The sequence below is a fragment of the Gymnoscopelus braueri genome (assembly GCF_963280865.1).
Source record: "Gymnoscopelus braueri genome assembly, chromosome: 11".
Taxonomy (NCBI): Eukaryota; Metazoa; Chordata; class Actinopteri; order Myctophiformes; family Myctophidae; genus Gymnoscopelus; species Gymnoscopelus braueri.
In genome coordinates this window covers 29588258-29654005 of record NC_137613.1, presented here as the reverse complement: position 1 = coordinate 29654005, position 65748 = coordinate 29588258, and the positions used below count along the sequence as shown (strand labels likewise).

General features: G+C 40.9%; 4 protein-coding genes across 7 annotated transcripts; 1 reads left to right on the top strand and 3 right to left on the bottom strand.

Annotated features, from left to right (window-relative positions):
* Positions 1–3363: 3363 nt before the first annotated feature.
* Positions 3364–32184, bottom strand: rprd2a (regulation of nuclear pre-mRNA domain containing 2a). 4 transcript variants are annotated; one of them, XR_013934079.1, is made up of 12 exons: positions 32022–32184; positions 23859–23988; positions 22973–23130; positions 21546–21598; positions 19152–19278; positions 17206–17381; positions 14420–14780; positions 12630–12854; positions 11738–11932; positions 7185–10013; positions 3709–3833; positions 3364–3547 (listed from the first exon to the last, which is right to left on the bottom strand). XR_013934079.1 is itself a non-coding variant. In XM_080442934.1 (10 exons), the coding sequence occupies exons 1-10, from the start codon at positions 32113–32115 to the stop codon at positions 7570–7572; spliced, it is 3963 nt and encodes a 1320-aa protein (XP_080299060.1). In that variant the 5' UTR covers positions 32116–32184; the 3' UTR covers positions 6465–7569. The 4 variants fall into 4 exon arrangements, 2 of the variants coding, with proteins under 2 accessions (XP_080299060.1, XP_080299061.1); XR_013934080.1 differs by having other exon boundaries at positions 3709–3825; XM_080442934.1 differs by lacking the exons at positions 3364–3547; positions 3709–3833 and having other exon boundaries at positions 6465–10013.
* A 2660-nt stretch (positions 32185–34844) lies between these two features.
* Positions 34845–40223, bottom strand: ciarta (circadian associated repressor of transcription a). The gene is made up of 6 exons (XM_080442086.1): positions 40029–40223; positions 38285–38607; positions 38016–38091; positions 37820–37898; positions 37468–37618; positions 34845–37288 (listed from the first exon to the last, which is right to left on the bottom strand). Exons 2-6 carry the CDS (start codon positions 38591–38593, stop codon positions 36956–36958), a joined length of 948 nt encoding a protein of 315 aa, XP_080298212.1. The 5' UTR covers positions 38594–38607; positions 40029–40223; the 3' UTR covers positions 34845–36955.
* An 8753-nt stretch (positions 40224–48976) lies between these two features.
* Positions 48977–51823, bottom strand: LOC308095265 (small ribosomal subunit protein bS21m-like). Its single transcript, XM_080442249.1, has 2 exons — positions 51729–51823; positions 48977–49548 (listed from the first exon to the last, which is right to left on the bottom strand). Exons 1-2 carry the CDS (start codon positions 51809–51811, stop codon positions 49368–49370), a joined length of 264 nt encoding a protein of 87 aa, XP_080298375.1. The 5' UTR covers positions 51812–51823; the 3' UTR covers positions 48977–49367.
* Positions 51824–54669: 2846 nt separating this feature from the next.
* crabp2b (cellular retinoic acid binding protein 2, b) lies at positions 54670–58412 on the top strand. Its single transcript, XM_080442246.1, has 4 exons — positions 54670–54882; positions 56323–56501; positions 57749–57865; positions 58050–58412. The coding sequence occupies exons 1-4, from the start codon at positions 54801–54803 to the stop codon at positions 58098–58100; spliced, it is 429 nt and encodes a 142-aa protein (XP_080298372.1). The 5' UTR covers positions 54670–54800; the 3' UTR covers positions 58101–58412.
* The last annotated feature ends 7336 nt before the right edge of the window (positions 58413–65748 follow it).

The window sequence follows — 65748 nt, the reverse complement described above, 5'->3', positions numbered from 1 at the left end:
ATTAAATGAAAATGAAAACCAGATTGAAATAATTAATTTATCAGCTTCTAAACATTTAAACAGATTGTTTATAGGCCAGACTCCCGTAATAAATCTGAAAACATATTAAAAATATATATTGGATGATTTAGTAGTAGGCTATATGGCCATAAAATCGTGATCTCGCATGTGTAATGATCTCGGCATGTCACTGTTTGCAATCAATAATCATAATTCATAGCTGTAGGGATGACATATAAGGTTTTCTCTCAATTCGGGCAGCATCTTGGTCAAATATTTAGGTTACTGTTCAACGCAATAAATAAACATTGGCTCAAGTCAAACAGAATCCTTTGTTGTGGCGCCCTTCCTTCGTGCGTTTGGGGCTGATCATAGTGAAATACATAGAGATGTGACAGCGTGTCAACACACCGACCCCCGCGGTCTCTTTGTCAAGATATAGGTTGGCAAAAACAATGACCCGATTATATGATTTCACATTTGACAAAAAAATAAAAAAAATAAACCTGGTTCCTCAATGACGAAATCTGTGAATATTGTAATTTCCTCTCTCGTCTTTCCTTGCTTTATTTTGAGACTAAAAACCAAAAAAAATAAAAATACTATATATAATATTACATAGACGTGTGTGTGAATAATATTAGTAGAACAAGTTCTAATACGACCTACCTCCTATAGCAACGCAACTAACAAATCCAGCGACGGTCCTTTATCCGGCATGAGCGTGTTTTTTGTCTTGATTTTCCTCTTGTTTTTTTTCTGCTCTTTGTTGACAGAGCCTCGTCCTCCTGCTATACGTACTGTTTACAGACACCAGCCCAATTAACTGAAATAAATAGATCTCCAAATAGGAAAAAAAAACAAATTTCGCCGGATTTTTAAAAGGGCGTTAAGTGTTATAATTTGAATTCCTCACAATAGATTACATAGAGAGTCGCTTGGCTCCCGGTTTTGCTTCTTGTCTCCCTCCCTCCCTCTCTCTGTCTGCGTGTGTGAGCGTGAGTGTGTATGTGTGTGTGACTGTGTGTGTGTGTGTGTGTGTGTGTGTGTGTGTGTGTGTGTGTGTGTGTGTGTGTGTGTGTGTGTGTGTGTGTGTGGGTAGCTACTCCTCCTTTGACGTCGTAAGCCGGTGTCTCCCTCCCCTGTCGATCTCAGTTCCATCCTCCTCCCTTGGGTTGTACAAGCCGTGATGTCCATAACGGCGGGGACCGTCGCTAAAAAGGACCTCAAACCAGGACCTGATGGTTTGAGGTATTTATTTATTAGGTATTTATGTTGTCACCCTTTGAGCCTGGCTACCAAGGCTCAAAGGGTGACAACATAAATACCTAATAGAAAAATAATCACATTTGTAAAAACTACATATAGTCTATATGTACTGTAGGCCATCTTAAATAGGCTATTTATGATACTGAATACAGTGAATATTATACATGTCTTACCATAAACACGCACATAACCTAACGTAACCTTAGTCAATCTATAAAAAAAACATATGAGCTAAAATCCAAGGAAATATTATCTTTGAATTTTAATCTATTCTACAGACATTAGGTAATTCAATTGTAGGCTATTATTGCTCCATGCAAAATAAGGGGGGAAATAATAGAGGATAGAGCTGTTTACTGTACATATTTTTCTTTTTAATCACTCGTTTATATGATGTTTTTGCATAGCCTATTGTATATTTGTATGTCATTAAATGTTTCGATGAATTGAATAAAGATGGACCCCAATGGCCATAGTGCTTTCTTGGCGTTTAATCCTTTTTGCATCATTTTGTATAGAACTGTACTTATGGTGCCTTTTTTGCAAACTGTTAATAAAGTATTCAATCAACCAACCAATCATATCAACAGAATAGTTGTCCTATCCTATATGAAATGATATAGCCTAGCACAAAATAGAATATAAACGTGTAGCAGACAGCCAGCCAGGGCAACAGATGTTAGCTTTCGCGTATGGCCCTGCTTTTATGCTTTTTCCACGTCGGTCGTGCACAAGGCAGATGGTCCCTGACATGAAGGGATGCAAATCCATCTTTTGTTCTCGCAGGAGGAGCTGGCCGCGGTGCTGAAACGGTGTAGACGTCGTGAGTCGTGACTGACTGCCACGTTACCCATAGCCTCATGAAAAATCAGGTTTTCGGGGTAACAATTTTTTTTTTTTTTTTACCCAGTTTGTTCCCAAATGCATAATCTTACACACGCCCACAATGCAATGAAATCCAAGCTGGACTCGGGCATGTAAACAATGAGCCCACATGACGGCACACACACACACCCGACATGCGCAGACTTAAAACTAGGGGGATGATTCAGTCACGATTCGCTGCTGGGTCGGTGTGTCTGTTATACACACTCACACACACACACACACCCCCCCCCACACACACAGTGAATATAATGTTACACACTCATTTCATCACTTATTACAAAAACACACTCCTGGCAAAAGAGCCTGCATTTATGTAATATACTAGTTTTAGACCTCAATCCCTGTTGTGCGTTTTTTTTTACCCTGCTGTACCCAAATGACTTCTCGGCTTTGCCTCAAATGGTGAGACCTTACCATCTGCCATTTGTCCCTAAATCCTATGCTATCCGCCTTCGACCCTTCAACCCCAATCTACTCCAATGGTCCCAAGGACTTAAGAGTGATTCAAGCCTGGGTAATCTTACAAAGTATAGTGTACTGAACTAGCCTTATACATTAAAGTGACATGTCACGAAGGATTTAATACAGATATATTTATATGGAATGAACTTGCACTGCTATTATACAGCATTACTTTGTGTACTACACATATTTACTCTCATAAGCACAGTAGCACTGATTCTAGCTCTGGTCCATAGCGTTAGAAGGAGTTCTTGTAATGCTATATGGACCAGAGCTACGCTGATTCATATTACTGTTGATTAGATGTACTGATGATACTATGCTTGATAATCAATTAATCCATTTTTTTATGGACCCTTGTGCATCCACATTTATGTATCTTAGCTGCAATGACTGAATTTCCCCCTGCAGGATGTTAACAGAATCAGAATCTCACTCAGAAACTCATTAATCCGCCAAGAACAATAAATGCACAGGAATTATACTTGGTGCGTAATGGTGCGACGCTCAACAAAGTCATATTTATTTTCACTGGATCAAACAATGCATGAGAATACACAACCAATAAACACAAAGAGGCCTGACTGTGGAGGCACAATAACTCTCAATGTATCATTAAGAACACACAAATAAGACGACAAAAACTGTATTTTTAAAATATACAAAGTAATGCTTTATTGCACATGAAGTGAACATCTTGTATTGCACATTCTATGAACCTAAAATGAAGCACAAAATTGTCCCATTTAATGCATGCACCTCTGTTGTGAAAGAGATAGACAGACAGAGGGAGGGAGAGAAGGAGAGAGAGGCATATAGATCAATGTTCTATCATCTTGGCTGTACTTACACTGTCACTCACTCATTGGCCAGTCTCACTCATCCACTCCACTCTCCTGTGGCTCTTGTCAAGGTCTTCTGTTCAGTCCTACACCCACACACACACACACACACACACAAATCAATCTCAACATTTCTCAACACTGTATCGGATGTGAAATCAAACGCTGCCGTTCTCCTGGAGAAAATGTCTCTATTTCTTAAATGGCAGAGTGAAAAGCAGAGCTGTAGAGCTCGCAGGGTCGTTACCATGGCAGGACACAATACTCCTCCTCTGTTCACAGGCTCCATCCAGGAGACTGTCTTACATCTCGTCTCAGAAGCTGCTGGCAGAACATTAGAGAGACATCAAGGTGTAGCTCTGGTCTGGAGTCCTACAGGAGACAGGTGGCGGTGAGGGGGGGGGGGGAGTGGGAAGAGGAAAGGGGGGAAGAGAGATGATGAAATATGGGAGGGTGAGGTACATAAAGTGATAAAGACAAGTTTTTCCCAAACATGAACTTTCTATATAAACATTATAGACAAATGCCCCATCTCAGTACTGTATGTATGTGTATATAGATACAGTGATCTCTCATATATATATATATACACACATATATATATATATACACACACACACACGTGTGCACACACACTTGGACAATGAACCCGACGACCTGTACGTTTATATAATGTCTTGCTTTCTACAGATGGACAAACGCGCATGAACGCCTGGGAATGAGCAAACACTAACACTAAGGACGATACCCGTAATTTACCCTGAAAACCATGAACGTGTCGGTAGTAGTAGGCTATTACTAAATCTCCTGTCATCTAACGCAGTGGTTCTCAACCTGTGGGTCGGGACCCACAGGGGGATCCTCACATGATTTTGGGGGGGTCCCCATATGACAGTGAAGTGACAATTTAAGGTCTTTTAAGAAACATTGTCCAAATTGTTTAAAAAAATAAGGATAAAGAGGCAAGAAATGTGAAAATAGCCAATCTACAAGCTTGTAGATCTGCTATTTTCACAATATTTATCTGTGGAACAGAGTAAAATTTCCAAGTGCTTGTCAGGGTGTGTGTGTGGGGGGGGGGGGGGTCCCCAGTTCAAATATAATTTTAGGGGTCACGGCCTGATAAGGTTCAGAACCACTGGTCTAACAGGATATTTAGCTTGTGTTTGACCAATGAGCCTAGTGCAATAAGATGTGATGTAGACGCTTTACTGACATCTGGTGTTGACTGGCTGAAATGAACGGACCCTGAATTCGTATAATATTCACTTGCACATCCATTGTCAACCATTATCCCCTGGTTACACTCAACTACCATGCATTTTAATGGACACGCTATACGATCGAGGATCATCTAAAAGATTGTACATATCGGTATAACTTTCATCGTGCAGAACGGTTATTGTAAAAATGTTTTTAGTTAAGTTGGTAAACAGGTGTGAAATAAGACTAGGTCCATTTCAAATGATTGATTAGGGCCTATACCAAAAACATTTCAATAAGTAAGATTTTTTTTTTTTTGTAATACTCAGTTTAATTGGTTGCTTCATAAAAAAAAAACTATTTAATACAAATATAATTCCTTCCTACATCTGCTACAGGACATTCTTATCTAACAGCTCCCCAAAGTGTAAATGCACTAGTAGGCAGTATGGAGCTGTTTAGTGTTGTTCAACATTATTTTTAACATAATTGTCATGCAAATCTTCTGTCTCATCATAGCATTAATTCAGTTTCAAATTATGCTAGTTTTGTCAAGTTCACCTATCCTGTTTCAAGTTGGAGAATGGTCAGGCAACTATTTTTACTCTGCTTACAGTAACTGTATACAAACAGTAAATTTACAAGGAACATGACATACAGTAACTGTATAGGTTAAGCCTACACTCGCATTAAACACTTTTTTACTCTGTGCTTTTCTAAAAGCTGAAGGCCGCAACGCTCTACTGAATAACGAAGATTAAAATCTACACACTAATAACTTCCTATCCCCTTAAAACGTATATACGATTTGACAGAAATGTTGATGTAATTTTCCATCAACTAGCTTAAAAATAAATTTAAAATCCTATAGGCAAGGTATGGCTTAGATCAATTCTGCCATAAGTATTTAATCAATGAAAAAAAAAATCAATTGAGTAAAATGACAACGCTAATATTTCAAGTTGAGGCAGGCTAGTGCCTGAAGATTTCAACAGGCTTTCATATAACCTTGCTTTAACTCATCTTTACTTCCGGTCAAAGTCAGAACTACTGTGGAGAGATCTACCGAGACTGCCTGTCAAACTACATTACTGGTTATTAAATTTAGACTCGGAGAATATGATTGCAATATAATGGGCATCCACCTTCAGCTGGTCTTTATTAGAGCGAACTATTCTACAGTGCATTTTTACAGATTTAAAATAATGAAAGTTGAACATTTGGCTCTGATTTGACCAAGGGTCACTGGTTTCTGAGAAAGCCTGTGAGGGTCATCATTTAAGAAACCAAACCTTTGTGAGTCAAGCCAAGTGCAGCTAAATATCAATAAAGCTTTGTCAAGTCAATCATGCTAGTAAATTGGTATGAAATGCTAGTGATGCAGCCTCAGAGATCACCACCAAGTTATTTACTTTTAACATTTGCATTAAAAGTTGGAAAACAAAGTGACGTATTGTTATTCTCCTTTATGTTAAACATTACTTCAGTCTTTTGTAAATTATATTTTGGTAGCACTCAACAGTTATGAACCCTGCAGGAAACAGAAAAATCTGATTCAACATTTGGTCTGTGAGATAACATTTCCCACCAGCGTCTAATGCTCAAACTAAATTAAATCCTTTTAGAGATTAGCAAATCTTTAAATAGTCATTCTAAATGGCCTAATTAGCCAAATTTAAAGGATTTTGTTATCTTTTTAGGGCATGCATATTGAAAATGTTTTGTGTGGTGATGGATGATGGTTTCAGGCAGGAGTGTGATTCCATCACAGAGTAGAGGAAAGCAAAGCAAAACACCAGGTTTCAAAATTAGGTTTTTATTACACAAAAGAAGTAAAATGAAGGTGAAGGCGAGTCTTCATCCAGTGCAGAAAATGGACCTCCTTTCTTCTGAGTCGATTTAAAAAGTCAGAAGAAAAAGCTCACTCCAAAGGACTTATTTGTCTCCCTTTAACTAGACTTGTGCTAGCATTTCTACAAACAACTAAACGAGACGTGAAACTCGTTGGCGAAGGACTAACGCAGTGGGCGAAGGAAGCATAGTTTCACAAATATAACAATCGAAGTCAAAGAACATAAAACGTGGAAAGAACATAAAACTCTATACACTGATTCTTCTTCTCACGTCCTCAAAGTGTATTTTAACACGCTGTCGTTTTACCAAAAGCTATTGGATTACGATATGGAAGAGAGAGAGAGGAAGTGGGGGCTACAACTTCTTACTGAAAAGCGAACAGCAAAAACATTGCATCACCTACATTCATTAGTTGATCCCCTCCCATGAAATAAATATATTCGCATTAAACTGAAAACTGCCGTCATCTTCTACTCCCAGCATACTCACGCATCTGCATGCACAATGACTCATCATGCACACGAAGCTATATGAAAGGGAGTCAGAATTCTAGATTCTAGATAAAGCAACGGTTTATATTAGAACAAACTGAAAAAAATGAAAAAGAAATAAAGTGAATTATACTGTATATATGTATATTATATATGTATGTATGTATATATCCACCTCTTATTTCCTTTTATCTTCGGTCTTCAAACTTCAGCTTGACAATCTTCTCAGAAGCTCCGTTTTCATTTACATCTGTGGCCTTTTCTTTCTTCTTAGCTTCTTTTTTGCCGCTCTTCACAAGGACGCTCAAGTTGAAGACTCTTCTTCCAACTGCTCCGTGAATTTCTCACGCACAACTCACTGCTCTGAGCCCCGCTGACTTTAAGTCCACATGAAGTCTTTACCCCCCCTTCCATCCTCTCCATTTCACATCTAAACGCTGGCCGTACATCTCCCTGTCTGCCTGTCATGTGAAGGCCAATTTAATAGTTGCAGAGAAAAGTCTCACACCTGCCACCATGACAGAGGGACTTGTTTGAAGTGGGTGTGGCAACTGGTCAAGTCAAAAACGTGGGGGTAGGTAGGGTCTTTTTTGGGGGAACATCGGGCCACCGGGTGCACCTCCTCTTGGAGGTCGTTTGCCCTGTAGCCGTGGATCTGGCCCATGGAACGGATGGAGAAGGGGTCCACGTGGAGGTCCACGTGGCATTCCCCGAGGGTGAGGAGGACGATGTGGAGGATGAGGGGGGCGGTGAGGGGGCCACGGGGCGGGATGACGTATTTCATGATGAGGTGGTGGTGGCATTCTCCCATGAGCATAGAGGGGGGGAGAGGGGCTGCGTCCATAGGAGTCAGGGCCATAGGGCGGCTCGGGTCCGTAGTACGGATCATCTGGACCATAGTAAGGATCGTCAAGGAGTCTGCGATGATCAGGGGGGAGCAGGACATCACAGCGCCGAAGGTCGTCATGGTAGCGTCTCAGATCTTCCTGGTAACGCAAGTCATCTAGGCGAGGGAAGATGTCAGGGTGACCGTGAATGTCGTCAGGGTGACGGTGAATGTCGTCAGGGTGACGGTGAATGTCGTCAGGGTGACGGTGAATGTCGTCAGGGTGACGGTGAATGTCGTCAGGGTGACGGTGAATTCCGTCAGGGTGACGGTGAATGTCGTCAGGGTGACGGTGAATTCCGCCTGGGTGATGTTGAATTCCGTCAGGGTGACGGTGAATGTCGTCAGGGTGACGGTGAATTCCATCAGGGTGAAGGTGAATTCCGTCAGGGTGACGGTGAATTCCATCGGGGTGATGGTGAATTCCGTCAGGGTGACGGTGAATTCCATCTGGGTGATGTTGAATTCCGTCAGGTGGACGGAGAATTCCGTCAGGTGGACGGTGAATTCCGTCAGGTGGACGGAGAATTCCGTCAGGTGGACGGAGAATTCCGTCAGGGTGGCGGTGAACGTTGTCAACATGATACGGGGGATCATCTGTGTGGTACACCGATTTATGCTGATGGTCGTGGATCACCATTCTACCAATTACACTGTCTGTTCTAACCCCCGTGTCCTCCGTGATCTCTGGGTTGGGCACCTTTTGTCGCTGTGGAGGAACCATCTCACTGCCAGCCACGGTGGGCACAGCCTCTAAGCCATCTGGAGGAGGAGGTAACTTGGGGACAGGGGGGAGGATGCCTTTGAACAAGCCAGAGGAGGTGACTGCTCCCTGCTGGGAGGATGACCCCTGAGGTTCCTGAGTTTGGTCCGCTTGGTAAGGGTACAGGTGTGATGCCTGGTGTTCATCGCTTCCTCCTGGGGTGGCCACACTACAGCCACTAGGGGGCAGGACACTTCCATCTGGGTATCTGCCACTGTACCAACCTCCCATGCCCATCCCTCTCTCATTACTGCTTGTATTGATAGGGGCTCGCTCCCCTGGTGTTGGGCCCACCCCCTGTCCTGCAATCTGCTGGTAGCATTCAACAGGTGCTGCCGTTCCATGCTCCGCCCCCTCCTGGCTACCATATGGGTATGGTTGGTAGCCTTGCCCATTTTGAGCCGCCCCTGGCTGTGCGTGAACGTGTTTTTGTGGATTGGCGGAGTCCTGCCAGGCACTAGTCTGGTAGATTGAGGGAGACAACTTGCCGTCAGTTGTTTTTGCAGCTGCGTCCACGGCTGGCGGCGGCTTGGTGCCGGATTCAAACACATCCACAACTGGCTTGTCCATGATCTCGTCTTGAGTAGGGGTGCCCCCGCCTTCATCCCTCACCGGGGTCCCGTCCCGGGTGTCTGTGCCAATTACCGGGCTGCCTCCCAGGACGGGGTCGTCGGAGGCAAAGCCCAGGCTAAAACTGAAACCGGGATTACCATGCAGGAAGCTGTGGATTTTGGAATCCAGGCTCTGCAAAGGCGATAAGGCTTCTGGTTCTGGTTCGGCCAAGAGATCCATGTCTCTGTGCAGAGCCGAGACCAGAGCGGAAGCTGCACTTGAGGTCAGGAGAGGCGCTGCCTGGGGCGCTGGTGCCTTGGAGGCTGGCACATGGGGGGCTGATGCACGGGGGGCAGGTGCCTGGTGGACTGGCGCTTGGCGGGCTGGCGCCTGGGGGGCAGGCACCAGGGGGGTTGGTGCACGGGGGGGCAGAGCAGAAGCTGCACTTGAGGTCAGGAGAGGTGCTGCCTGGTGGACTGATGCCTGGGGGGCTGGCACGTGGGGGACGGGCGGCTGGCGGGCTGGTGCATGGGGGACCGGTGCAAAGGGGGCCGGTGCTGGTTGGGCTGGCGCCTGGTGGGCAGGCACATGGGGGGCTGGTGCCTGGGGGGTCGCTCTTGGGGGACTGTGCCTCGCAGCGGAGATGGGTGGAGAGGGAACAGGTGTGGTGGAAGAGAGAGACAGGTCTCTGTTGGAGACTGCTGATGCAGGAGTGGAGGAGGAGAGAGATGGAGGAGGCTTGCCTGTACTGGATGAGTCAGAAGACACAGTTCCAACTGAATTGGTACGGAAGGAGGTGAGACCTGTGGGACAACGACAAGAGAGGGAAATGGTTACAGAGAGAGAAACATTACAGGGAAAAGGGGAGAAAGAAAACAAGTTAAAACCTCAATCATTAATTCTAACAGCTTTACCATATTATTTTATGATAACTGTAGTGGAATCACATATTTTATTCTGTGACCGTTTGATTTGAAGTGTTTCTAGTGCACATGGGAGAAATGTATCCAACAGTCATGATGCAATTCTCTGGGCAGATGGAGAAACAGGCAAATCTTTATAACAAAGACAAGGAGCATAACTATGGAAACGCCCCGAGTAAGAACAGAGACACAGGCCTTTTTAGATCACCTGATGCTATATTGTTTTCCCTAAAATGGGCTGGTAAGGACTCGGCTTGTGAGAAGGGGGAAGGGATCACTTATCTTTCTTCACGTGATAAATGATTCTGTCCACCACAGCTTGCCAACACGGATGATGTGCTCTACGATGAAGTTTGTTTCATTTATTGTGGAAATAGCTTATCTACAAGATAACGTCTCGCGGGAAAGCATTGTGAGCTTGTACACATTTTAGCCTTGTTCACAAACTGCAGAAATAGTTACTTACTATTGATAGTTCCAAGACTGGACAGGGAGGCCACACCATTATTAACACATTCCATGCCAGAGTTTAATATCATAATGTACTCACCAGTGCCAGCGATTTATTGTTGTTTTTTTCACGTCGCCACAGGCATCGCTAAATCCGTTAAAATCGCGCGTTCAACTGTTTGTAAACACACAGGGGATCTGTGTGAAACGGCCAGCTAAAACCATTTCAATCTGCGATCCGCCATCTTGAAGCTACAGCGGTTTCATCTAAACATCGATCAGCGATGAGAGTTTCCGGTTTAGAGTGGAAGCGGATGGGATCCGGAATTTCCGGATCCCGGATAATTCCGTTTCCGGTGGTGCTACAATGAAATGTGTCGTGGCGAACGAGGCCTACAATGAAATTTCAACCTGTGAGAAAAAAAAAAAGAAAAGACCACTTCGCGTATATCTACGCGACTGGCACGCTGCGCAATTAAGTAGGTTCGCGTAGATCTGCCACTGACGTAAAAAACGTAATTTTGCAAAAGATTTTTTTTAAAACAAGATCTCAACGTCCTTCATCTCTCGCAGTGACACATTTCATTGTAGCACACCCGGATACGGAAATACGTCTAATCGAAGATTTTCGGTTCCGTCTGCTTCCTGTTTAGGTCCCCCTCTAAAACGGTCTTTTCTCTGCTTCGTTTTTCTCCGCCGTGGAATGCTGTTTAGCGACGCTGTTTTGAAACTGCTACTACTGCCAAATGGAATGTTGCCGATTGAAAATGTCTTCTCTGGGCCACTCACACAACTACCCTGTGTGTCTACAAACAGTTGAACACGCGATCATAAGGGATTTAGCGAGGTCTGTGGCGAGGTGAAAAAAGTAAGTGAGTTTTCCGTTCACATGGCGATACATGGGGTTTTTACACTGGGCTGGAGGAGAAGGACTCCGCCCCGATCGGAATGTTTGTTGTCTAAGCGACGTGCACGACTCGCCTGTGTGTTTAGAAACGATTGGACATGCGATCATAATGAAAAAAATAAAGTGATTTTTTTAAAGTTAAATCGCTGGCAGTGGGCAAACACAGCCAGAAATAAGTCTGGCAGGGAATTAGTTAAAATGCACCAACCTTACCAAGCTAAATCCGTTGTAAAGTAAATGTTCTCACCCTGTACCCCACTGCCTTGACCGCGGGCTTTGGCCAGAGCGCTGAGGAGGTCCCCAGGAGTCATGTCCACCTTGGACAGCATGCTGACTAGAGAGCGTGCGTCTTTGGGCAGGACTGAGGCAGGAGGCAACGTTGTGGTTTGTGCTGACAAGAAGCCGGGGCTAGGACCTGGAGAAGGTGTCTCAACAGAGGCTCCTAGAGAAAAGAGAGAGACACATGTTAAACTTCAAGCTCAATTTATACATCATCGCAACGGTGTTGCTTGCCAACAATACCTGATCTTCAGACAATACGTACCTTTCAGACACCGTTAGCTTGAACATCAGTTCTCGTCAGCAAGCAACACCGTCATGGGGCGGAGTATAAATTAGAGTGGACTAACATGGCGCATACCAATGTACCATCCCAGTGCTATTAGTCCACCAAATCTAGCTGGCGATAATGTATCAGGTGTAATACACAATGAAAGAACACTCCAATTCAACATTAGATTTTTGCTTATACTGTATGTGACAAAAGTTGATATTTGTGAAACCAAAGGCAGGCAGAACCAAACAGGATGACCCAAGCTATCCGTAGAGGTGCAATATTGGTGAATTTATCACCATTAAATACAATCAGAAAGGACTTAAGAATAGAGCACTCTAGAGAGGGAATTGTGACTAATACGTCACAATACACAACCAGAATGCAATGCAAATGTCCTGTTATTATGATTGCCGATCTCCAGCTCAAAACATGTTGCATTGCGACACATTGCGAGCTTATAGATCTGAAAAAATATATTATCGTCACAATATGCTATTATCGTCACAAGGTATTTCTTCAAATATATATTGTGTTATTTGATTTTGTTCATATTGCCGAAACCTAATGACACTTTGTCACTCACCTGTGTTCTTCAAGGCTGAGGTCAAACTGCTGATGAGGGAATTCATTTTATTCAGGTCAATGCTGGACAGGCCAGGAGCAGCAGTAGCAGCAGGAAATGATGAGGAAGTTGTGGCATTAGTGACAGGAAGTGCCTCTGATGTTGAGGATGGCCGAGTGTCTGCAGGCAGTACAGGGAGTGGATTTGACACCGTTTCGGACGAAGGGCTTTTAACAGGCTCCTCAACTACAGGTGAGAAATTGACAGGAAGAGAAATGTAGAAACATTTGAGTCATTTTATATTTACTAATGTACAAAGCATGTGTAAGACAACCTGCCAACATGCAAACCAATATATATATATATATATATATATATATATATATATATATATATATATATATATATATATATATATATATATATATATATATATATATTAAAAGATTTAAGCAGACACAGCTGCAATGAGTGTATGGGTTATTTGTGCTAATGATTTCTAATATGGCCAGAGATGCAAAGTATTCTACTGCGCAGTTACTGTACATGACAAATACACGTGATAAATACAGCAGCAATAGTCATTCACAGCTGTTGTGCAACGTCACGATCGCTTTCAGTAATTACCATGGCAGCACTTGCTGTTCCATTGTCTTGTGTAAATGCTCAACAAAATGTTCTTATTATTGACCACCATGGCAACCATTTGTCCGGCATTTGTACAGTGTGAACAGTGGTTCTCACAATGGGGTCCGGGGACCCTCCCGGGTCCTAGAGGGGGTTCCAGGGGGTCCCCAGCAAAATTAGCTAATATAGCATCAAAATCAGTTTAACCCATTTAGACCGGCAGAAAAATGCCTTCTAAATCCTGACCTAAGTTTTATGAAAAACATCAAATATTTATTCAACAATTTCAAAACATGTATGCTGCTATATACTGTACATAGCAACAACTACCCAAAAGGTATTCCCTGATTGAAATGTTTAGCTACGTATAGGGGCTTTGGTTTAAATGGGTTAAACACTTTTAACCACTTTAACTCTATATACATACTACAAGCTCATAATACGTCGCATCGACGCATTTTGAGAGCCTGTAGATCTATCATTGAAAAATTGAAAAATATGAAAATTGTGAATATACTTTTAGAGGTTTCTAAATATGTTGTTTGATTTTCATACCATGCTAAAATGAATGGAAACCAATGCTTCCTGGAAAGTAGAACAAATGTAAAATCGAAAACTATTATATGGTTTGGAAAATTGCATGCAGTAATGTAAAGTATATATTATTTATAGTCAATGGTCTAAAACCAACAAGAACGCTGATATGGTCCTTTAAAGGACAACTTTGTTTTTTTACAACCAAGGTTTATGTTTTAGATTGTAATTAAAGTAAATAAAAGATGAGTGTTAACATTTTTAAATGTACTGCTTTCTATAGTTTTAGCAATTTTCGCGATATTTTTTACAGTGGGTGGGGGCATTCTGTCCAGTGGCTAAATGTCTTTTTTTTTACACACTAACCCGGCGTTTTCTTTATTATTATTTACAGTAGCTCTTCTAGCCCCTAATAACTCACATCTGGCCATCAAAGACCACAGGACCTTTTTAAAAAGGCATATTTAGCCACCGGACAGAATGCCCCCACCCACTGAAAAAAATATCGCGAAAATTGCTAAAACTATAGAAAGCAGTAAATGAAAAAAAAATAACACTCATCTTTTATTTACTTTAATTACAAGCTAAAATATAAACCTTGGTTGTAAAAAAACAAAGTTGTCCTTTAACCGAATGCTTCAACACCTTACCAATGATCCCACTGCTTTCCATCTCATCTTCAGACAACTCCATGTCCTCCACCTCTATGTTGTCGCTCTCTCCGACCATGAAGATGTGTTTGGGGGACCCTCCGGGTGAGGACAGGGGGCTGGGAGCCGGAGGCTCTGCCTCGTCGTCCATAGCGGAATCGTCCATAGCGGAGCCATCTAGATCGGGGTCTGGGAGAGGGGATGTCACCAGGCCACGGAAGGGGGACTCGGAGCCTGTGGGAGATGGTGCATCCGCTGATGGTGAGGGGATGGGAGACTCATCCAGGTCTGGTAACTGGTTCTTCAGGGTGTCTAGCTTCCTCTTCAGGTGGGAGACCCGGTTGGCGAAAGTTTGGTACGCCTTGAGAGGTGAGAGAGTGGACAACAAATAAATAAACAGACACAGAAACAAACTAGTCGCAAACCTAGGTCACTGTCAAGCCAATGCGTTGTTTTTTAAATGTCGGGAATCTACTGTATTACAGGTAATGTATGCAAATGATCTAAATACATAATTGTATTTCATATATTTTTTATAGTGATAAACATCTGTATTTTGTCTATTGATACAGTAAGTGAGACATTGCAGGAGAAACAGACAGTAGGAAAGCTGAAAGGGAGACTGTGGAGGATAGCCAGACCGTAGAAAGCTAAAAAAGACAGTGTGTCGGGGATACATAAGAGGAAGAGTCCAGGTGTGCACGGTCTGGAGGGCAGTTTCCAAGACATTAACAGGGGCAAATCTCAGTTCTTTATGAGGGGAACAGTGAATCTCTCCCAGTTGACTCCTAATCTCTCAAGAACAGATTCTGCTCTGCGTTTGAATCTGTCGGGGGGGTTCGACATATCGCGTACGCAATGGCCCATTGCGTACGCGATGGACTTGGAGTCAACCAGATTGGTTGACTCCAAGTCCCCCAGTTATCTAATTAGATGTTAGTAATTAAACAATTGGTATAGTTATGCATCATTTGCTCATGGACTACTGGGATGTACACAATAATGAGGCCTGCTTAGGCCAACTGCTGTTAAATGTTTGAGCTTTGATAGATTGTATATTGTGATGTACACAATAGTCAAGAGGCCTGCTTAGGCTAACTGCTGTAAATGTTTCACCATCGATAGATGGTATATTCATCACAAATGTATATTCATATTGATCCATATTTATCTGTACACATAGCCTCTCAGCATATCCACCGTTCATAGTCAGTATGCACATCTTACCGGTAATACATTGCATGTTATGCCCGTATTTACAGCAGATTTATTACATGATACTTATGCCTATTTTTGCCTTCGGCCTGGCCGAGACTATGTTTTCGCCCCTGTCCGTCCGTCCGTTTGTTTGTTCAATCTGTCTGTCTGTCTGTCTGTCAACAGCGAATCTCCGGCACCGTTGACCCGAAACTGTGCACGCACACTCCCTGCAGGCCACATTTTTCACATCGGCCTGTTATAGCACTACCAGGAGGCTGATTTTTGCATATGTTACTCCTACAGATTGTGTCCAAACATCACACAATCGGTACACATTAGCTCTATAGTTATCAAAACGGATCTGTCCGATTTGTTATATTCCATTCTGGCTAAGATTGGCTTCCAAAAATCATGAACGCAGCTTCCGATTGTGGAGACCTGTGCACAGAAGAGCAAATTTTTCGAGTTAAATCTATTAATGGTTCATACATTATGCTAACCTGGTCACTCCCAAGTGCATGTGCAGATGGCCAGGCCAGACTTTAAGTCTTCCATTTCATATTTTTGTATCTTATTACTCCTTTTATATCTCTCTATTCTTAGAAGCATCTGTGATTCATGCCTTCTGTGGTGCTGCTATGGCATCTAAATTTCCCTTGGGATCAATAAAAGGTATATTCTATCCATCAACTTCACCAAAAAGTATTTTTTTTAGTTATTAGTTATTGTTACATATTATAAAATTAATAAGAGTTCTGAGTTGTTGTATTGGTGGCCTAGACACTGCCCCGAAGGGCTGCTAGAGGTCCCTGCACAAGCCATCCATTGAAAATCAAGACAGTGGAGGATAGTACACACGATAGCTGCAAACAAAAACAACGCACACCTGGTTCCTAGCATTTGGGAGGGTTGTCCTTTTTCTTTTCATTCTGAATGAGTGGCTCACTTGTTTATAGAGCGCTCTAGGTTGGTGGGGTTATTCAGCCTGCTGGTTTGTGGTTTCTGGGTCTCATTAACCGTTTATGTTTGGTCCAAGACACTCTTCAATTTACATATTATTTCTAGGTCAGCCAAGTTGGCTACTTGGCTGACTACTAGGAGTGTAGACAGACACAGTAATGAAGCGACTGGTGGCAGCACGCCTAAAGGTGGAGTTTGCCTTTTATAAAATGGTGGACAATCTAGAGGCCTTTAGCCTCTTGGGAACATGCTGTGATCAGTGCAGGAGAGAGTACTGCACTTTTCTTTTTGAACAGGCTGATGAACCATTCTTGATGGTGTAATAGAGGTGCTTTGTTTTTAATTTAGGGTTTTCTCTTTTGCTGACAAGGACCAGTGTGAATTCTATATAATATAGTAATTTGAGATCACTCTGTCTAACAGCGTCCGAGTTGTGCCGGGGACTGTCACACACATATTGTGAATTTAGATAGATGAGGGTATGCATCCTGCCGGAGATTTGCGCTTTACCGATTGTACCCTTTTAGTTCTAGGTTTTAATACATTTAAAGTGGTCAAAATAATTAATTGAATAAATAATCAACAGATTAATTGATTATGAATATGTTAGCAGCAGACCAGCTTACATTTGCCACAATCTTGACTTCCTGATACTGCATCTCATAGAAGATATCTGCATTGTTGAGCGCTTCCAGGAGAGGTGGCCCTCCTTTGCTTTGTTGGTCAAGGAACTTGACAAAGTCCTGCAGCTTCGTGCTTCCTTCTTCAAAGTCCTTGGAGAACTTCTTCCCCCCTGCTTTATCTATATATGAGACAGAGAGAAAAGAAAACAATTATTGAAGGAAGGAAATAAGAGAAAGAAAGGAAGTTAAGAGGGAAAGAACGTGAAAGGGTAAACAATTAGTTTCTCAAAGAAAGACGCATCATGTAGTGATTCATGTCTCCGTCGACCCGAGCGAGAGATGGAAGGTAAATAGCTATAGATACACACGGAGATAGACGGGAACGCCCAGGAACACCCATTAGATTTTGTCCCGGGGGAAAACAGAACGATCTGCCTCATAGAGTTACATCATACACGATCGTTTGGATCACTTTCAGAGCTATTTTATGGACGATAGAGACATTGTCAGCCAAGAAAAATCCATCAGAAGGACACGGACACCTGGAACACAATCGTCCACTCGCCCTCTGAAAAGTTGACTTATTAAGATAAATGTGACTAAAAAGACCAAACATTGACAATCTATGAGCTCACAGCGCGTCGGAACGCGACGCGTTGTAACTGTGAGCTAGATTGGCAATGTTTGGTTTATGTTCCCCCCAGAATACGTAAACTGGGGTTCATGTGGTTTATCAGATTATCCTTACATCTTATTGCATTAGTCAAGTTTCAGCACAAGCACCACTGAGACCGGAGATCTGTTTCCATCTTTCCAGCTCCGTCTGAATATCAAAACACTCGCCCCAAAACACATCGCCCCGGGGCAAACCCGCCGGTATTCACCTGGTATTCCTAAACTCAGTAAAACTATGCCTAAACTGCTAAACATAACCTTATTCCTAAACTGAACCTCAGTAAAACTATGCCTAACCCTGAACTTATTTCAAACCGTAAAACAAATACAAGAATACAAGAACCACTGGTCGGTGAGAAAAATGGGGGCGAGCGTGTTTTGGTGCGAGTCTTCTGGTTACCTCTTGTCTCGCTCCTTGTTACAAAACATGTTTACATATGCACCGTGTTTAATCGCCTGGTAGAGACACTATTACAAGATATGATCAATTAAACTTACCATAATATCAAAACCTAACAGCCATTAAGTCATCAATAATGTTTATAGTGAATTTGAAGTACAGTTTAGAGACTGTTTTGTGAACGGCACGTACCGACTCCATTACCATTTGGCGAAGTGCGTCATTTAATATCATGCAGGATTTACACACTGCTTTAGCTCCGTGTTCATTGCCAGATTAACAATTGTGTTTTCTGTAGGTTTTTAAATGAGGATAGTCTAGGGTTTGGCTTGTTTTGTGTGTAAATCGCTGCATGTTGCGTTTCCAAACTGTAATGGCGTCGATGTCTCCTGTACTTGGAATTCACTAAAACGTGTTCTATAAACATCATTGATGAATGAATGGCTTTTGCTTTTTGATATTATGATAAGTTTAATTGATCATATCTATAGAAAATGTAATAGTGTCTCTTACCAGGTGATTAAATCCGATAACCTCGGGCCAGGGACCGTACGCCCCATCGGGCCATTGTGTTGTGTTGGATCCTCTGTTCAGTCAGGACAACATTCCAATCGGACTCTTGTTTAATTTGCTAATGTAGCATTCCTTGTCGAGTGGCAACAAGGTTCTGTGCCTGTGATCTGGCAAGCCATGACGCCTGCTTTTAGATCAGTATACTTTTACAGCATATGAGTTTGAAAACCCCACATCCCTCCGTCTATACCAGCTGGGGGAAATCTGTGTTTTCCCCCCCGAGTGCAACTCCGCCCCCCTAGGTACAACCCACTGATGACACTATGCCGTGTGGATGGATTAGAGGACTGAACCCTGGTACCTTTGAGTTTCCTGAGTGCGCTGGTGCTGCAGACATCCACCCTCATGGCTGCCAGCTGCTTCTCTCGGAGCTCCACCTCGTCCAGAGAGCTCTTGTACTTGGATAACTGTTCTACCAGCGCCTGGGGCTGCAGCACAGGGGACAGTCAACTTAGCATAACAATTAACAATGTTAGATAACCCATTACTCATATAGACAGTACTGATATAGTAAATGTATTTTACAAATACATTTAAAAAATACGTACAATAATGGCCAAGACTACAGACGGGATGACAAATGAAGGAAAACCCTGAATTAACATATAGATGCTTCCATACACGTGTAATGCATGATACCATTAAAACAATTAACATCCTCAGTGGCATGTAAAAAAATGCTGAGAAGGCCCAGTGTTAACATTGATGTTGGATCAAGATGACCAGAGAAAAAGATCCAATTGACATGAAAGAGGGTTCATTATTGGGGCGCAGATGGCAGGTACTTCAGTCACAAAAACTGCTCAAGTGGCTAGTGCTTCAATAGAACAGTGACCAAAGTGCATTTCAATCTATGGTAGACATCAGAAAATATGGTCAGAAATTGTGGATTAAAGTTCACATTCAATGACCGTGATGCTCAGGCATTACTGCGATATGTAAGGAAAAAAAGAAGACCAACTCTTCCTCGGATGACTGAGAATGTCAATGCAGGATCTGAATGTGATTACTGATCAGACTGTCAGCAAGAACTGTCTATCAAAAACTACATAGAGGCAAGTTTAGTTGCTATATAGTCTGGAACTACACCCCTTGAATGCCAAGTCCGGAAGTGGTCATCTGTTCGTTTTTTTCCGTTCACGAAAATATATTTTAAAATATCTTTACAATTTATCTTTGAATTTCCATTTCTGCTAAGCAGCAAGCTATTTATGCTTCGCCTAATTTGATTTACAGTAGGACAAATTTGCGCGACTGCAAAGACGAAATGGAAGTGGGGAGGATCATTTTCAGAGCTTCCTTTGCACAGTCTGGCTCGAAAGATTCAGTTGTAGTGCATAAACATGCACTACAACTGAATTCTCCTTTATCTCCATTATTGTGAATAATAAACATGTTTTGTCAACTAAGCATGCAACAGTGCCCAACTCATAATGATTTGACATACCGTAATTTTCGCACTATAAGCCGCACCTGAATATAAGCCGCAGCAGCTAAACTGAATGATTTGTACATATATAAGCCGCACTGGACTATAAGCCGCGGGTGTAAAATCCATAGATTTAGGAGGTCCCCTAGTGGCCGTTAGTAGTAAAAATCCATAGATAAGCCGCACCGTTATATAAGCCGCAGGGTCGAAAAATGAGAAAAAAGTCGCGGCTTATAGTCCGAAATTTACGGTACTTATATTCTCATAATTACCCCCCGATGTAAAACGGCACATTATTGCTGTATTGATTGTGTGCCACGGGTCAGCACCAGATGCTGACCACCAAAGTTTTCATGGTATTTTTGCATTATGCTGCTTGATTGGCTGTGCCTGATATTTACTCTCAACATGGATAAACGTATATTAAGCCTTCCTCAGAAGGGGATAGATTCTCTATTTGGACATTATAGCTACAGTATATACAGCCTATAAGCGGGACTGTCGGTCCGATATTGTAAAATAAAAATACAATATTCTCAAAATAACCTTCTGGACCAGATATTATTGCTGTGGGGCCTGTTCTGCCCCATGGGGGCCTGTTGCAGACCACTGCCCTATAGTGAGGGTGTTATGCTGTGCAGGGTATTTTTCTTGGCATGGTTTGTGTCCACTTGTCCCCTTGAGGGAAGGGTCACTGGTTTTATCCTGAGTGATCACCTTTATCCTACACTGTGAGGAAACATGTCTATCCTGATGGGAGTGGTCTCTTCTAGGGATGACCATTCCCCCCATCCACAGGGCAAAAAGGTGTCACTGAATGGTTTGAATAAAAATTATGTGAATCATATGCTATGTTCTTTGCAGTCACCAGATGTCAACCCAATTGAATTAGGTTGAAAAAAAGAGAATATATTCTGTTAAAATGGTATTTCATCCCTCAAGTAGAGTTCCAAAGACTTGTACAATCTATTCCAAGGTGCAATGAAGCTGTTCTGCGTGTGACCCACCACTTACTAAAACACTTTGTTGGTTTTTCCTTTAATTTGTCACTCAAATGGGCCCCCAAAATAGCACATCTACCAGCTCACAACACATCACAATGCGAAGTGTTGTGAGCTGTTTGGCAGCTATTTTCACTTTATGTTGAGGTTAACTTATGGACTGGATTTCAACATTCTCAACATTGTTAACAAGCTGCAAATAATAACAATGGTGTGCATGGTAGTTAGGGGTCAAAGTACAACTTAAAACTAGTTTCTCACTCACCACAAACTCAGCAAGAACCTTGGATTTAAGAGCTGCATTGGTATCAACTGGAGCTAAAAAGGTGAAAGGGGGGGGGGGGCACGTTAATATCCAAGAAAAGAAATATCAATAGAATACACACTGGTTAAATAAGCTCTGCTGTTTTTATTGTGCTCTCAACGTTTTGTCTTGATATTGCACTGCTGTTTGTCCTGCACTCTTCACACATTAACATCTATACCTACTAGGGGTGTGCCGATACACTAATTTCACCAAACGATACGATACGATATTTGGCTCACAACTTCGATACGATTTCGATACGATACGATACGCACTTTTTTATTATGAAAATATATGGGGGAGAAAAAATGCAAACAAATAATTCTGTTTTTGCATTATTCAGACGCAAACTTGTAGCTTTTCAGCTACAATAGCCGTTTTGAATCCAAATAGGGCAATAGTGTGACACCTGACCCGAAAAAAAACAAAATGTTGTCACCCTTTTCACCTCAGGGCTGTTTGCATGCCTGATTATTATTATATTTTTTTTCCCCATAACGATACATATCGTCACGAAAACGTATCGCGATATATCGCGGGACGATATATCGGCACACCCCTAATACCTACCTGTTATATATAACCTATACCTACTGTATAACAACACAATTCATTTCTATCGGGTTCACGTTTAAGGACAATTTATGATTTGAAAGTAGTCTCGAACAACACGTCGCACATACAACGTTCTCGGTTTTGAGCATTCATACAGTCTGCAACTTGCCCACCACAACGTTGTCATAATGTGTAAAAAAGGATGTAAATGTGGTCTCGCCAAGCCCCCAGGACTGGTACGGATTTTTGAAACAAAAGTCAACTAGAGGCCAGCTCTCGTAGTGAAAGCTTGGGCCCATCTCCAGGTGGCTCAATGCACAAGTTCACTCATTGGAGGTAGTTTGTGATGTGCGTGCTCTATTGTCGTTAAACTGATAACCAAACCCGGAAGGAGGATGTACGTCCGTGGGAGCTGGGTGAGCAACTTTCATTGAAATGAAGGGCCTGAGATTTTGTGTTCCTCCTCCAGTTACAGTATAGATAAATGGGTCTCACGCATCTCCATTGTAATGGAGCTTACTTCGTCTTCCCAACCAATCACAGTACACAACATTTTATGAAGCATCTGATACCATTCATTTGACACTGTCAGTGAAGGTTTTCCATGACGCATTTTTTTTGTCATTTTCCACCACTTTTGTCATACGATGAGTCGTTTGACACTTGTCGTGCAAGGCATAAATTGGCCTTTACTCTGCTTACTCTGAATTCTCTGAAGTGGATAAGAGGGTCTGCTAAATGCCTAAATTGTCAATTGAGATCAGTGGCTGAGAAGCTTGTACTTTGAACACAGAGCTAAATACAGAAAGCAGCAGCTGAGATGCCCTTACTTTTCTGTTCCACGGGTGTTGTAGGAGCCGGAGGAGACTCCTCTTTGACCAGGTAGCCTCTGAGCTCAGAGATCAGATTGTCTGTGTACACACTCCTGTCCTCCCAGATGGACAGAATCCTCTCCACAGACTTTAATACCTTTGCGTTACTATCATGACTGGAGAGAGAGACAGAGACAGAGAGAGAAAGAGAAAGAAGGCCTGTTAAAGATGGCCAACAAATAACAATGACATTCAAACATTCCTTTAAAAAAAAAACACAATTTCGATCCATTCGAAGTGAATTTCGAATATAATTTTTTATATAAAATATTGTGTGCAGTAAAACTTAATTCAAAGAAGTCTCTATGTGTTGGCCGCTGTTGGTACTGAGAATCACCACCAAGTTGAAATAGTATGGCATACACATTTGTCCAGTGCATTGTTGACCTTTTTTTTGAAGCTCTGCCTCCAAACAAGATCAAATATTTTATGTGAAAATTACATGATATTCCCATTCAAATCAATGGGACACATGTCAAACCAGCGCTCAGTTTTCCGAGTTTGGTGGCGGAAATGTGGGTGGGGGAGCTTAGCGAACGGTCTATTGGTCACTAGATGCGCCGCCATTTTTATTTGGAGTTTGCAATGCAAGGCACTGGACATAAAACCTATGTATTGTAGTTTTAAATGGACACTGATGCGTTTGGCACACTCCATCCAGATTGGTTAAGTTTGATGACTTGACCTGGAAATACATTTCCAGCCAGTTATTTGTTCTCTTATTAAGACCATAACACCCATACCCCAATACATTTGTACCTTTATTCTGTCTCCTCTGTACGTGAGCTACCAAAGTCCAAAGACACATTTCTTATAAGAGTGGTTTTGATGTGGTTGTACTCACCTGATAAGAAGAAAGGCGTCAGGCAGCACCTCAGCGAAGGCTGTACGGTACACAACGGCACCCTTCCTTTTACAGTTCTGAATGATGTCGTTGGCAACATAAAATAAGTTGAGCCTATGGGAGGCATCAGCTGTCGGGAGAAAGAGAGCAATGTCAAGTTTGACTGAGGGCAGAGGAGGTACTATCGAAGTGCCTTCAGATCGGACACGATAGTAACAACATCCACATCATGTTCAGTTTGAATGCATCTTAAGACAAGGGCTATCGCCTTTTTCGTCTCGCCCGGACCACTAGGGGGCAAGACAACAAGGGGTCTGTGCCCTAAATGTATTGACCTATAGGGTTCATCATTGATGGTTGACCCCTTTGCAGAAGAGCGTCAGAGAAAAGTTAAAATTTTCCCTCAGAGTTCAATGAAAGCTGCTACATATCTTACTCCTACTTATTTGTCAACTTTTAGTTTATATTGCATTTCTCAATATTGTAAAGCACCATGAGCTACATTGCATGTATGACAGGTGCTATACAAATAAACCTGCTTATTATTGTTAATCTGAGTAAAGGTGCTGCATTAAATAAAGAGCAACTCTCTAGTCAGAGTGGTGTATGATCAAATTCCTTTTTAAAACATTTCAGAATCTTTATTGTCACATCACAGGTTTGCAGGTGTAAAACAGTATGTCCATAAGTGCTTGTCTGTCATATCGGATTGTAAAAACATTACTACAATACAAAAAAAAGTTAACTCGACGATGTACCAGAGCAGACACGAAGCCACCCAGTCTCCCTCTCTTATAGTGCCTGTTTCAGTCATTTTCAGTCACAATAGCCATCATAAGAGAGCTGAGTTGACCCTAAATGTCAAGCAAGAGGCATGTAAGACAAGCCTATATTATCCCTTTGAGAAAACTGTACTTAACACTACATAATCCACCTGCAGTAACAAGATAAACCAGATATAAACAAACAGCCTAGAGTCCAAACATGTAATTCATTGTAACAAGTGCACAAAGAAAAAAAGAGGGTAAGCAAATGGACCCTTCGCTAAGCCCCACCCACTCCACTCTGTGACTGGTGTTGCGAATTTAGTCACACCCAGGCCTGGCAGCGCCTGGCAATCTCTGCTTCTCACCCATTGACTTGCATGTTAAATGATGGCTTTTCCCCTTAAAAATAATCGATCATTTCAGGAGCAAGAGCTTCAAAATCTCTTCTAAATCTAGTCAACAAGGCCTGCAGTAGGCTATGCACTGGACAAATGTGCATGACATTATTTCAATAAACTAAAAACATGGGAAATGTTAGAGGGGGTAATAGCCATGGATACACGACGGTCGACTGTCGCGACCGTCATGGATGAACTTCAACCTGGTGTTTGCACTTTCTCCATTTATGGCCCGTCCATCTACATAAACGTTCATATTTCAAATATAAAGTGCTTATCCCATGGCCACGGATGTTACATGAATATACGGGCTCTCAGAAGTACCTGTATCATCCGTATTGTTCAATAAAAAGCTTTTTAATCTGATCGGTGGCCATTTTCTCCATATGCTTTCAACTGAGTGACCCTATCGGTTGTAGGTGTATTGCACTCGAATACATTATGAGAAAATGGCCACTGATCGGATTAAAATGCTTTTCATTGAACAATACAGAATATACGGGTACTTCTGAGAGTCCCGTGCATAATTGCAACATCCGTGGCCATGGGTTAAGCACTTTATATTTAAAATCTGAACGTTTATATAGATGTACGGACGTAAATGGAGAAAGTGCAAACACCAGGTTGAAGGTGATCCTTGACTGTAACAGGAGTTTTCATGTACCGCAGGGACTGCAGTAGCAGTTAATAAATAGACGAACAAATGAATTAATATACTTTAACGTGCGGAATCCGAAACAGGCAGCGCTGTTATTCTGAATTTTGTTAAGATTACGGTGATTAGTAGCCTATTATTGACACCACCTGGGCGAGTGAGTCGTGTAACTTTCCCGACGTTAAGCTGTGTATGTGTTCAACAACACAGCCATGAAGCCTTGCAGTTTAAGTGCAGATTTCAGCTTGGGAAAAGCAGCCTCCAACGGGTTTGGGTACGTGGTTCATAGTCACCATTGCGTTATCGTGGTATTCCTATTCTTGCTATTATGTTGCAAATGATTGTGTGTATGCGGGCGATGTAACATTGACAGCTATGGCAGGTGACGAAAGAAGCTTGACAGACCTATGCCAGGCTAACAACGGTTGCTAAGCTGGCATTGGACAATTGCTTTTGGGGTGGGGGTTAGCGAAGACTTGGAACGGTTGGAGGTTAACGAAAAAAGAAAACAATCAAAAATTGACAAAGCTATGGCAGTTATTATTAGAACTGCCCTACTTTCTTGACAATAAACACATTAATGTATTACCCAGCACCTGACACAGCCTTTTGTTCTAAAGCCACATGTGTATCTGTCCAGCACAGAAAACTCCCAAGACATCCTTTGAATTATTCCTCCTACATTGTTTGCAGAGGTTCAAGACTCAGCAGAGCAGAAAAGTCACCTGCTGGGTGGAAGACAGCTCTTGAGTTTTGGCCAAGTGTAGAAGCTACTCCAGCTGTCAAACAGAGCTTTGACCATGGTTGGGTAACCTGCCTCCCTGCAACAGACACCCATGAATATTCCTTCACCACTCCACTGACTCCAGCCAAGAAGTGCATGTGAATTTCAGACAAAAATACAACAAGCCAGGACTATCTGAATATCAAAACCAAAAACAACAAAAGCATTCAACAAACAAATTGTATAAATCAAACACATTCATGGCAGATTAACTTGTGCCGTTTCCTACTTATTGGCTCAGATATCCATGATACACCTTATGTATGCGAGATTTTTTATATATATATATATATATATATATATATATATATATATATATATATATATATATATATATATATATATATATATATATATATATATATATATATATATATATATATATATATATATATATATATCATACACCTTATGTATATATCTCACATGCTCATATTGATATCCGACCAATTTTTCTGTTTCTTTCTGTCTTGTAACTGCAAAGATGGCACTTTTGTATGACAAATAATTTCACCCACTTTTCAAACGACAAAGAATATCACCTACTTTTTTAGACCTGTAAACTTGATGTGACAAAGTTGAGCAGACCTGACTTGCAAGATCTAATAGTGACTAGTCTATAGACCGAATCATCATGACATCACCACAACCAAAAATGTATTTCAGAGTAGACAATGCCAGCAGCGTTACATTGGAGCAGTATTATTTATTAACCTTAACAAACTACACATAGCTAATTTTGTTTTATATTGTGCAAATGTACATACTACCCGGAAATATCGCTCTAGTCTACACGTTTGTTTACAAACATTCTGATCTGGTCTATTCTCTCTGACCAATCAGTAGTCTGCTCTGCTGTGTTTTTACGCCACTTTTTTTGTATCACTTCGGCTCGCTTGGAACCTTGACAAAGTGAAACCAAATACATTACTAGCTAGGTACTATCCACAACTTTTGCCAGAAAGGCAAGTAGAGTCGAGCCAAGCTCATGCAGTGGAAAGGTGACAGCATAAGCACCTGTAGAGAATAGATTCAACTAAAAAATTACTTCTGTCCAATAACTCATGAAGCATAGTAAACAATATCAATGGTACGTAAACAGACAGTTATGAGAGAGAGCACCAAACTGCAGTTACCTAACCAACAACCCCAAGCCAGCACAACCTGCCTTCATCTATAAAATACTCCAGTTACTGACCAGCCAGCACAACCTGCCTCCATCTATAAAATACTCCAGTTACTGACCAGCCAGCACAATCTGCCTCCATCTATAAAATACTCCAGTTACTGACCAGCCAGCACAACCTGCCTCCATCTATAAAATACTCCAGTTACTGACCAGCCAGCACAATCTGCCTCCATCTATAAAATACTCCAGTTACAGACCAGCCAGCACAACCGGCCTCCATCTGTAAGTGTAACTCTAGTTACCAACCAACCCGACCAGAACCTGACTCCATCTATAAAATCAAACACTCATGGCTCTGAATAGGGCTCAGCAGCAGTCTGACTCTACAACTACATGAGAGATTTACAACATTGCCATTCAAATATTCAGTTACTGAATGCTCACAGTTTAAGCAAAAGTAGGCAACACAAAGTCCTACCATCAGGCATATATATATTATATTGACTTGGTAGTGTAAACATTTTTCTAAAAGGAATTTCTTTCTTTTTTTTTACCACAAACACTGCATGTATGCAAAATATGAGATTCAAACAGGGCAGGAAATGAACACCAGTTTCTGGCCAAACATTGTGAGAATGATTTGGCAGTGATGGGTAAATGAGTCTACTAGCCTCTTTGCAGGTTACCACCGGTTCCTCTATTTCTTAACATTAGCCTACACTTCATAAGTAAAACAGAAAAAGTGTATGGTTTGAATTTAAAGACTCAACTCTGGTTAGTAAAGTAAAGTACAATATTTTACATTGTATAGCCCTTAAACTGGATGATCCTTGCCTAAACCAACAGCTGCCAGTTTATCTCTGCAACATAAATTAAACTTTATAAGGAGAAACCTTAATGGCTCTAAAAATTTGTACAATTCATTCCTGAAGGTGATGTAACTCCAGTGTCTATTTGAAAACCAAAACAATTTGCACAAATAACCATAAATAGGAAGCAAGGACTTACACTTCAGTGAATACTCAAAAAACATCCAGCTTTATTCCATTTCCAGCCATGTAAACTCTTCGACTGTCACTGTTCAAGTCTTCAACAGTCGAAAATTGAAAAGTAACAAAACAACTGTGCTGGAATAAAGCTGTGCATAATAAACTCTGTTATTCTTTATTTTTGATGTTATTTTACATTTTCTTGTGATTCACTTTGCGTTCTAAAATCTGTGGAAGCTTGTAAAGAAAATAATCTCACCCACTCTTTACACCTAAATTTAGGATTGTCATGTGACAATAAACTTCCAGTTGAAGTGTTTGCAGCATTCAATTAAGTGTGCAAGACAAGTCCTATCATCCAAGGTAGTGATGCAAACTATATACAGTTGTTGATTATTTACAGGGAAACCCTGAAATAAACACATGTACAAAGCCTCTATAGAATTTGATATCAATTGAAACAGCCTAAATATGAATAACATTCATTTAGATCTGATTCGATGTCATAGTAGTGAATAGTACAGGGAGTTTTGCTTTGCTGTAAGCGAATCTGATCCCCATTTGACATCTCAGTCGCTGAAAAATTAAGCTGTATGCATTATAGACACGCATATAGGGACGATCGAAAACATTGATTGGGTGATTGGCACGGTGATCAGTGTATCTGGGCCTGCAGTGAACTCTCCATCAATAGCATACAAAACCGTTTATCAATACCGCCACACCAGATAATAGTATTGCATGACAGTCAGCTAGAGCTGAACGAGAATCAATAATGTGTAAGATACAACCAACCAGACTAGGTAATGATGCAACAAGTAGCATTGCGTAGCATTTAAATGTAGTTCAGGCAGAACATATTAATGGCATTTCTTTGCCCCCTTCATTGGTTCGGCCTACGTTTTGTTTAGGAAGTGTGTTTGAAACTGCTTCACACACTTATGCAGTTCTGCTCAAGAGGCGGCCTGGTAGCAGTGGTGGAAAAAGTACACACATTTTTTACTTAAGTAAAAGTATCAATAATGCAATGTAGAAATACTGTTACAAGTAAAAGGCCGGCATTAAAAATTTACTTGAGTAAAATTGCAGAAGTAAATGGTATCAAAATGTACTTAAGGTACCAAAATAAAAGTACTCATTATGCAGAATGTCCCATTTCACAAGTTACCATACGTCTAAAATGTATACAAATCTTTTGAAAATAGCAGATCTACAAGCTTAGGCAATGTCTTGTAGATTGGCTATTTTCAAATGTCTGAAATGTATATAGGGCTGAAGTGGATACTGTATGCTTTGAAATAATAATCCAAATCTAAGTTTTCAAAGTAACTAGTAACTAAAGTGTTCAAATAATTATATTGGAGTAAAAGTACAATATTTGCCTCTGAGATGACTGTGGAGTAGAAGTAAAAGTATTTAAAAAATTGAAATACCTAAGTAAAGTAAAAGCACCTCACAACTGTACTCAAGTACAGTAGTTGAGTAAATGTACTTAGTTACTTAACAAACACCACTGCCTGCCTGGTAGCTGACTGTCATGGCGCATTTATTTTGCAGCCACAGCCAGCTAGCTAGCCTAGCCTGTTAGCATACCATCAAACTACCACCAGAACAGAAAAGGCTGGTCAAACAATCCATCCACCCCGGTGAGCAGAGCACAGGATACTCCTGCCAGATAGATAGACACCCCCCACAAACCCACCATTTAGTGGACAACTAGTTCACCAACTAGTGGTTGCTTTGGAGAATGTTGAAATCATAAACAGTTAGCATCGCCATGATAGGGACTGGGAGCGCACGTTTTGCTACCCGCTCATAGCCTTCAGTGGTGGAAAGTAACTAAGTAACTAGTTACTACTAGTTACTTTGTAGATTATTATTATTACAAAACATACATTACCCACTTCAGCCCTATTTACATTTTGGCCATTTGAAAATAGCCAATCTACAATGCATTGCATTGTGAGCTTGTAGATCTGCTATTTTCAAAACATTTTATACATTTGAAAACTTGTGAAATGGGACCTTCTACATAATGAGTACTTTCTACTTTTGGAACTTTAAGCACATTTTGATACCAATACTTTTGTACTTTTACTCAAATAAATTTTGAATTCCGGACTTTCACTTGTAACAGAGTGTATATTCTACATTGCAGTATTGATGCTTTTAATGAAGATTTTTTTAGTACTTTTACCACCACTGCTGCTACCCGTTCATAGCCTTCTTACTGTTACTATGGGGGGGGATGCCGATATATTATAACTCTATGGGGAGATGGTGTAACAGCTGAACAAAAACAGCCTCTTGTTAGATGTTTCCTGGAGCTTTAACATGTTCAACAGTAACTGTTGACAGGTTGACAGTGAGTGAGACCCGCACGCTCGTCAAAGCCCTGAACACAAAACAAGCGCCCCCAGTAGCAAATAATAATGGTTAGTCAAGTCGTTCAAAATGACGTATTTTCAAAGTTGCTGGCACCAAATAACATCATTCTCAACGCCACCTGACTTACATCAACACCTTTTCCATTTGAAAATGTGTCATTTTTTGTCATATGACGATTTGTCGAGAGGTCACAGGCTCAGCTAACCTCGCTCTGGTCCATAGCGTTAGAAGGAGTTCTCCTTAACGCTATGTTACTTTCGAGCCTTTGCCCATAGCGCGGCGGCCGCAGCCTCTCGTCTGGAGTAAAAAATAAATATACACTTTTGCTACTCACCAAAACAAAGACGGTTTTAAGATGCTGAAAGCCTACTTTCCTTAGTGGGAACACTCTGAGCCCCCCACCTCACGTCTAAAATACACCTTTTGCCCAGAATTTTTTAATTTTCACCGGTAGGAAAGAATCTGGTCAATGGAATTTTTCTATTGATAAGAACTGTAGGGGGCGCACTAGAGTAAGTAAAATTAAATTTCCTTCCGGTGAAATAGTTTATTTTCTGGCCAAAAAGTGCATTTTAGACGTGAGGTGGGAGGCTCCGAGTGTTCCCACTAAGGAAAGTAGGCTTTCAACATCTTAAAACAGTCTTTGTTTTGGTGAGTTAGCGAAAGTGTATTTTTTTTCTACTACAGACAAGAGGCTGCGCCGCGGTTAACGGCTCGAAAGTAACATAGCGTTAAGCAGAACTCCTTCTAACGCTATGGATCAGAGCTACAGCCAGTGTTGCCAGATTCTGTGAGAGAAACAAGCAACCAGGTCTAGGAAAACCAGCCCAAAAGAAGCGACTATGGGCCACATGAGCACTTTAACATATACATCAGCTATTTGAAAATAGCAGATCTACAAGCTCGCGACGCGTTGTGAGCTTGTAGATCGGCTATTTTCAAATAAAATATTGCGGGGAAATTATAATAAGCAGATCTGGCAACCCTGGCTACAGCTAGCCAGCTAACGTTGCACTACGTATGCTATAAGAAATGAGAAGTAACCAGGCTTACATTTCCTCAGCCATTTCATCCAGCAGCGCACGACGGCACTGTGGTACTTCTTGTTCTCGATGCACCACATCGACATTCCCTGGATAGAGTCCATTGTGTTTGAAACGGCTTGAAGCCTCTTGTCCAACGTGGACTCCAAGGAGCCGCCTGCTCCTGCAGCAGCCATGTCTGGAGTCTGTCTGGGGTCTGGGCACTGCAGTGTTGCCATATTTTGTGAGAGAAATAAGCAACCAGGTCTAGGGAAAACAAGCCCAAAAGAAGCAACTTCTTGGCCACAATGAGCACTTTAAACATAATACATCGGCTATTTGAAAATAGTCGATTTACAAGCTCACAAAGCTTGTATATATGCTATTTTCAAAAACTCTTGCAATAAAATGTGGAATATTTGGAATGTTTTTTGAAACATTCTAACAACAAATCCCCCCTGACACAAAACATTTTCATGAAAATATTTGAGGACCACTGGTTTAAATAATAATCAAAACATTTGGAAGCAAGCCTAAATAAGCAAGTACTCTTTAGAAACGAGCCCCAAAAAATCGCAACCCGCAACTACCAATTTTTACAAGCACCTTTACAGAAAAAGAAGCCCAAAGTCACTTATGATAAGCCGACATGGCAACACTGAGTCTGGGTCGCTTCGCTGCTGTTTTTTGCCTTGAGTAAAATAACAGTATAAGCAGCTCTTCCTCGCAGAAAATTTCAGTGGTGGAAAAAGTACTCAAATTTAGTTTTACTTAAGTATAAGTATCAATACTGCAATTTGGAAATACTCTGTGTTACAAGTAAAAGTCTGGAATTCAAAAAGTTAAAGTAAAGGTAAAGGCATCAAAATGTATTTAAAGTAGCCTACCAAAAGTAGAAAGTACTCATTATGCAGAATGTCCCATTGCATGTTTTCAAATGTATAAAATGTATCTTGTTTTTTTTGTATTTTGTATTTTCAATTTTGAAAATAGCAGCTCAAAGCTCACAATGTGACAGTGTCATATTGCAAGGTAGCCCCTACGGAACCTCTCCCTCCGCTATGTAGCTCCGAGATGAGGTTCCTCGTTATTTCCTGCCGTTTGAGGTCGACATTGTCGCACATTTTCCACTTTACATGTTTCTTACCCCTTTCTGCACATCGTATCCAAAAAGTAAAGCATTTCCGCCACTCTCTCAGATGTTTTAAATTTTAACGGACCATAAAAGCTATCCAACGAGTTGAAGAAAGTATTTAATTTGCCTCGGTCTTCATCCCGTTCCATAATATTTTGCATTAGAAGATGCAATTCAACATTTGACCAGTAGGTGAATCAGTAACGTTATCTCTACGGGCGCAATGTCTTAAAAACATGTAACCGGATGAAAACCGAGGCAAATTAAATACTTTCTTCAACTCGTTGGATAGCTTTTATGGTCCGCTAGAACTTAAAACATCTGAGAGAGTGGCGGAAATGCTTTACTTTTTGGATACAATGTGCAGAAAGGGGTAAGAAACATGTAAAGTGGAAAATGTGCGACAATGTCGACCGCAAACGGCAGGAAATAACGAGGAACCTCATCTCGGAGCTACATAGCGGAGGGAGAGGTTCCGTCGGAGCTAATTGCAAGGCATTGTGAGCTTGTAGATTGGCTATTTTCAAATGGCCGAAATGTATATAGGGCTGAAGCAGGGGGTAATGTATGACTTATAATAATAATCAAAATCTACAAAGTAGTGGAGAAAAAGTATGCTATTTGCCTCTGAGATATAGTGCAGTAGAAGTAAAAGTATTGAAAATCAGAAATACTCCAGTAAAGTAAAAAAAAAAAAAAACTACTTTAGAACTCTGCGTAGTTAGTTAAACATGTTTTGTTGTTTTGGTGTGGCTACATGATCTGGCTGATTTATAGAATAATATTAGTGAAACAAGTATATGAGGCAAGTGACATCAGTCATCTATGACGTCACGTCAGTAACATTTGGGCATATTCTGCCAAGATAGACATGACAGAGAACTTCAACTCTTATTCATATTTAAGTAATTGAATTCTTTATATTCTGTATTCTCAACAGCAGCAGGGTGCCTATGCTGACTTTTAAAGGTCAAAGCTACCCTACTAACTATGCATCACTTTACAGCTGAAGCTTGACTAGCTCTAGACCTCTCAGCACAGAAAACGTACTACAGTACATTTTACACATTATTTATAACTAAAATAATGTGTAAAATGTTCTACACAGAAGTTAAGAAGACACTTGTCTTTAAAGGCCAACTAGGTAGCTTTTCTGATCTGTGTATGTACACACTCTCCCCCCTCCCCTCTCTGACAGACTTCAAAGTGACGACTGTCTTTGATTCATTAATTGATTAGAGAGAGCACTAACGAGCACAGAATGAGTTTGACACTTTTATGGCCCAATCAATCAACTCAGTGCACAACCCCTATGAAATTCAAAGGGATCAATTAAGAGCTCAGGCCGAGCTGTAGATAGCATAAATAGGCTACTCAAACCTAGAAATATCAATCTATTTTTGTATTGATTATTTTGTATAATTGATTAATTAGTTCAATTAACTGTTGCAGTCCTATCATTGTTCTATGCTTTATTATTTTTATTACTACTTAGTACTTTAGTTGTTTTATAACTTTTATTACCTTGTATAATACCATGTGACAACTCAAACTTTTAGTTTGAATGTAATAAAACAGCTGAGGTTTTCTCAGGTTTTCACCCTGATGTCAGCTGTTTTTCAGATTGTATTTCAATATGACCTAAAATGGGCATGTTTTTTGTATTCCCAAAATGTATTAACAGAAACTGCTGAATCAAATAAAGAAACAAACAAACCATTCAATGTATAAAAAAGTGAGCTGTTTTTATCAAAGCATTGTTCAAATCAACCAACATGTGACTGTTCTTTTTGAATACAAGAAAATAATTGGGTGGTTTTCAACCACAAAACAAAAGAAGGAAATCAAAACAAGAAACACATAAATGTCAGTGAAAATGGAAATAGCAGAGCGCAAAAAGTTCAGGTCACCTGCTACTATTCGCGGGTCACCTGAAATTTACTTGATCATCTGGACATTGTTGGCCTTTAGGTTTACTATCTTTATTCATGTTAGCATCTTTTCTCGTCTCACAGATAATTAAATGAGCAATTTCCTGGTATATCCCTTTCCTTTTGTGGTTGTCATAAGCATGAATAATACCTGATTTTTACTTTGTTGCATGCTAGCGTCGCACACCGGAAATAGTCAATTCAATTGACAGGTTTACAAAGCATTTTTAATGCATTATAAGCTTGAATGAAACATGAATGCACAACACCGGTGTGCAACCAACTAAAAAATAAGCACGACTCACCAGGAGACAGGGCCATTCGTTGATATATATATATATATAATATATATATATATACATAAATACTGTATAGATCTGAGTATTTGGATAATAACCAAATAACATTTCCAAACACTTAGATCTGAAGAGGAATAAAGATTATCATTTATTTTTGCCATGCCAGTGGCAAGAATCGGACTGATGGAAACAATATTCAGGTCTTAGCAATTGCACTTTGTTATTTTAAAAAGGGGACAAAGGGACAACAGGAACCTCATTGTTTAAAATTTTCAGGGCTGTCCTTGGCTAAATAAATTCTTCAACTAATAGGAATCTGTAAAACTAGTGTTCCACATGAAATCATGTGGAAAGACCAATCGTTTCAGGTCAATCTCACAAGATTTGAATTTAGCTTCTAATGATGATGTGACCGTGGTCATTGGCCATTGAAAGTTACAGATTGGCAGGATTAACCACTTAGACCCCACCTTCGCAGAAAATAGCAGATCTGTAAACTTGCAGATCGGCTATTTTCAGCTAAGATATTTAATGTAGAGCGAAAATACGCTAGCATAGAGCCCTATAGGGTTTAAGTGGTTAAAGGGTTAAATCTAGTGCTTACAAGAGATGTGCTTAACATTTTTTTTTAAATATCTTTTTTTAAAGTGACTAATTTATTAAAAGTCTTGGTCGACTAAGATCGGTTAATTGAAAGAGGGGACAGCCCTAGCAGCTTTGCATTTATAAACCTTGTGTAAAACATACATTTAGCAATTAGCTAAGAGTGAGAATTCTTCCACCAAAACACTTCATATCCTCAGTGTCAAAAGATAAAAAATAAAACACAATTAATAAATAAGTCATAAAGAACAAAGCCTATTCAGATGTAACACACAATCACAAGGCTCAAAGGCTGCCATAAGTATCCAGGTTTTCAAGTATTGATCATTTTAAACAGATCTTTCATAAATAATAACTTGACTCTTTGACGTCAGCATTTCTGGTTATTCCTTCCTCGATGTCATCCAAAGTGCAACTACAGTTATTAATCCCTAATGACACAGGAGCAAAAATGTTATGCTTATTAAGAGTCTTAAAAACACTGATGCACATGCAATCGCTGTTGTGGAATTAAAAGCTATGGTTTTGTTTGGCACTTCTCAACAATGGTTGATGCCTCTGGCATGGCACACTTTACAATCATTTAGGAGTCGTAATAAATGTGTCATTACAAAATGTATTTGTAAATGTGCTATTGATGTTCCACTGTGAGTTCCTTTACTTTTGGAAAAACTGAAATTGATTATTTCCATGATATGAAAATCACAAAACAGAATACATATTGCCTTGTTTACATCAGGACTGGAAATAGTAACACTCCCTTAAATGTATCTGATGTTGATACAGTGCAATGGGTTCCAGTGTAATCTCATCTTGCACTGGGTATGTGTTAATGAATGTCTTCCCGTTCTTGTTTACATGACCTCAGCAAATCAGCCAAGCGTTGGCTCCTCCCTCAGATTAATTCTGATGTCATCCGATGTCCGTCCCTGGACTGTTCACGTTGGCAGACCCGCCTGTACCAATCGCTGTGTGGCAGCAGTCCAAGCGTGGGCAGTTAAGGTGAAGCAACCAGGGGGACAGTGGAGCTCGATGAGACTGAACTGTCTTGTGTAGCTAGGCTGCCACTGGGGGATGGGGAGGGATTGGCAAGTTGTTTCCAACTTAAAGTTTCCCTCCTGCTGCATGAATACAAAGGCCTGTCTAAAGTACCGGCGCCATCACATGCAGAAGTCCAGCTGTTCTGTCCAAGGCTGTTATGCTCTGTGGCCTCTGTGTGTTTTGACGTATCTGTCTGACAGCTCTCCATCAGTCGGTCTTGTTGATGTCGTTTACACTGGGGTGAGATGAAGTCAGGGGTGTCAGACTCAATCCAGCTCAGCTTTCGTTTCTAGAATAGGAAGACAAAATCAAAATAAGCCAAAAGGACAACTGACTGAAGGTCTCATCCGCCATTATGAAATATAAACCACGGCAGGGTACAATCACAAAGGCTAATAAAAGATCCAATGCATACTTTAAGAGAGCATTGTCTGTGCTAACAAAAGAAACAGCTATTAAGAGGCCTACCTTAACAGGGATGTGAAGCTGGTTTTGGCGCCAGCGTCGATGCAGACACGGAGTGGTGGTCGGTGCTGCTGTCGAGCGTTCTTTAGCCATCTGAGGGAACCATAATTTCAACATCATCTCCACCTGTAGCAAGGTTCTGAAGTACTTCTCACTGTACGAGAAAAAGAAAGGAAAAAACATTAGTTTTCCAAGAAATATATATTTTTCCTCAATTTTGTTTTCTATCTTGAGAAAAGTAAAACTCAGAGGGGTCCCATGTAACAGGGGTGAGGGACTAGCAGGTACAGTCCCAGTTATCACACTTATCACCATTAATACAAAGCACTAGTCTTTCTAGTTGTGACCGCCTTACCCCATGTCAGGCTTCTGCAAAATTCCCAGAATCCTTTGCAGTCTATCCATGGCAACACTCTGCTGGAAAGAGGACAAGCCTGCCAAAGATCAAACAAAGTTGTTAGTGTCAACAAAAACACAGAGTAAGATGATAGACTCTAGCATATCAATATCAATGTATGAAATTTGTCAAGACATTAGATAATACTGCATACCTTTGTCAAATCGGCCAGTCTTCAGCCCATTCAAAAGTTCAAATAGAGGTCTGATAAATCTCTGCAAATCAGCGCACTGGAAAAAGGACAAAAGAGACAGATGTATGTCAGTCTACTGCACAGAACATATCGGTTTCAGTCATTGCAGTGCTGGTTTGACCCAATGTTATTGAGAGCCATCTACCAGTTGTTATATAACTGCAGATATCACACTTAACAAAGAAAACATTAACATGGAATGTTCAAATAATTTAGGAAAAGAATCTCACTTTCTGAGCAAAGGCCTGGTCTCCGGGTGAGACTGACGAGTTTTGGTGGGTAATTTTGTCAGGACAGTGGTCCTCCCGGACATCCTCAGACCTACAGAGGGATCGGTCTGGATGGCTAGGGAAGGCCAGGCGTATTGTGGATATGGTCCCATGTGACTTGTTGACCCCACTGACACTGTCCCCCTCTCCTTCAGAGGAAAACACATCCGACTCATCCTCCGTCTGCTCACTTTCGCTGATCAGCAAGCCAGGAGTGGAGGGGAGGGACTCACAAGATGGCCATTTGGAAGATTTCCCCAGTGAATTCATTTCTCTACAGAGAACTGAGATAGAAAACAACAGGTAAGCATTGTGAATAACAAATCCCAAATCCATATGAAACACAGGTCAACATTTTTACATCAGAAGAATATGTTACTACCAAATGACCCAGCTATGAAACTTTCAAGAGGTGGCCACATAATTAAGGTTTTCTGGTAATTTGATGAATTTCTGACGAACAGATTCAAACTGTTTAAGGCTTTTAATATTAAAACCTTTGGACACAGCTGTATCAAAGTTCATGTTGCAATTGCAACATTGTAAAAAATGTAATCCCAATACACTTATCCTATAACTCAGATCAATAACGTGTATTTGCTGCTCAGCAGATGTGGACTCCACGTGCTGCTGCCTTTGTTTTTTGAGAGTCCACGAGTAGAATTGATTAATCAGAAGGCAAGATGCACCATCATAGTTCATTACATGGCACACAAATGGGCCACGTATGTTTGTGGGAAGGGCTCTTTCTGTAAAATTATCCTCTGAAATCCCAGAGGTGTTGTTTGGTGGTATTGTCCTTGAGTGACCATTTTTACATCATACGCGGCAGTATGCCAGTCAGTTGACAATGACTAGCTCAAACAATCAAGTTTGCCAAACTGTAGTAAATTATGCACTATCTGGTTTAAGTGGATAGGATATGTATCCACATGCCATGTACTAACTCTTAAACTGGTCATCATTTAAGCTGCAGCTGCTAGTAATTAGGATCAGGATTTATGCCAGACATTTTACAATGTCTCTTACAGCAGTGATACTGTAGGTCTACACGTGATGGGTGTGTGGGGTGGGTGTGTGTAGTGAGAGAGTGAGACAGCAGAGAGAAACTGTGTTGCACTGTGTGTCCGCCGTGTCGTTATAAGATTTGAGTCAGTTGCTTAAGAACACGTCTGGAAATTCCAGCAGCGACAATAATAAACTAACGGGCTTATGCCTAATAATAACTCTTGTTTATGCCGTATAAAAAGTACCAACCTAACCTATCTAAAGGAATGTAAAGCCGGAATTTGGCACGCATGGTGATGGAGACCAATGCACCCATTTTGGGAGACAAACATCAGCAACTTATCTAGACAAAACAACAAATATGTCTCATAATCATTACATTCCCCCATCTAACCAAACGAACAGACACTATCCTTGAATCAGTAGCTATAGCTGCTAAAGCTACAATAGATGTTTTTTTTGTAATTATTGGTACTCTGTGTGCTGCTGCACACCAAGTAACAGTAAACTGTTAAACTGCTTAATAACAACCATACTATTGTATGTAAATGCAAAGCATTTCAGATGGTGTGACAACCCATCTACAAATTGCACATACAAATATAGAAAATCAATAAATAAACACTGAACAAATCCCCTTTCTAAGGGGTTGAATAACCATGGCACAAGATCTCGCTCGTAATATTGAATTTCTCACCTTTATTTGGACTGTACGGGAACCGTGCAGGTTTTCAGCCGCAAAAAAACAAACAACAACTCCAACGTTAACGAATGAAGATTATTACTGCGAGTGCGAGGTATCCACGCTCTGTCTCTCGCTGCTCAACTTCTTACGAAATAAAACTCGACCAATAACGTTCCGTGCTCAACGGCTCCTCAACGGTTGTCCTGTCGTTGCCTCTCTTCCCTCCCTTTTCGTCCTTGTCATCCTCACCAGCGTTGCCAGGTTTTGCGAGAGAAATAAGCAACCAGGTCTAAAGCAAGCCTAAAAGAAGCGACAAGGCCAAGGCTATTTGAAAATAGCCGATCTACAAGCTCATAACGCGTCACGATGCGATACGTTTGTGAGGTTGTAGATCTGCTATTTTCATTATTATTTTTAATTATTTTAATTTAATTATATTAATTTTGGAACATTTTTACAACACAAATCTCTGCCACAAAATATTTCAGATAGAGGTCCGCAGACAAATACAAATCAATTTGGGGGTCCTTGACTTGAAAATGTTTGAGAAACACTGGTTTAACAACATTAGGAAGCAAGGCCAAATAAGCAACTACATTTTAGAAACAAGCCCAAAAAAACTACCAATATTTTTCAAAGCAACTTTACAGAAAAACAAGCTCAAAGTCGCTTATAATAAGCGGACATGGCAACACTGATCCTCACATTTCATTTACTTTGCCAGCCCCCTCCCTCTCCTCTCGGTCCTCTGCTCCAGCAAGGGAGACAACGTGCCGAGCACCACCACACTCCACGGACACTACACGTGCTGTGCCGAGCTCCGCCATTGGCCGCTGCGCGGAACGGGTTTTTGTTCATTGGCTGAACGCAAGACCAATCTGCGACGTTCTCCCAAGTGATTGGTTGCTAACGGTGCACTCGTACTGTACCCCTCCCCGGTCACTCCCGCACGTGTTGTCGGTATGGAAAGCTGCTCCTCTGCTCTCACACATATACACACAAATACACACACTAGTCACCCGCCGCACATGCTCTCTTGCAATAAGCACTATGCCAGATAAACATAATCAGCCTGTGTGACCACGTTGTACTGTACACTAGAGAAATCTATGACATGATACCAAGCTAGCAAAACAGACCAGTAGAGGGCTGGCACCAGGGGCTGTTCTATGGTCTAATAATACTTTATGCTGCAACTTTTGTACTATTTGTAGATAGGCAAATGGCAATTTTTGGCATGAACATCTTCATGTGTCAAAGTAAAAATCTGACTTATGCATACAGTGCTTTCCAAAAGTGTTCAGCAACCCCCCTGTTAACACATTTCACTGGATAAACAATTCATAAATACATCAATATGTTTCTATATTATATTTCAATTTACAATAATATTAATTGTAAACTTGTGTAGTGTAATCTCTCACTCTCATTCTCTTTTGCTTCTTTGCGCTGTCAACCAAAATGCAAACATATGACTAAAAACTATATTTCTAATCTAACAGCCTAACAGGTACATTGTTCCACATCAATTCAGAACTTTATGTTAATTGAATATTGGGTACAAATGTCCTTTCATAATATATTTATTTTACTGTCTTAATCTTTTTCATAATGTTTATTGCCCATTATAAGATGCCACCATTTCTGTCTTCTCACTTTGTGGAGAGTTCAGAAACCTGCCTACCAGCGACATCATCATTTGGCATGTTTGGTCGTTTAAAATGTTTTTTTCTTACTGATGCCAGAACAACATGGCTTCTATTTCAACATGTTAACTTTCCAGGAAGAGAAAGGCTGAAGTTTTGTATTAGCTTGAAATCCCCATCAGTGAGTGATGTTATTGGTAGGTAGGTTTCTGAACTGTCTATAGGCCATCAATGAGACACAGAGTGAGTAGACAGAATTTGTGCCATCTAATAATGAGCCATTAGTGAGGACCAATTATGGTTGAAAATGGGAGAAGTGCTCCTTTAATGCTTTGTGTAAAGCACTGAATTGCCTTGTGTTAAAATGTGCTATACAAACAAACTTGCATTTCCTTGCTTCGAGCAATATTAGCAGGTAATGTCATTGTGACCTTAGTCTCACTTCTGACTGAGCATGATTCAATATCTCACATCTGACCATGATTCAATGTCAACGAGTTGTCAAGAGTTTCATTAACTGCATCAAGGACATTGTTCCAAAAAAGACAGTTCGGATCTACCCCAACCAGAAACCCTGGATCAACGGCGAGGTTTGTGCTGCTCTTAATGCACGGAACGCTGCCTTCAGATCCGGGAATCTGGGGAACACCCGTGCTGCTGTCCAAAGTACCAGGAGGGAGAAGAAGGAATACGCTGCCAAACTGGAGTATCAGTTCGAGAGCGGCAACACAAGGAGTATGTATGTGGCAGAGCCCGCGGACCATAACAGATTTTAGAGGAAGAACTGGATGCACAGAGAGTCCCTTCTACCTCCCTTCCAGGCGAGCTGGACACCTTTCTCGCCAGGTTTGAGACTGTCAGCTCCAGCCAACCAGAGCCTGCACCGCCTGTGACTGCCAGCCCCTTAACCATCTCAGAGGCTGTAGTGGCACCCCAAGGTTGCGTGTCTGACTGACTGGAGACCGTTTGCCCTTACTCCAGTCATCAGCAAATGCTTTGAGAGGCTGGTGAGGGACTACATCTGTTCTTTCCTGCCAGTCACACTGGATCCATGGCAATTTGCATATCGCCAGAATAGATCCAGAGACGAAGCAGTTGTCTTGGCTATACACACTGCCCTCACACACCTTGATGTGGGGAAGAACAGATGTGTCCGAATGCTGTGGATTACAGTTCTGCCTTCAACACCATATTTCCTGCCAAACAAGATACAAAGCTCAGTGACCTGGGCCTGGACCCGACCATGTGCAGCTGGATACTGGACTTTCTATTGGGCCACCGTCAGGTGGTGAGAATGGGCAACGCTAGTCGGACCCCTTGATCCTTAACACAGGATATTTCGGGAGGCAGAGGAGAGAGCATGCCCCAATCCACATCGGCAGCGTATCTCTGAGGATCTGAAATAGTCCACGCACGTGGTGAAAAAGGCTCAGCAACGGCTCTACTGCCTCCGACGCCTGAAGAAATGTAGGGTGAGCCCTTCGCATCCTCAGGGCATTTTACAACTGCACCATTGAGTGTCCTGACGAGTGGTTCCACCGCTTGGTATGGGAACTGCACTGCCCTTGACCGCAAAGGCTCAGTGCATCGTAGGAGGTGCCTGTTATAGCACCACACATTTCTTTACATTACTCCTACAGATTTTGTCCAAACATCACGCAAATCAGTACACAGTATCTCTATATTCATTAAACCAAACAGGTCTTTCAGACTTTTCATATTCCATCCTGATTGGTCCGTTTTGAACGAAATACCTCAAATCATGAACACAGTGGGCGATTGCCATGAAACTTTGCATGCACATTGAAACTAGGCCAAGGAAGAAATACCACCCTACATTTTTCAAATCGGCCTTATGGTGGCACTATAACAGGCCGATTCGCGTTTGTACCTATAACTGGACCGATCAGCGTGAAACTTTGCATGCACTCTCCCTAGAGGCCAAGGAAAAACCTCTGCCCTGCATTTTTCAGCCTTTTATAGCGCCACTAGGTGGCCGATTTTTGCAAAACACATTTCTTGATATTGCTCCTACAGATTTTGTCCAAACATCACGCAAATCGGTACACATTATCTCTATAGTCATTCAGAAAGTCAGATTTGTCATAATCCATTCTGATTGGCTAAGATTGGCAAAGTTTGCAGGAGTGGCTTGTTTTGAACAAAATGCCTCAAATCATAAACGCAGCGTCCGATTGCCGTGAAACTTTGCACGCACATTCCTTCTAGGCCGAGGAAGACATACCACCCTTTTCACATTGTCCTGTTTTTTCATATTCCATCGTGATTGGTGAATTTCGAATATTTCTGGCCCACATTAACCGACCTGACCTGGCGGACACCTGTGTTCTGAGGAGCACTTTTTCTAGTTCTTTCTCATTATTTTAAACTGTTAACGTGAAGACCTGCATACATAAGAGTTTCACCTCACTTTTACCTGTAACTGTGTTGTGACAATAAAGTCACAGAAAAATAAACATTCTGTTTGTGATTCTTCAATTCAGTGTCCATAAAGGTACTGTAAATATATCCTATAAAGCCAGTTGTATCAGAATAAACACTGTGATCATCAAATTCTGTGTGACAAATAACAATAATCACACAATGAAACTATTTAACCAGACACACAGTGTTTACAGCTCGAACAAAGCTCAGCTCAATGCCATCAAGGGAGGGAGCCAATGCAACTACCCCTGTCACCACATCAGGCAGTGTGGTGCATGTGATGAGACATTGTTTTGCTCTGTACACGTGTATGAAAGGCACAGGGCGATGGTGGTAAAGACTCTGATAAAGGATGCTAATTCTGGATTTCTGGATGAAATGCACCCAGAAAGTCAGGTATCTGGCAATCTGGGAACCCATTTCGTTAAAAAAATAAATATATATAGATATATAGATAGATAGATAGATAGATAGATAGATAGATAGATAGATAGATAGATAGATAGATAGATAGATAGATAGATATAGATATAGATAGATATATATATATATATTTATCAAGAATATCTGTCTTGAGAGACTAGGTATCGTGAGAAAAAAGAGGAAAGTACTTTTACTTTAACAATATCAAGAGCAACTACAAAAAGTGCTCCATGGAGCACAGGTCTCCGCCAGGTCAGGTAGGTTATTGTGGACCAGCAATGTTGATGGAATATGAAGAATCGGACAGATCCATCTTGATAACATGACCAGAGATAATGTGTACCGATTTGCATGATGTTTGGACAAAATCTGTAGGAGTAATATCCAAAAATGTGTTTTGCAAAAATCGGCCTCCTGGTGGTGCTTTAAAAGGGCAATGTCAAAAGGGTGGCATTTGTTCCTCAACGTAGTTCCTCCTAGTGGCGCTATAAAAGGCAGATGTGAAAAATGCAGGACAAAGGTTTTTCCTGGGCCTCTAATCACTGGACCAACGGCTGTACACAGACATAAGGACGGGTGGATGGATGGACGGTCACACGGACAGACGGATGGACAGGGGGCAAAACATAGTCTCTGCCATGCCTTCGGCCTGGCGGAGATAATGAAGACAAACAAACTGTATATGAATAAGACTATGGATAAGTCCATTATCTAAATAATTCAGTTGGAAATTAAAACTTAAAGTAGATATTTTAGAATACCTTTCATAGTGTCCAAATTTTATAAAAAAAAGACAAGCCTCTGTTGGAGGACTGTAAACAAGTTAGAGATCACACTCACATTTTTTAGGACTGTCCAATATTGAAAGTTGTTGGGACGAAATTTCCTGTCATTTCCTGTCAGTCCTATAAATGATAAAATGCATAAAAAAGCCCTAAAATAAATCTAAAAAAAAAAAACGGGAAGAGCTAGAACAGCAGCCTGCAGGCCACAACTGGCCCGTCAGCAATAATATTTGGCCCGGCAATTTACAATATCGGATTGACAGTTCCACGTACCGACTATAATGTACAAATACTTTACTTGAAAAAATCGTATTATACTTCATCCAATTTGAAAGTGAATGACAGATACAGACAATCACAAATCAGGCAGCAGGGTGTACTGTGGCACCTAACCCCTCATACTGCAATCAATAGGATGTTGACAGATAAAACACAACACAATAAGTCAAGGCCAACCCTCCAGTGATGATGGCAGAGAACAGGCCCTCACATGCCTTAAACAACAACACACGAAACATTTGTTTATCTCTGTTCCAAGAAGAGACCTTGAACAATGAAACATCTTCAGATAAAATGTTATACATTCAAGGATGTGGATGCACAAAATTATTACACAAGCATTTCTATCTCCACCTTGAAAATGTAATTACATGTGCAGTTACTGTAGGCTATATCATAATGCAGTTATACCACACACATTTTTATTTATAAATGTTTATAGCAATATAGTCATTATTGTATATAAGCCAGTCTGACGCAAGTTCTAGTTCTTAAATCAGAATTTGATAATAATAATGATAACGATGTCCCTTTTAGCTGTTGGGAGTATTTTGCTACAGTACATTTGCACATGAAGCGTGTGTAGAATTCATCTTCTGCATTTAGCCCACCCTTCCTAACTATTAGGAGCAGAGGATGCCATTAATACGGCACCCAGGAGCAGTTAGGGGTTAAGTGTTTTGTTCAGGGACACTACAGACTGAGGGGGCAACTACTGACCTTCCAATTATCAGATGGTCTCAGATGCCCAAGAGCGTCTTGAGCCACCAGGCCAGCTGTCGTTGCCAGCCGCTTCTTTTCACCTGACAGTGAGGAGTTTCCCCAGGAGGGCGTATCGCCTGGGGAAGAACACATCATCCTTCACAGTTTCGTACCCTGCTGAACAGGCGACCAGATCAACCTCTAGGAGTTGCTACTGCAGCGACAGAGATTGCCCTCCCTATCTGGCAAACATGAATGGCCAAATGTGTTTGTTGGAGCACCCAGCCAAGCCAGTGGCTTAATAATGTACATGGAGGGTTACATGGAGGATTTGAACCCATCACCACGGTGAAACATTTTCATTTAAAAAAACAACAACAAAGACTATGAGTCTAAAAGCCTTGCCAGCAGCAACTCAAAGCCATACTCCTTACACCAAACTACATACTCAATACCTACACCTACTTTTTTGCCAAAGGGTTGCTATAGGCCGTGGAGTCAGCTTCAACAATAGGTTTCATTTTCAAATCTATTAGATTTTAGACTTTGCGTGTGTAGATTTTGTGTGCAAAGTTCAAATTTTGGCCGGAGGGTGGTGCTAGCGGAAAGGTCATGGGCTCACTCAAATAGTTAGCATTCATATTCCAGGGAGCAAGAATGCACTGAACAAGTTTCATGGCAATCAGCAGATTCGATTTTGAGAGCGCATAATGTTTTGTGGCTATCGGCCCATTACATTTTGAGATATCTTGGGTGTACAGTAAGACATTTGGCCAAACGCTGAATACACACCTGCAGCGGCATGTCATTGCCGTGTTCTGAAAAAGCGGCAAGGTTCGATGCATTGTCTATGAAGAGAAGCTTTCCCCACCACGCCAGGAGGTGGAGCAGACAAAAAGCAGAGTGGCAAAGTTGAGAAAAGTTCAACTTTGCTGCTGCCGTTGTCAATTTTAAAATAGCAGTTGTAGGTGTGAAATTAATCAACATTGAGCAACTGCATTGCCTATTTCGTTCCTAAAATGTATAGGCTGTTTACAGGCTGCCAGAGACAAGCATTGAGCGTTCTTCTCCTTCCTGTCCGTGAGCTCCTCCTCACTTATTTACAAGGGTGCCGCTCATACCTTGGACATGCCCATTTTGTGATAAAACCAAAATAAATAAATAAAAGCAATAGAAATTGCTGTTGCTGCTTGTGTGAGTTCAGCCTAAGTGCAGCGCTACAAGAAATGGCAGGTCACCAAAAACTGTAGGAGCCATCTTCAAGGGAGCATGAAAGTGCACAGTAAATTCCATGGCAACCCAGCCACTAGTTTTTAAGATATCTGGTATGGGGGCGAAAAAGGGCCTCTCTGTGTGGAGTTTGCATGTTCTCGGGTAGGTACCCTCACAAAAACATGCAGTAATCCTGGTCACTATACTGCCTCCCCCTGGCCAGCGGGGGCCCCTGATGGAGGGGAAGGGAACTGGTTGGAATAACGTGTTCCTTCCACGCGCTACGTCCAACCAGGTCAGGTGACAAGAAGGTCAGTAGGCTCTCATGCGTTGAAGGAGGCATGAGCTCGGCCCTGGTCTCCCTAGGTTGGCAGAGGGAAGGTAGTGCCCAGGATTACATAGACAATTGGCACTGGGTGTAAAAAATGGGGTTACAAAATCGTGGGATAAAAATGTAAAAAGAAAGATATCTGGTATGGGGAGTAAAATGTGTGCATGACAAGGGGCAGATTTGGCCTGGTTAGGAAAATGTCTGCTTTGACAACATAGCCTTTATTTGATAAGTGACAGTTAAGAGAGACAGAGTAGGGGAGTGACAGGCAGCAAATGGTCTGGCAGGCCAGGAATCAAACCTTGGACTCGCTGTAATTTGAGCCCATGTGGTACACGCCCTGACCACTCAGCTATCAGGTTGCCCCTGCTTTGGCAAAAGAACTTAACATTTATTTTTTCCAAATTTCCAGTTCAGTATCCAATTTCACATTTTGAAGCACAGCTCAGTTCCATGCAAAATCTCTCTTTCAGTCTGAAATATAGGTCATAGTGTATTGCCCTACTACCCTATCTACCCCTCCCTGTCATCACGGGCACCCATTGATTAAAACGGGACAGGATGATTGGCATCCTGCAGACAAAAGCCAGCTAGCCTTGCATTAATTTTTGACTTCCCTGGCATGTGGGGAGAGGGGTCATTTGCACACATTTAGGCCCCCGCGTGGAGGGCAATGGATGTAACAGCCCATGCGTAGTTGATACGGAGCCATGCATCAAAGAGAGCTTGTGGAAGGCTGCTCTGACCAGGTGAATTGTGCATCTCGAACACCACTGAGTGCAAAGGTGACCTTCATATGATGTGTATGACTGCTGCTGCTGCTGCTGCTGCTGGTGGCTGAGACACCATCCACACATGAGAACAAGCCCACAATATTGTTTCCAATTCCCCATGCTGTGGAATTAATTAGGGCACCTACTTGTTTGCTACACTGTATCCGTGTCTGGTAAGTATTTGCAAAGCTTTATTGGGACAATATAAAAATGTATTCCTTTCTTTGTAATTCTGCACCATCTGAAAAAATACCAGACAACTGTTTTCTCAGTGGGACTGAGAAGCAATGGTGGAATTTCTTGCTAAATGGAAAAAAATAAGAAATATGAGAACATTTGAGATTACTGAATTACAGTTTATTTTTTACTTTTTTTTCTCCAGGATCATGTTGTAGAGAGACTTCAGATGTCGAGTACAAGAATTTAACCAAGAGTTGAGCAATGTGTTTATGACCACCAACAATATTATAACAACACATACCAGCATTGTTCATACAACCATACGCATGCAAGAACAATGACCAAACATTACTGGAAGAAATAACCAGCAGAAACAAATGAGTATGATGCATTGCAAATTTTGCCATCTCATTCCGTCTGTTGAGATATAGAATTTTTCTCCTGGCTCATTCCAATTTTTCCAGCTTTCACTTTGATGTATGGTGCATTCGTTTTTAGGTGTTCCATCTTGCTGGCCTTATAGTGACAGGTCCATTGATAATGTTCTCCATCATTATCTTATTTCCTTCATTTCATTAGCAACCCACCCAGGCATCTTGTCTGTGTGTCTTTGAGATAAATGAGATCTTTCTGGCCATGTCAGCATGGTAGATTCGTTTGCAGTTCTCAAAGTTTTTCCGCTGTCTCTCTCTGCAAGGCTTTTCGTAATAACGCCTGCGCTTCACTGCATCGATGATCCCATCATGGGCCAGGACCCTGGAAATGTATCAAGATTCAAGAGTTGACAATACTATCTGACATTGAAGTTCACATGTCATTGATACAGGCAGCATACATTTTCTCCTCCTAGACAGCTTGTGCGTGTGCACATTAAGGATTATAAATACTCAAGAATGGGTGATAATACTGCAGTCTATTTTGCTTGTTTGTAACACTAGACTTTTCCTTCTTTGTTTTTAGTGCAAGAAAAAGAACAAAGATGACAACAAAGTCAAAATAAACCAGTCATCAAAAAATGCTGTTTTAACTGAAATATCCAAACAAATGTCATTAGTGTCATAAGGTTTTGCTGGATGGCAATTGCTATTTTCTGCCTGGCGTTTACATTTAAACATCAGCACAATAATTTAAACTCAGGAAAAGTTTGATTGATATCAAAATAATTGTATCCAGTTTCTTAGCAGCTACAATAGCTTACATAAAACTAAAATATCCAATACAGCATAGTGAGAACAAAATTGCATTCCTATTCTTAGTTAAGAAATATCCAAATCAGTGCCCAGCAACAATGAAGGTACAGAACTCTGGGGAAAGTGACAAAGCAGTAGCCTTTAGAATGCATAGGTTTGGAAGTCAATACCATGATGCATTGTGTGAACAACCATCAGAGATGGATAAGTGTACCGGGCTGTACGTATGGGTTGCTTTTGGTTAAGGTTTGGATTTGGGAAGGAGTTTATTAAGTGAGACTGCACTGCATTTGGCTCGACTCTACACACAATGCATGCTGACCAGGTATGGTCCTGCGAACGGTTAACGGGCCATACCTAGCATGCATTGCGTGATGTATCCTCCCATTATAATGGTGGGTATCAGAATGGATAGCTGCAAATCCATCCATTCTATTCACCATTAGAATAGGAGGATGTGACACAACCTAAACATTCTCCCAGAACTAGTTTGGCACATAGAGACAGCTTGTCTCAACTGTCGATATGAATGGGTCAGACGGTCGTCAGACGGTCCACTTAGATTGTAGTCTCTCAAAGGACATCTTCATGGTTAACAACACCTGTCATGACTGAATAACTGAATTTGCCTTGTGGAACCTATGCTTAAATTTAGACATACCGACAGTGCCTAACATTAACTTCACTTTGTTAATTAACCAAACACCAATCCAATGCCTTAATGTAAGGTCACTGTCATCTGAGAACCTCCATTTTACCAATAATGACAATATGATGACTGGGACAGAGTTTTAAAGCCATATTCAACCTGGATTCATGTATCGCCAGGAGTAATAATTGTTTCCAAGACGGTGAAGTTAATTAATAGTATATTCCTATATTTTTCTGCAATACATGTTTGTGAATATCAGGGGCCATCTAGATAATGGTTCTTCAACATTAATAAAGAAAATTCTAGAGAACATATCTTGGTGAAAAAACAACAAAAAAGCTTGTGTGATGACAATAAACACGGTCCCATTCTCCTCTTACAATCCTATGTTTGATTCTGTACATAACCAGAGGACGTTTTTCAAAGGACATTAAGCTAATTTACACAATGACACAAGTAGCAATACCACAATATAACAATACTCTGTTACAAGTAAAAGGCCTGTATTCAAAATGTTACTTGAATAAAAGTACAAAAGTATTGGCATCGAAATATACTTAAAAGTACCAAAAGTGAAAGTACAAAATGTTTGAAAATAGCAGATTTACAAGCTCAAAACGCGTCACATATATCCTATGGTATAAAATAGGGCTTAGGTGGTTAATGTATGTTTTATAATATAATAATGATATCTGCAAAGTAACTAGTAACTTTAAGTTTTAAAATAATTGTAGTGGAGTACAAGTATAATATTTGTCTCCAAGATGTAGTGGAGTAGAAGTAAAACTATTAATAATTGTAAATACTCCAGTAAAGTAAAAAAAAATACCTCAAATTGTAATTAAGTACAGTACTTGAGTAAATGTACTTAGTTACTTTACACCATTGACACTTTGAGACACTAAGGTTTTGTCAAATTATACTATGAATTGATCGAATTGATAAATGCACTGGCCCTTTAAGACAGAGATACAGGGATACATGACATTGAGCCGTTAGGGTAAGTTGTTATGTAACGTTAAGCTTCTCGTTTCTTTTGACTGTTTTTGTTACCAAGACCCTGAATAATAGAATAGATATAAATGAAGAAAGACCTGGTTAAAGCCTTGTAAGCTGCATCAACGTTGCTTTCTTGAACCATCACTGTCCGTGCGACGAAGCGAAGATGGTTCGCCATGTTGAAACCGGTGTAGCTCCAAACATTGCTCGGGTGGGAACGAAGCTACAGCAAAGATAAGATTCCGCCTGGTTGATATTACCGTTAGTGATGGCAGTACTCGCATGTTTTACTTAAGTAAAAGTATCAATACCCTATTGTAGAAATAGTCTGTTACAAGTACAAGTTCGGTATTCAAAACGTACTTGAGTAAAAGTACAAGTACAAATATTGGCATCAAAATATACTTAAAGTACCAAAAGTAAAAGTACCCATTGTGCAGAATGTCCCATTTCACAATTTCAAAATGTATACAAAAATCGTTTGAAAATAGATTGCGTCACATCGCAACGCATTGTGAGCTTGTAGATTGGCTATTTTCAAATGGCCGAAATATACCTGTATATAGGGCTGAAGTGTTTAGTGTGTTTTGTAATAATAATCAAAATCTACAAAGTATACTAGTAACTATTAAAGCTTCATATAATTGTAGTGGAGCCTGAGATGTAATGGGGTAGAAGAAATGTGTACAATACTTGAGTAGTACATTAGTTTAAGTTATTTTACACGGATATTACCGTATAATAACTCAACACTTGGTGGCGCCGTTTCCACCGTATCTCACAGCGCCTCAATTGACTTTCACTAGGCCATGTAGACCCCCATTTCAAATGATTCTGTCATAGCATAGGGAGTCTGATCTGAAAGGTGTTATGGTTTAAATTATGCTGAACGTAGATTCATAGTGGTGATATTGATACATTTTGTCTCTCAAATATGTTTTTTTATTATAATAATGTCATGGAAATGTAATTGTAATAAAATCAAACCTTCTCATTTTACTGGCAATCCACTCAAAGAACCCTGGTCCCACTTTTAAAACCACTGCTATAGGCCTACCCTACATGGTCTGTTGTTCTTTACTTTCTTTCTTTTTTCTTTTTATCATAGGCGTAGTAAGCCTATGTAAATTACACCTGACTAACATCCTATCATCAGCATGCAAATTATTGTAACTTAGTTATTATTGATGTCTGTAATTTGATTTAGGCCTATCCAATGATAGTGCTGCTGTCTAAAGACATGCATGGTGAATATGCCTGATTTCTCTTGATCAATGTACTTTTTAAATTAATGTCTTTAACCACTGAAGCCATATTTTATACTATCTATACAAGCTCACAATGTGTCACAGCGTAAATATTTTTGAATTTTATATTTTAGATGAAATGTGTTAATTTAGATATGTATTAAGTGAATCTGTTCTCCTATGACCTCTTCCCCTCTATACCCCTCCCCAAATCTCAGGAAACCAAAGATGGATGTTGCACTGATTGCTTCACAGTGATTCTTTTCCATACAAATTGAGCCCTCACTCAGGGAGAGCATAATAACCCAACAGATTTATGAAACTCTACCTGTTGTCATAGAAACAGAGACTTTTGTTGTCCAGGGATCTTCTTATCATGGGCCATGTCTCCCTCTTGTTTGCTCTCATCTCTTTCCTTCATCCCCTGTGTCTCTTAATCTCATACAGATAATAGAACCTACTGAGGTCAGCCAGCGGTGAGTGTTGGGCTCTCATGGCATCTAGGCCTAATTGAGATTCAAATGTACTTTTATTGGAGAATTTTCTCGTAATACACATTAAGCTTAATTGGCTTGATGTTACTCTGCTGCTTGAAGTGGGAGTCTAAACTAGGAATGCCATGACTCTGCATGGATGCCATCTCCTTTCTCCTACTGTTTGACAGTTGAATGTGGTATAATGTTTCCAGAGGTATCACTTCTGATTCAGTCCTGATGAAATGTTCTTGGCTGCTGTGTGTGTGTGTGTGTGTGTGTGTGTGTGTGTGTGTGTGTGTGTGTGTGTGTGTGTGTGTGTGTGTGTGTGTGTGTGTGTGTGTGTGTGTGTGTGTGTGTGTGTGTGTGTGTGTGTGTGTGTGTGTGTGTGTGTGCGTGCGTGCGTGCGTGCGTGCGTGCGTGTGTGTGTGTGTGTGTGCGCGCGCGCATATCAGTTTACAACATCAACCCCAAACATCAGTTTACAACACCAACCCCAAACATCCCACAGGGGCTTAACCCCATCTGCTTTCACATCTGTCTGTGGATGGTTGATTCTCTTTTTTCCACATGGAAGTATTCAATGAAAAGGTTAATCCTCTGTACCACATTCTTGTTTAGTGATCTGCATATAGGACCAACACATCTTCTGCCACTAACAGATAGGCTATTTAATTAATTAACACCAAAAGTTTCATTAGACTTCAATTCTGAAAAGCAGAGTCACAAGTTGGCATAAATAAAGGGTAACATGATAGGTGGGACCTCTGGGCACCTATGCTAATTTGGCAATGTTTTCCTTAAGTAAAGTAAAGTAGCCTATACATGATTAGAACCATGCTTAAACATTCGACAATTAAGGTCTAATACTTCTACAATTGCTACAAATTGCTACAAAACCTCTATGTCCAGTCATGTTGGGGCTTAAACAAGAAGTCGAAGGATAAAATTAAGTCTAATAATGATGTACCTTGCATGTTCACATCATGTATTATTTACTTTAAGACCAATTTTCAAATATTTTATTTTTCAACATTTTGGACAAAATAGCCAATTTTACATCGAAGTGCCCAGATGTCCCTAGTGGCCACCTATCCTGCTGTATCCAAATTAAGTGCTAACACAACTAACCGTTTGTCGTTGAAAAACTATACATTTTCATCAAACTCCTGACATATGCTGACAGATAGATTGACTTTAGGGACTGGGAAATTTTACCAAATAGCCTAGCTATGATCTAATTCTTGCCACCGCCCAAAGTTACGCAGGCTGGACCAAAATCCAAGCCAATGACCGAACTGACTGCGTCAAAGCGCACAGACAAGGAGGGCGCACGCACATTATAGCCGGGTGAACGAGAGACACAAGATCCGTCAAGGATTTAAAAAACTCGGCAGTAACGGTATTTTTTCTCAGTTTTCTGAACTGCTTGTAATAATAGCCTACAATGGAGAGAAAGATCACAGATTTCTCCGGCAAGTGGAAAATGAAAACCTCGGCAAATTTTGAGGAACTTTTGAAAGCACTAGGTGAGTGATTGCATGCCAATATATGTCCTCTGTTCTCACCAAATGTAGGCTACTGCTGGCATCAAGATTGCTGGAAAAAAAGAAATACGATGATTAATAATGATTAATAAAGAAAAAATGTTTTTAAAGACAATGTTACTTTGTCGAAAATCTGTGGGTCGTTTAACAAAAAAAAAATCTGTGTTTAATTTGTTTTCAGTAGTTTTAGAAGAAAACGTCATGGCAACGTTTGGAAAGTTTTGGACCAAGATTCCTGAACATTTCCCCACAAACATGCATGTAATCTGTAGCCTAAATATGTTATTTGTTATATGCAAAGTTAATGTAGGCTACAGTTCATCATGCAAATTCAACATGATCCAACATGCCATAGCCATAAAAAGCATACTCCCTTCATCAAACAACAACCTGTCAATTACTTGAACAAAAGTCCAGTTCCTCAAATGAGGACCTTTGTCGTTTTCGGAACTGGGCTTTTGTTCACACTTTAATGTCAACCTGGAGTGGTGTGTGCATGTGGCATGGGACATCACTCAAGTTTTACCCCTCTCTTACAATAGATGGCTCTAGCTTGATAGTGTGCTCAAAAGTTATTCTTCCAAAGTAAAATCCTCAATGTAAACATATCTCTGGGAGTGGAAAGATTTACCCAAATGGACCCATTCAATGGATCCTTATAGGATTTAAAAAAATACTCTGTTAAAATAACAGTGAATTTCTGTATGCTTTTATATGAGACAGCATACCTTTATGAGACAGCATACTAAAGAAGTATGAGTCTTTTTTGTGCCTGGAGAAAGGGGTCATAGTTGGGCCAGCCAGTGGCATCCATTAAAAATGTGAAGACAAATAGCCTGTGGAAGAATGTTAGATTTCCGTTCATCTGAGGCAAGGACCTCATGCGTTTGTAATTAGAGCCAGTGTAAACGGAACTAAGCCTCCAAATGGGCCCCCTCAGCCAGCTAGCACTGAGTCCTATTCCCTCATTGCCTTGGGCCTCACCAGCTCGCTCCGGGAGTCTGTGTGTGTGTGTGTGTGTGTGTGTGTGTGTGTGTGTGTGTGTGTGTGTGTGTGTGTGTGTGTGTGTGTGTGTGTGTGTTCGCGCGCTGTCGGCTTGTTATACCATTCCAGAAGCAAATATGGACCGGCTTGCAAGAAACAGAATCAGATGTGGGTATTTTTTTTTTCCTAAAACCAGTTGAAACCAACAGAAGAAAGGGGTTGAGGGTCAGGTCATATATTCATCACGTAGACGTTCAGCTGTGGTGATGTGTATAAAACAGGTTTTCTACCTCCATGAGTGGAGGAATGAGAAAGAAATCATGAGTCTCCCACCATGATTTCCTTTCCATCTCTCATAAATCAGTGACCACAGAGAAGGTGCGGTCATTCATCATATATGTCTTCTTGTCCTGTTTATGTATGGTCCCTCGTGGGCAGGTGTGAACATTTTCCTGAGGAAGATTGCTGTAGCGGCGGCCTCCAGCCCGGCAGTGGACATCACCCAGCAGGGGGACAGCCTGTCCATCCAGACATCCACCAGCGTCCGCACCACCTGCATCTCCTTCACCGTGGGACAGTCCTTCAACGAGGCCACAGTAGACGGACGCCCCTGCACTGTAAATGCCGTATTTGCTCTGCACCACCCCTCATGTCGATCAATCAATCAATCAATCAATCAATCAATCAATCAAACTTTATTTATGTAGTACATTTGTAATGCAATGTAATGTATTTTGTATTAAGTAAAAGTGCACAGATGAAAAGAGGTCTCACAAAGCCAGACAACCAGAGATCTCCACCTACTGATACTGTATGTCTAGTGACATCTAAATTCAGTGAATGGACTAAAACTGTGTGGAAACAATTAGGAGATTAAAGAAATAACAGCATCACAGAATCAATGCAAAGACCTTAGTGTGTTTCTTCATATGGGATGGTATCAGGATTGGTTTTCCATGCAGTGGGTGTAGGGTGTAGGTTTATTACTGCTGGTTTTCTCCGGGTCCAAGCCCATTCATTGAATTTAGATTTACCCAGACATACAGTATGAGTAGGCGGAGATCTCTCGTTTGGCTATGCAAGACTAGGATAAAAGAATAATTCAAATGACAAAAACAGACAGATAAAACAGATGACTGGGCAATAAAATATGTTAATTAGTTTGAAAGGAGATTGAAAATGGTTCTGCTTCACTCCATTTCTTACAGTCATGTATGACTCTGGTAGATGCACATTTCAAGTTTATTTGTGAAATGCAGTAGTTACACAGATTACGGTTCAATGAAACGCTTGCTGCAGCTCTCAACAATGCAGACAATGCAATGCGAAGCTAAATGCAAACAGATACAGGTAAAGAAATTTGTCCAAGAAGACCACTACGGCCTGTTAAGCGAGAAGACACATATGGGAGTCATTTGTGTGTAATGTGAGCGCTGTTCTTGGTGATGAGACAAAGCTCTGTTCTTCATTTCTGGATGCTGAGTGAGTGTTGAAGGACAAAACAGACTACAGCATACAGTAACATGCAGTGATAGGTACAAAGAGCTGCAGCTGAAACCTACTTTGTATGATTCAAGAACAATGGGTAGGACATGGTGTGAGGACCTTGAATCTCACTGATAGTATATTCCTGAAATAAAAGGACTTGTGTACATTTTTGCACTCTGAGAATTAAGCTTAAGCTCAGGATTTTGCTGTGTGGATTCAATGTAAATGTACACAATTGACATCGTACAGCAACAACTGCTCATTTCTCTGAGCCATTCCGTTAGATGTGAGAAAACCTTAGCTGGACATAACCTTGACATTGCTCAATGAACTGAAATGACAACATCTCTCTTTTTGTGTTGCTACATCCCTGCAGAGCGTTCCTAAATGGGAGACAGACAGCAAGATCAGCTGTGAACAGACCCTACAGAAAGGGGAGGGGCCTAAGACGGCATGGACTCGAGAACTGACTAACGATGGAGAGCTGATATTGGTAATTCTGTTGTTACTGATACAGGACTTTTTTTTTTCTTACATTTGGGGAATTTGCAGTTGTGTAGGGAATTTAGAAACGCTTTTAAGTCAAAAATGTAGATGACACTTGAGACATGCACATTGATTGTATGGTTCTACAAAGGTTTTTGATTTGGTCTCTTTGTTTTCTTTCTTCCTTTCAGACAATGAGTGCTGGGGATGTTGTGTGCACCAGACTTTATGAAAGAGAGTGAAAGTCGTTCTAGACTTTTGGTAGTAGGCCTTCCTCCATTATTGTGCTTCCAGCCTGTTTACGTTTTCTTCTCTGTTTTCATGCTCATTCTGCCATCCAGCCAGATTGTGGTTAAATCTTACCAAACAGCGCAAGGCATCTCAGCAAGGCATCCGTCAATGTAAATGAAAGTTGTTCTGTTGTTGCATGTTATATTGCAGATCTCATTTGCTACATCACCAAAGCTGTATTTATTCTGTGCACCACGCAGCAATGTCACAGCATATTTCTTGTTTTTAGAAACTTAATAGCATTGAATAAATTCTTTTCATATCATTACAAGCTGTTTCATTTGTTTTCATGGCATGGCTCTGCAGAAGTCTAGCCATCTATAAGAGGTTCTGCGTGTCTGTTTGTGTGACTGGAGCTAATCTCGCAAACTACTAGACCGATCAGTGCCAAATGTCTTGTGAAGTACCTCCACTAATTGTTTTCCACATATGTTTTATACTTTCTGAAATGTTTAACTAACATTTTATAATGGAAGTCAACCAGGCTTTGATTGGGCTGAAATCTAAATCAAATTTGGAATCATAGACGGCTGACATCATATATGACTGACGACACAGGCTGGACGCTCATTGGATTGATTGATTGATTGATTGATTGATTGAAAAATTTATTAGGCAAAAAGAATGTAAAACAACACAGTTACATTTATAATACTTTTGTCTAAAAGGTCAGACCAAAAAAGTCCTTGCAGACTTGTTTCCGTTGGGGTCCTTGAATTAATTTCATACAACATAAAAATACAGAGAAAAAATACCACTATGTACAAAAAAAAGCATGAAAAAAAGAAATAAAAAATATATACAAAAAAAAGGGGAGGGGGTCGTCTGTCTACCGGGAAACTGGTACTACCTCCTCTTATGGCCTCCAGAAAGATGAGTTTTTGTTTAAATGAGCCCAGCGAACTGCATTTTTTGAGGGATGGGGTTAGACTATTCTCCATTCGCCATTCCAATGTTAATCCTGAGATCCATGCATGATTCAATTTTTTTTCTTCTCCCTGTGTCATAATGTTCTTGAGAAATCAAAGATATGCTCCCTGGTACAGAAACATGCAGGCTCCACCCTGCACCTCCTATTCCCTTGTCATGGATCCGTGACTTCTTTCCATGCAGGCCTCTTTTCCTCCTCATCTCTCCACTTCCATCGTCTACATACCTCGTCCTCTGTGTGCTCTCTGACTTCATCGCTCTCCATTTGCCCAGACAGAACTTTTAAAAGTCCCAAGGATAATCCAATCCATATTTTATCAACGCCATTCAAAGGGACGCTTGGCAATAACAGGGGGAAAAACAGGGAGTGGTGAGGAAAAAGAGTGAGGGAAAGAAAAAATACATAATTTCAGTGTACAGAGAGAAGTACAATTCTCACCGTTTTCTTTCCCAACTGCACCTACTTGAGCTCAATAACCCCCCCCCCCTCCCCTCCTCCCTTCTACCCTGGCTTTGCACCAGGCACAAAGTGTAAAGTGGCTTGCACTTCAGCTGTTAGGAGGCTTCAAGTTGCTCTCTGTCAATCCCACTTTTCAGCCTGACTGGGTAAAAAACAGACATGCACTCACGAGAGCAAAAACAAACACATTTCAACAGATTTTGAAATCCTGCCCTCAAAGCCCATGTGCGTTCCATGCAGGGCTTCAAACTCACTCAATAGCTTCAGTCACACAGTCTTCAACTTGAAATACTGTGAAATACAGTCCTTGGGGGTCTCTAGTGCACTTCCCGAGGCGAGCACTTCTACGGTTCACGGGCGTTGATGGTTTTTCCAGGTTTTCAGACAGCGGGCCAGACAAGGACTCTTCTGAAGTTCTTCTCTGGGTTTATACACTCTGTGCTGAGCAAGCAGCAGGGCTGCTGGGCCCCCGCCAGCCTGTGTGTTCTCAATAAACCCGCTGGGCAAATGTTTGTGTATGTTTGTGCATATTTATGTGTGTGTGTGTGTGTGTGTGTGTGTGTGTGTGTGTGTGTGTGTGTGTGTGTGTGTGTGTGTGTGTGTGTGTGTGTGTGTGTGTGTGCGTGTGCGTGTGTGTGTGCATGTGCGTGTGGGTGTGGGTGCCTCTGCTCGCTAAGGAGACAGAAAGTAATTATGTGAGAATTGAGCAAGTATGTATGGGTTAAACAACCTCAACTATTGTGTGCATTCGCTCATATATCACATTGACTAAGGATGTTTTACTGTAAGGCAATCATGTAATTGTATGCATGCTCAACAAAACCACAGTGATGGGTTCTGAGGTGAATGGAAAGTACCACAATCTTCGGTCAGTAAGAAAGAAGAATGCAAGCTCATATGCCAGCTTTTACACATGCGCACGCACACACGCACGCGCACGCGCACGCACACACACACACACACACACACACACACACACACACACACACACACACACACACACACACACACACACACACATTATCCAATTCAGGTTAAATGTACAGTTTGATTAATGATCGTTATTCTCACAGGGACAGTTTAGGCATATTCATCCGGTACTTCCCCATTACCGAGGTCACTTTACACACGCACAACCCTTTTGTCAAATCATTCCACAAGCTATGATGTCATAGAGCCTCACATCGCTTGATTGGCTGTGGAATGCTGTGGTTTTAAGGACCTAGAGGCACCCAACTCCAACTTCTAACTCTGGGCCATCTGGACCAACCAATCATAACAGAGTCATTCTGAGAAATGATGACTCATGGGCTGATGCTGTTGGTGCAAACACAAACAATCAAAGCTATTCTTTGATTGATATTTAAAAAATGATATACAATGCAATGAACAAATTAAACACAGTATAATGTGCTTCAACAGAGTCACAACCTTGTTATATTATTGTACCAAAACAGTAGGCTTTACAATTATACTGTTCCTGTACATATAAATAATTCCAATGTGACAAAAAAGAGAGTAAAGAGTCAACGTTATTCAGAAATATCTTCTTTCATTATGTATGTGTGTGTGTGTGTGTGTGTGTGTGTGTGTGTGTGTGTGTGTGTGTGTGTGTGTGTGTGTGTGTGTGTGTGTGTGTGTGTGTGTGTGTGTGTGTGTGTGTGTGTGTGTGTGTGTGTGTGTGTGTGTGTGTGTGTGTGTGTGTGTGTGTGCGTAAGAGAGAGAGAGAGAGGGGGAGAGAGACAGAAATTGTGTGTACAGTATGTGCATGCATCTGGTGTATGTGTTGTTCAATGTTTGTCATCATATGACCACCCTTCAGTCACCCATGTGACCCCACATGACTGCAGAGGCAAGGGATTGAAAGAGACCTAAGTGGGCCGTACAAAGGGGTCAGACACAGTGGTGGAAAAAGTACTCCATTTTTTTACTTAAGTAAAAGTATCAATACCGCAATGTAGAAATACTCTGTTACAAGTGAAAGTCTGGTATTCAAAATGTACTTGAGTAAAAGTACAAAAGTATTGGCATGAAAATGTACTTAAAGTACCAAAAGTAAAAGTACTCATTATGCAGAATGTCACATTTCAAGCTTGTAGATCGGCTATTTTCAAATGGCCGAAATGTATATAGGGCTTCTGTGGTTAATTTATGTTTTGTAATAATAATCAAAATCTACAAAGTAACTAGTAACTAAAGATTTCAAATAATTGTAGTGGAGTAAAAGTACAAAATTTCCCTCTGAGAGGTAGTGGAGTACAAGTAAAAGTATTGGAAATTGGTAATACTCAAGTAAAGAACAAATACCTCAAAATTGTACTTAAGTACAGTACTTGAGTAAATGTTCTACTTTCCACCACTGGGTCAGACCACAGTGTGAATTGTACCGCAGAAGCAAAGACCTGCTCTCATAGCTTTACTGCTGTTGACATGCGAAGGATGAACACTAGGGCAGGGGTCTTCAACAGAGGGTCCAGCACCCCTAGGGGGTCCTCAGAGTTACTACAGGGGGTCCGACAAATCTTGGTGTGATAGGAACTTTTTTTGAAATTATTATCATGAACCACTTAAACAGCATAGCATCCCTATTCTGAGGTGGACCATTTGCCAAAAATAGCAGATCTGTAAGCTCACTACGCATCGCTTGCAGATCGGTTATTTTTGGCAAAGAGGTTTGGTGTAGAGGGGAGAAAGAGCAGACCAAGTACAGAGCCAAAGGTTACTAAGTATTGAGGGTTTACATGAAAAAAAAACATGAATTTAAACAACACTGATGACAGTGTCTATGAAAAAGTTTAATCCACAAGTTATGTAGTGGGGGTCCCTGCTTTATCTCTCTCACAGCTAAGGGGTCCTTGGCCTGAAAAAACATTGAGGACCCCTGCACTAGGGAATGTAAATCCATTGGAGCCTGGGTGTTTGTGTATGTGTGCATGTGTGCGTGTGCACGTGCATGTGTGTCCGTGCATGTGTCTGCATGTATCTACAAAACACATACAGTACTTCCTCGAAGACTTTTAGGCTATGTAGGATATCCTTCATCCAACATGTAAGTGGTGATTCTGGGACCTAATTTGAATGATACTTGTTATTCTTGTCATGGACCAAAAAGTTGAAAGATTACGTTTTGACACCCATCATGTTTTATAATAATAATAATGAATAATAGTAACCTGCTAACCTCCACCATATAGGATTGCAAGAGGTATGTCCAATCTTGTCTTTATATGTACAATACTCTCCTACTCTATATTCATGATGAACTGGAGGAAAACGTGTCACATGTGTGTACAGTACAGCAGGAGCCAGGTCAATAGAGTAGCAACCCAACCCGGGGTGTGCCAATGTGACTGAGAAGGACTTCCCTGCATTCCTCAGGTCACTTACACACACCTAACCATTTCACGTGTATTGTGAAAAGGCCAGTCCACAGTCCACACCAATGATTCTCAACGCAGCTACCGTAGTTGCTACTTGCAACATCTATGGCTATGTTATATCCTTTGTCACATGTTTTGGGGGGACACTTTTATTTGCAACACCTGCAATAAAACACGGAATGTCTCTTCTGCCAATCTGGCAGAATATATCTTCAATATGTTTTGGTTAAAAAGTTTAAGTTCTACATTCCGATAGTAATCATTGCGATAGGGCAGGGGTCTTCAATGTTTTTCAGGCCAAGGACCCCTTAGCTGAGAGACAGATGAAACACCAACCCCCACTACATATTGAATAAAATTGTGTTGCAGATTCAACTTTTTCATAGATTTCAGATAGCTTCATAGACTTGTTTGACAGCACTGCCATCAGTGTTGGGTAAATAAATGTCTATTTTTGATTTATTTGTTTACACATCTTTCTAATATGTTCATGTGTATTTTCAGACCTTTAACCACTTAAACCCTCAATACTTAGTAAACTTGATGGATGGCTCTTTACTTGGTCTGCTCTTTTTACACCAAAGTTCAAACCTCTTTGCTGAAAATAGCCGATCTACAAGCTCACGATGCCTGCTACTTTTTGGCTAAAGTTCTGCTCAGAATAGGGATGTTAGGGTTCAAGTCCATTAATGTAAGAATAAAAAGAGTTTCTATCACATAAAGATTTGGCGGGCCCCCTGTAGTAAGTAACTCTGAGGACACCCTATAGTGGTCCCGCCCCGGACCCCCTGTTGAAGACCTCTGCTGCTCTGGTGTCCCACAAGGAAGTATACTAGGACCTTTACTGTTCCTGATATATGTGAATGACATGTCATCGGCCTGCGACTGCAAGCTGTTCCTGTTCGCAGATGACTCGGCCCTGCTAGTCTCGGACAGGGACAGGCTGCAGGTTGAGAAAACTCTCAGCTCCGAACTCAACAAGATTTGCATCTGGCAAACTTTCATTACACCTGGGTAAAACTGAATCCATCCTCTTTGGGTCCAGTCCTAACCTTAGCAAGGCAGAGAGTTTCACGATCAAAGTGGGTGATGATGTCATCAAAAGAAAGGATGAAATTACCTACCTGGGCTCCATCTTGGAGGCAAACCTCTCTGGTAACAAAAACGCCGAAAAAGTGATCAAAAATGTCAACCGAACAACACGCTATTTGTGGAGGATTGATCGCCTAGTCAGTAAGAATACTCTGAAGATTCTTGCAGGGGCCCTCATTCAAGGTCATTATGATTATGCATGCACTTCATGGTATCACAACACCTCCAAGGCCTTAAAAACAAGGCTCCAAACATCCCAAAACAAACTTGTAAGGCTACTTCTTGGCCTCAATCACAGAACCCATCTAACCCCTGCTCATTTTGCTAGGATTGGATGGCTTAGGGTCGAGGACAGAGTACAGCAACTTGCTATGGGCCTGGTCTTCAAGATACACCACAACATTGGGATCCCCCTGTATTTGTCAAAATACTTCCAAAATGTTAATGAAGTCCATGATCATAACACCAGAGGCAGCTCCACTGATCATGTTCAACCCAAATTTGGCTCAACTAAGGGTATGAACTCGTTCTCATGCTATTCATCAAAAATGTGGAATGCCCTACCAAAAGGAGTAAAGGAGTGTAAAACCCTACTCACTTTCAAAACTGCCCTAAAGATACACCTTCAGGAGACTGCAATTCGAAAATGGCCCCTGTCTAAGTCTTAACCTACCCCCCCCCCCCCCTCCTTCATTTTCCTCTTTTGTATATATATATATATTTTTTTTCTCTCGTCATACCAGTAACCTGAAAGCTGATTGTATGACATTCTGTATAGTAGTGTGTATATCTGCCTGCCTCTTATATTTCATCATGATTTGTGTGCATGGGGTTCTCATCTTAAACAAGCGTAATGCTTAATGAGGGTTTCCAGTTTAGTAGACCTTGTATTGTGAATTTGTACTTCCATGTACTGTTATGTACTGTCATGTACTATTCTCATGTCTTTCTAAATAAACTACATCAATCAATCAATCAATGCTAAAGAGTGTTTGTTCAACAGGGGTCTCTCCAGTCTCCATCTCTCCAGCTCTTTAATAAACGTAAAATAAATGTTCAGGTGGGTTGCCAATTTGAGCCAAACAGTAGCCTAGAGAGTAGGCCTACCCATTAATCAGCTTCGTCCCGTCCCACATTTTGTCTGCTTACTTCTTTGTTTCATCACATCCAATTTCCAGTGGTGGAAAGTAACTAAGTAAATTAAGTACTTAAGTATAATTTCGAGGTATTTTTACTTTACTGGAGTATTTCCAATTTTCTATACTACTCCACTACATCTCGGATCCAAATATTGTACTTTTACTCCACTACATTTATTTTAAAACTTTAGCTACTGGTATACTTTGTAGATTTTGATTATTATTACAAAACACACTAACCACTTCAGCCCTATATATATTTCGGCTATTTTCAAAAGATTTTTTAATACATTTTTAACCTGTGAATTGGGACATTCTGCGTAAGTACTTTCTACTTTTGTACTTTAAGTACATTTTGATACCAATACTTTTGTACTTTTACTCAAGTAGCCTACATTTTTAATTCCAGACTTTTACTTACAGAGTATTTCTGCATTGCAGTAAAACAAAATGAGTACTTTTTCCAGTACTGACAATTTCACTTGTGGACCAATGGACTTCCATGGGTATGAGTTCTCTCTCCAGATTGGAGAAAAAAATTGTATCCGACCTGAAAAATGCATTTTCTGTTTTCTGAAGTTCTGGAGAGACAGGGGGA

Excerpts from the sequence above, each read along its gene's own strand:
- rprd2a (XM_080442934.1), bottom strand. The coding sequence starts at position 32,115 with ATGGACTCTATCCAGGGAATGTCGATGTGGTGCATCGAGAACAAGAAG. Across the intron at positions 23,131-23,858 it reads GACGCCTTTCTTCTTATCAG|TCATGATAGTAACGCAAAGG; the intron begins GTGAGTACAACC and ends CTCTCTCTCCAG. Across the intron at positions 19,279-21,545 it reads AGGTTCTTGCTGAGTTTGTG|CCCCAGGCGCTGGTAGAACA; the intron begins GTGAGTGAGAAA and ends CCTGTGCTGCAG.
- ciarta (XM_080442086.1), bottom strand. The coding sequence starts at position 38,593 with ATGAATTCACTGGGGAAATCTTCCAAATGGCCATCTTGTGAGTCCCTC. Across the intron at positions 38,092-38,284 it reads ACCAGGCCTTTGCTCAGAAA|TGCGCTGATTTGCAGAGATT; the intron begins GTGAGATTCTTT and ends TCCTTTTTCCAG. Across the intron at positions 37,619-37,819 it reads TTGCAGAAGCCTGACATGGG|TGAGAAGTACTTCAGAACCT; the intron begins GTAAGGCGGTCA and ends TTTCTCGTACAG.
- LOC308095265 (XM_080442249.1), bottom strand. The coding sequence starts at position 51,811 with ATGGCGAACCATCTTCGCTTCGTCGCACGGACAGTGATGGTTCAAGAA. Across the intron at positions 49,549-51,728 it reads GCTTACAAGGCTTTAACCAG|GGTCCTGGCCCATGATGGGA; the intron begins GTCTTTCTTCAT and ends ATACATTTCCAG.
- crabp2b (XM_080442246.1), top strand. The coding sequence starts at position 54,801 with ATGGAGAGAAAGATCACAGATTTCTCCGGCAAGTGGAAAATGAAAACC. Across the intron at positions 54,883-56,322 it reads GGAACTTTTGAAAGCACTAG|GTGTGAACATTTTCCTGAGG; the intron begins GTGAGTGATTGC and ends CCTCGTGGGCAG. Across the intron at positions 57,866-58,049 it reads ACGATGGAGAGCTGATATTG|ACAATGAGTGCTGGGGATGT; the intron begins GTAATTCTGTTG and ends TCTTCCTTTCAG.